The sequence below is a fragment of the Rhipicephalus microplus genome, chromosome 7, assembly GCF_043290135.1.
Source record: "Rhipicephalus microplus isolate Deutch F79 chromosome 7, USDA_Rmic, whole genome shotgun sequence".
Taxonomy (NCBI): domain Eukaryota; kingdom Metazoa; phylum Arthropoda; class Arachnida; order Ixodida; family Ixodidae; genus Rhipicephalus; species Rhipicephalus microplus.
Genome location: NC_134706.1, coordinates 64,075,640 through 64,147,728, shown reverse-complemented (window position 1 = coordinate 64,147,728; position 72,089 = coordinate 64,075,640). Strand labels below are relative to the sequence as shown.

Here is a 72,089-nt window from a genome sequence, read left to right as displayed (position 1 = left end):
GGTCGGGTAGCTGAGCACCTAAATGAGTCCTAGCACGCGAGTGCACCCATGACGTTTTCTGTTGCACCGGTAGCTTTCTGAATTTCTGAGCGACATTCTTCGAAACACAAGAAGCGAATGAGTATCTTCGACACTACGCAACAGTTTTGAGTTCCTGAAACTATTGTAGGGAGGGCTCGTGTGGCCTTTTGATCTGATGTGCTTGAAGACCATGCGCCCAAGATCTCATTATTCAAGGGCCGATCATCCAGCCCGCCTCACTGAGCGACCGCCTGTGACAATCTGTACGTTGTGCGTGGTGTTTACTGAGTATCTCCTTCGTTTTCTCTCGTTTACTCCCTTTTTCTCCACGTGTATGGTATCAAAATGTACGTAGTCTACTTAATTTCCCTACCTTTCTTACATTCTTTAATCCCTCATCGCCCTTCGCACTGTGTAGGATAGCAAACCGGATGCGCATCTAGTTGACATTCCGGTCTTTCTTTTTCTTCTTCCTTTTCTCTCCTGCAACTGCTTGGTACTGTGTCCCTTGAATGACGGAAGAGAAAGTCTGAAGACCGTTAGAACTCAGAACGTACACTCAAACGAAACAATACTAAGTATGACTCTTGGAGGGTTGTCCTGACTTGGCACGTTAACTCTCTTGTGAGTCACACGATCCTTCGAAAAGAGTAAAATGACACCCAAGGAGTTTTGACGTGCCTCTTCAGAGAGAGTCACTGACGCACCAAGTTAGTACTCTCAATTAGGAGTCAAACGACTCTCGCTTTTTTTTTCGAAGGTACGATGTTACCGTAAGTTCATGGACCATCCCTCACTCCCATGCTGGCCGCCCTTCTTAGCGGGCCGCTTCAATAGCAATTGGCCACGTGATTCCTTCTGTAGTAATTCTCCTATATAACCAGATGAGACGTAATATAGCCTCCCAGACGGCGTGCCATCTTGGAGGCAGCGCGTGGAGCTACGAGTCGTAGCGGTGAACTATGTTCTTCGATTCCCGGTAGTTCCCTTCAGGTTGTCCAGAAGTATATCTTACTTATTGTTATAGCAAAGTGAACCACACCGGTAGACTTTGCTTGAACATCTCTGCCTGTTCATTTTCTTTTTCAGGCTTACTATGATCAGAAGTACTGCCAGATTTGCATAAATTTATGTCGATAAAAACTTTGTTGCAAGAAATTTCAGCGAGCTTCCTGTATTGCGCTTCCCCAACAGATCTCAGCAAAAAGGTCTGGTAGAAGCAAAATACCACTGGAAAGTCAGGGCATTTCTTACGCTTCTTTACAAGGACTCATTCCTGGCTATCCTCTTCAGTCTCAGGCTATCCTCCTCCGGTCGATGCTACCTAAATGACCATAGACCTAACGTGCTGTTCATGAAATGGGGTGTAATGCAGTCTAGATACGATGACCTAGAAGCCTGGTTCAAGCACCGTCAAATGCTAGAATCTACATGTAAAGACGTCCAGAGTTCTGGAGCTCTTGTTACGATGACACGGGAGTGCGCAAGAGCGTTGCCTTCCAAGAGTGATCGGTTCAAAAGAAGGCATTACGGCATAGGTACATTACCCGGAAGCATAATGAAGAAAGCCATGACAACACCTAGTAAGGCTCTACCGCTTATCGCATTCAAAAATCGTCATCTTTCCTAACATGCTGTTCTGGGAACTGGTGGCCCATTGATTGAAATGCAGCATCCATTAGGTCATTCATTCGTGTCAACACAAGAACGCTCAGCGTAGAGTCCACATTAAAGGTCATCTTCTGTGCGCTCATCGGCCGCTGAAAAGGCATGCTCGACGGCTAGTATTGCCATGGCCTCCGTGACTTCAAACAGGCGCGGAGTATGGAAGCCGTGGTGATGATAGGCACACCTTTGTCATTCCCTATATAAAAAAACTTCGAAAGAACACTTTTGCTCGCGCGTTATAATAATAATAATAATAATAATAATAATAATAACAATATGTGGGGTTTTAAGTCCAAAAAACCACCATATAAATATAAGAGAACACCGTAGTGGTGGGCTCCAGAAATTTTGACCATCTAGTGTTCTTTAACGTGCACTTTCACTCGAACCTTGCCGGAATGATGGCGGAGAATAGACATCACTTTCATAAACATAGCTCCTTTAAAACATTGCAAAATTTCACTCGGGAAGTACGATGGGTATCCGTTATTGGTACTCAATGCGCAAGCCACGATAGAAACAAAAACACTTCGAGTTCTTAGAAAACGACCACCGGTACTGAACGGTGGGTATGAAGCTTTCAGCTGGAAGATTGTTTTGATTGCGATAGCAATAATATGGACACTCTAGGCTAGATTTTGCCGCCGGCGTCGGCGTCGCCGTCACTGACCGTATAGGCATACGTATTTGTATATATGAAAACGCAAGAAAGAAAAAAAATCTAGAAAAGGACGGCGACGCGCGGAATCGAACTTGGGACGTCTGAGACGTGAGTGCGAGGCGTTAACCACTGAGCCACGTAGGAGCACGTCCTTCAACGTTCATACGGCACACTATATTTACCACTTACCGCTCGTGCCGGGCATCTAGGGGGGGGGGGCTATCGTGTTACCAGCCCAGGGGGGGGGGGGACTATCTGCATTGCCAGCAAGATGGCGCAATGAGCGCACGTCGCCACATCATCCCGACGTGGCGCGCGCGCTCTCATCTCCCACGCGTACTTTGCCTCGCGAAGAGGATGGGGTGGAGGCTCAATTGCACGTCTTTAACTCGCGTTGGGGAGGATCCTACGTCTTGGCTGGCCTTTAGCTTTCACCGGAACAATTGTGTTGTAGTTACCGGGCGCACAAAGGACACTGCAATTGTTGCACAGTCTCCACTTGCGAAAAGAGCGGGCTTTTCAGCCTAAGAAGTGACAACTGAGACGTTTATTCACGTTGATCTGTATCTGTGAATACGTTTCGTGCGTTATTTGAGCGTGAGAAACGCGGGGCACGTTTTGATCTTCTAACCATTCTGCGCGTGAACTTCCAATTTGTTGCTATCGCGTTCATTGCTTGGCCTTTGCGGCAAAGCTGTGACTTTTCTCGCAAACGTACGAATGGTGTCCATGGCACATTCAATTACTAATTATAAGTTCCCATCCTGTGTTTGGAGGATTTTAGCAATTTTTCGGAGCTACAAGTGTGCCGCGGTTTTTCAGTTGTCCTGACAAGGGCACGATCTTTCTTTTTTACAGGCGTTGTGTGCTTAAAACCAAATTGTTAAATTTTCATAGAGTTTACGTACTATGCTTCAAAGAGCTATATATGCAGGTGTCTCTACGCGAGGAACACGTTGTCCAGAACTGCGTTTAAAGAATGTTTCACGGTTCAGAGCACAACGTGTACTTTACTATAGAGAGCTAGGTAAGCACTCAAACCAATTACCAAAGAAGACAACCCAACCAATTCTAACTTACAGACCACGTGTGCAGTCCTGGTCACTCGAAAGTTACAAACTGCGCACTAATAAAGTACCGGTAACATGCACAGTTTGGAAAGGTATACAGATATCTCTACGATGAAATGACTCTGAATATATGACGTCAAACTAAAGCTTCTGGTAAGTGCCAGCAAACACTATCAACACGCCTCAAACAAGTTATACCATGCACGCTATTGAGAATTTTCGGTCTAGAAACTGATCCCACAAACGCTAGACGTAATATCCAATTCCGGAGCACCCGCGGCGGAAAACTGTCAGACCCCTCATAAATGAATGAATGGAACCATTATTTCAATTAAAGGGACGGTCATACACCCACTTTGGGAAAATAGAAAACCGATTCAAGATGTACAATACAGAGTTTCGCCTACAGACATTGTCGCTTGAAGACTATTTCAAGGACAGCTTAATCTAGGCAGCGTCTTCGCTCGTTAAGTGGTGTATACCCCTCGATCGCAACAGTAAGTCAACGACGATTACTCCGTTTAACACAGCGAAGTTTCCATTATTGATTGTAAGAGGACTGCGAGTTAGGCCCCATCCGATGTTGTATGCACGGAGTTCATAGGCCTAGCCCTTCCGAGCTCGCAGGTCCCCCGTCACTGAACGGCGGCTACAGAGCTTTCAGCTAGAAGATTGTTTTATTGCAATAGCAATAATATGGACACTCTAAGCTATATTTTGCTTAGCTGGATTATGGGGCTTTATCAAGCTGTTTTATACAGCTTTTTTCCTCTGCCCCAGCCACTTGGTAAAATAAACGTGGTAAAATAAACAAAAACTCTCTGAACTCTAAACGTGCCACCCAAATAGCAATGGTGCAATCTGTATGCTCGTCATGAACTTAGAATAGCTACAAGACGAGTTACAACACCTCTTATCTTTAACATTTCCTCTGTTGAGCGTATTTCAACGATATCTTCGAAACTTACTAACACGCGCGCCTACCCATAAAAAATCGTCTTACTCAAGAAAAAGTAGATATGATCTACAGGCAGTGACAAAACGAGTACAGAAGGACGAAAGGAAGACCGCGGGACATTGGCTGTCTTTTGGTATTCTCATCATTTTTTATTGGTTCTGACACCGCCTTTTACATCTTGTGAACCAGAACCAACTGACCTACCTATTTTCCGGTTAGAATGTCAATGGCCGTCGAGTATCTCACCAGAAACACTACTAAGCTTAGAGACGAACTCCTGCGATTTTTTGACCATGTCAGGATAATGGTGCTTTTATGTTCCTTAGATACTATTGTCACACGCCATATAGCTGAAATGTTTGACGAATTTGTCAATTTTTAATTAGCGAAAAACCGCAATACCGAAACCGAAACCTAACCGAGTGCGCTTCTACTTGTGACGTAGGCCTTTGCCCAGAACTTGTCTTATTGCGCATAATGCCCGCTAGATGGCACAACCTGTCCACGCCAACCAAGCTAGTGCCTGCGGCGATCGGCCGATACGACTACGTTGTTATGGTGAATATACGGCGCATCTTATGCGGCTAGCAGCACAACACCACTTGCCACCTATCGCACGCTCAACCAAGGAAGCGCCAGCGAAACCCACACAATCCATATAGCGAACATGCAGACGCTGCAGTGGCACATCAGTTCCGTCACTTCTGTCAAGCGAAACTCAACGCCACACACACAATGTTGCCATTATTTCGGGAAAGCGAGGTGAGCATTTGGAGGAAAGCTATAAAATTCATTTGAAGAGAATCTGCGGAACTGTTAAGCCTCCAATTTGGCATGAATGGCGCAAACGTGCAAATGAACGTACCGAGTCAATTTTATTGAGACCCGCTGTCCTAAAGAAAAGCACCGGCGTACGCCTTTAAAATAAACTTTTCCGGCCGTCGTGAATGTATAGGCGAACTGAACGTGCGTTGCACGCGCAAGAAACGGTGCAATATGACGCATGTCGGGTGAGAATGGCGAATACGATACAGCACACAGCCCAGCTGAGCCCCAATCCACTCACGTGAGCTGCCGAAGGTCTGGCCGCCGCTACTGCGCAGATCCCGGCCGAGGAAGACGGTGTTTTCTTCGCGAAGGCGAGCTCGGTGCCAAGTCCTCTACGTCGCTGATGGAAAGAATAAACGCGGCGAGAAAAGAAAGGAAACCTTGGATGAGGGCCTGCGGTTGTGTATTGCACGCGTTTCTGCGCTCCTGCGTCGCCTTGCAGCTTGCTTCGTTAACCGTCCCGCATACTGCTTCGTCTGCTTCATCTTCTCGTAGTCGAGGGCTGGATCGCACGTGCTAACCCCATGAACTCTACAAAAAACACAAAAGTATGTCTGATCGAAATACTACGGCGTAAATCCCACGATGGAGGACCATTCGGAAACGAATCAATTGCTGAAGATGTCCGCCAGCAGGCGCTCTTAGAGAGGACAGCGTTTCGAGGAGACACGTGCTGCCGAATCAGCAGCGACACGAACACCCTCTCTTCCCGCGAGTCTCACATGCAACGTCCTAGTGACATGCTCGCAGTGCCCCCTCTTTTTGAGCTCAAAACGAAGCGCGAGGTCTTTCTTGACTTGCCGATGACCGGACCGCCTCCTGGGAGCTACACCCTCTCCCTTCTTCTCGATTCCTGCTTCATTCAAACTCGCAAGAAGCGATAAGTATGTTCTTTCCATTCTGACGCCACAGTCGACCTCGACGGGCTTCTATCTCACTTTCTTTGCCAAAAGGGGGCGTGCAAGTTCCGCCTGCTGGAACTTTCGATAGGAAGAACAGGGTTAGGAAAGAAGGACGCATGATGGTGGACAAGTTACGAGGTAAAGACGTTACGCCAATTGCTTCTAGTAAAGCATTACGGTTTTACACCCACCCGACAGACGCGCCGTAAGTTAGCTTGCCCCCCCCCCCCCCCCCCCCCGAGAACGTTCCAGAATAGCGAAGAGACGAGTCGGGTTCCGCGAGCCACCAGCCAGCTGGCGCTAGCTGAGCACAGCTGTAATGTAACACATTGTTACGAGGTTCGTTCTTGGTAAAGTAGACGGAGCCTCATGTCATCATAACAGCAGGCGTGTCGTGGACTTGATAGATGATATACCGCATCGAAAGGTAGTCGTTGCGAAGTCCTCCAGTCTCAAGACGAACAGAGACGCCACAGAGGCGACGAGACAGAACAACGTAATACGTACTTTGTAAAAAGCCATCCACGTCGGTGAATCAACGGCAACGTTTTACTCTCCCGAGAACACACCGAGGAGTCGAAACATACCTGATGGACCCGGAGTGTTGCGTGTCGAAGTCGACGTGTTTCAAACGAAGTCCAGGAAAGCACGAAGCGCCCGTGGCAACGACGCGCACACACTCGGCACTCGCGACGACTGCGCTACGGTGTGGCGGCGCAGCTACATTTTTTCGCAGCAGCTAACTACGCGTGTGCGACGACGCCAGCGAGGCCCGAGGTCGCCGTTGCAGACGCCGGAACGTCACTACCACTTTGCCGCGTACTAGACCCCGCGACGCGAAGGAGGCGGTGGCGCAGCGCGAAGCCGTAAAAGAGGAAGGGCACGACCACCCTCGCCCATGGGAGAGAAAGGGTAGAACGAGCACGATAAATGACGAAAAGAGCGTGTTGGAGGAAGGCTGAGAGTCCCTTTAAAGGGGGAGGGTGGGAAGGAGGACGGGGGACCAACGGCAGCGTGAGGAGGGGGTGGCCGACGACTCACGGCCTGTCCCTGTCTGCCGGCTGGCGAGCCAACAGCGCGACGTCATGCACGCCGAGCTCGCAAGTGCTGCTAAGCTCGGGCGCTCCATGTGCTCGACCCGACGCGCTAAGTGGACGCGCTCTGTGAAGCTTGTCTATGAATGGGGCGGGAGGGGGCTGATCCGGAAGGACCCTTCGATGAACGAGGCATCTCGCTGTTGTCTATCATCTATGCCTCTACGTACCGCAAAGTAAAAAGTTCAGTGATTTCATGAACGGTGGGCTTACTTGTTCGATGCGCCACACTGTCATGATGAAAAGGAAAAAAAAAGGCTAGTGCTGCCCTTGTTAAGCCTAAGCGCGTAAAGCACAATTTTTGCGCAGCCTCAAATACACTTATTCAGAGCACCAACGGGGTGACACGTGCCGGAAGTAATGAAAGTAACATGAAAGCAGAGAAAGTGAGAACATCGTTGCAGCATCAAGGCTGACGATTGGAGCAAGTGGAAAGCGGTGTTAAAATTGTGGTAGTGGTAGCAGCATAGTTCCTCAATACGTATGGTAATAGCGATGGCGTCACCAGGAATGCGGCCAGGATTTTTCGATGGAGGTGTTATGACGCCCACTTCGAGTATGCATGTGCGCACGTTTCGTGCGCATATCTTCAAGCAAGCTGCAATGTTTCATCGGCTTCAAAACAATCCACAATACAACCCTCGCTCCTTCTCTGATTACGCCAATGTGTGCGTGTGGGCCAGCTCGCCAGTGGAACGCACGCTGCTGTAAAAAAAAAAAGTTGGCACAAAGTGCGTACAACCTGCTGAAAAATTCATGCCGGTGTGTAAGTAATGGAAAGAAACTTCGTGCGAGAGGGTGTCACAAGAATAGGGCGAAGCAACACGGAGAATCGTACGGAGGGGCAGAGAAAGCACACATTCCATAAGGTTGCTCTCTTTTCCAGGAAAAACACACACGCGCGAAATATCGCGAGAGAACGCGAGAAACACTAATCCAAGTGCTGCCGTTCCGTGTAGCGGAAGGCACCTACAGAGGATCCCACAGAGCTCGGGAAGGGAGGGAAAAAGACAACTGGAGGCGATACGATCCGCTTCGCCCTTTCTACCGCAAGCTGGCGGATACGGCGCGCGCGGAAGCGGCGGGAGTAGCGACGGTGTATGTATGTATACGCATACCGGAAATGACGCAGACCATTGACTCCTCCGCTCGTGCTCCTGCTGATGCTAGTGACCGATCCAGAGGAGGAGAGTGAAGGAAAGACTGAAAGTCCCGAGAGGAGAAACGAGAGAAGGAATGCAAGTGGTGGCGTTGTATGGAGAATTCCCCACCACCCTCGCCCAGCAAAAAGAAACACTAGGCAAGAGAAAACGTTTGTGGTAGAGAGAGTGAAGGAGAAGGTTAGAGAGTGAGAGAAGTGGCGAGGAATAACAACTGCTGAAAAAAGCGAGACAAGATGGTCGGCGCCGTTGCATTCTCTATCTTCTGCCTTCTCAGCCATTTTTGTTCCACTTTATGAACTTTTTCTTTCTTTGTTATTGTTTCCGAAAGAACTTTCGCTTTCTGCCTCGTGATTTCCAACCACCCCCTCCACAACGCGTCGGCCATGCCTCGTTTCATTCTCAAACTTGCCGCCAGAGTTCGCCCCCTCCCGTGGTTCTTCTTTCCTTCGTTCTTCTTTGCTTCCCGGCGACGGGTGTAAAAAAAAGTGCGCTCGCGCGCGCGCTACTACCGCAGGAGGGCGCGAACGTAGCTTTGTCGGTTGGTTTCCACGCCACTCCCGTTGCAATAGGATGGTAATGCAGCCTAGCTTGCTCTTGCGGTTGGCACAACGCCCGTGACGCTACGCTCGTGTTCGTTCATGTGGCGTTGGCGCGCGCTTCTTGAATATGTGAGTTCTAAACGAGGAGGTTAAAAAAGATTGCTACAGTGCAAGCTCACACAATCCTTTGCCACCAATAGTGAAGCCATCTTTCGCCCTCCAAATATCTCAGAGACATGCTATATTTCTAATGGGGCCCACTTAGACATCAAGTGACTTTAATTTGATAGTCCAAAGGCTATGTTAATTTTAAATAAAAAGATACGTAGTCGTTTCCCGTGAAATAGCCCACAAAAAAAAGTATTGGTGACTTAATCTCCAATAAAGTTTGCCTTCAATTCGACGCTTACTAAAGAAAACTAGTAACACAAGGACGCACTTTGAGCACTATCCGACCTGAAAAGGTTGCCACGTTAAATTCGTTGGGCGTGCGAACAAAACGCTCCCTCTCAATCGCCGAACATCCACAGCTCATTATGCCCCTAGTAATATGGCGGCCGCTGCAGTCGTTTTACGGTGGTACAGCTTCACTCACGGGCGATAATTTTCTCTCCAGCATTTTTTTTTTCAACCTCCTTGGTTGTATATATAAGCTCGCAGGACGTCGAATATCTGCGGTAATACATTTGCAAAGGCCACCGAACGTAAGGGAGATGACATGGCTGGCTTCAGTGAGAGAATCCAGAAAAAACATGCGCGAAGCCGCTTAGACAACCGACGAAGGAACGGAGTTGCACGACCTGAAGATCAGTCTCAACCGATTCAATTCCTACTTTCGATCAGATGCCCGTAATCTCAAGCCACGGAAGAAATCTAACCAAACTGTTCAATACTACGACTAGAATGTGACCGTCCAAAAACCTTATACTTTGGTTTCGCGAGAAATGAAACAGGTTTCGCGAGAAATGTATTTGCTCCTTTCGCAGTTTCCCAGCCTCCCTTTGTCACGGTTTTGCAAAAAATGTGCAAGTGAGTCGCGCAAAGTGATTCCGGCTTTTACAGTAAGCACTTTTTAGTTGCTCGTATAACGCACGTTAAAATTTGAATTCCTCGTTCCTACCTAAAATATCGCGCTTGGCTGAGTAATGATGATGAAAAGTATATTTGCAGAAACACGATATGAAATTGAAGTTTTTCAATAGAAGACTAGTCACACGGAGTTAAGTCAATGGTATGTGGGAATCACCCTGCTGGCATACATGAAAGTCATTTGACGGCCCATAAATTAGAAAACGCTATTGGTTAGGGGCATCTGCACCGATTCTTTGTGGACGGTTCAGGGATGACTGTGGCAGGAACTCACGTTTATTCTTGTGTTGCGAGCGACTACGGCAAAAATTCTCGAAATACTCTACTTACGAGAACAAATGCCCCAGCAACAATAGGAGGTGAGACGGCGTCTTCAATTTCGACTATCGCTGAGGTCTTGTCAGTCCAGGAATGCCAGGAAATGTCTCTCGGTACACACATCACTGCGGCTCCGCGCCTATCGAAAAGTGCTCGAGATATAACCATCACTTCGAGTAGCTGCCGATAGAATCGGCGAGAGTTTTCCGAAGCGGGCAACAAGACAAGCTCATCCACTCGGACAACGGCGCGATCTGTCCCACCATTGGTTGCATTCTTTCCTCCTTACGTCATTTTGTTTTTATAGCGTGCGTTCTCGCACTTTTTTTGGCAACGATCCCGCATTACACGCCGCGGATAATTAGTGAATGACGTCATGGACATGACCCTTTCCGACGGGTGTTCTTGAATGAGGCAGTTCCAACATAAAGTAAACTGACGTGGCTTTGAGCCCGGGTTTCTGTGAAAATGGGCATCGTCTAGACGTGTAACCAGTGGAAGGAGATGAGGTTTCGTAAATTATTAAGTCAGGTTACCCATTTATCCAGAAGAAAGGTAATGCTTTGATTGAAGTAGATGAAACTAAGGACACACTTCCACTTATTCAATTTTCTTTACTAACCAATAGGACCTACAAATGACACCACATAGCTGGGTGTATTTTATTGTATTTGCTTTAGTTCGACACAGTGCGCATTTACAAGTAACACAAATAATTCTTTTTTATCAGTGCGTTTAGCAGAAGTGTTTGATGATTGAGAGCTGATCAAACAATTTTTTTTTTCGTGCTCTTTCCTACCTTCAAGATGAATCCGCATAAATTCTCACAACTATGGCTTGTGAAACTGTATAATCCCCCGTACAAGCCCACAAAAATAAGTTAGACGCGGAAACTTCGCAGAGTATTGCCATCCGCATATTGCCTATTTAAGCGTTCATGGCTCATTATTTCACGCTCAGTGTAATATTCACAGGCTTCTATTTTTTTTTTTCGCATGTGCATTAGATCGAAGTTTCTCAAGCATGTTGGTCCCAGGGAACACTGATAAGCTTTCTTAAGTGACAAGAAATTTGCCGCGAGTTCCTGTTACGGACTGAGGCGGGATATCACTTCGACGTGAGTAATAGAAGTTCTTTAGATCGATCTCACCTCGGGTTTCCCATCTATGTGACTTGGCGATTGCCAACCAGGGAATGTTAATCGGTGGCTCGCGGAACCCCGAGGAGGGGTTCTGCGGAAACCCTAGGTTTCACCGAAACTACGCCGAGAAATCATGAAGTGTATAAACGTCCGAAACATGAAAAATAATACAAAAACTTTTATCCTAGTTGAGAGGGTTGCGATAAATCTTCAAAGGTGTTCTACGGCCAGTTTCGGTTTCATTTCCCGGAAGTTACCACGCAACTTATCGTGATGTCCCTGAAGATGATTATGTCAGAGTAAACTGTGATCACCTTTTGAACCTGGACGTCCAGGTTAAGTATAGAGAGCTATGGCAACAAAATCATTACCGGCTGTACATAATTCAGAACGCTATAAAACCTGGCAGTATTCTTTCCTGCTGTTTGTAGCACGGATCCGTCGCCTAATGAAAAATAAATAAATGTACAGATATGTCCTTATGTACTTATTTATTAGACATCTAGTGGTCGCAAACTTGACACCTGCTGCTGAAACAGAAGCAATACTCTGTAAATTGCTTCCAAATCACAATTTCTTTCGAGTGAGAAAACCCTCCAAAATTAGAGAAACAATGCAAAACATTAAACACGATGTCCACTTACCGCACGCCTGGCAGGGTTGGTGTCAGCCCTACAAAACAGAGTTTCTGAGTAGGCGTCCTAAATCACCTGGCTTGAGGGGCGTCAAGATAGCTTGGCCCACGGCAGCCCTAATGAGACGAGGTCCTTCCGAACTGATTACGGACCACAGCGATCAGCATTGGCACCACTGCAAAAACGAAAGTAAAAATAAGAGGAAAGATATAATTGAATTTCAGTATCGACATACAAACTGGCTGGCGGCTGATCGAACAAGGCCTATCAAAATGTTAATAGCAAAGATAGTCGAATTCGCTCAACATTTACACATGTATTATCCATTGAGATGATACGTATACCGCCATTTCCGGCCGGCATGGGACGACATTTGGAGGTTCCACAATGCAGTGACTTCATGACAGAGAAAAGCAACAAGAAAAGCATCAAGAAAAGCTTATAGAATGACTTGAATCACAGCTGTCTTGCCAAGTACGGGCAGTGGTAATATTTTAAAATATTTTTTTTCTGCCTCGATTCATGATTTCGGGGGAGCCATCCAACCATTTCTCCGGCCTCGATAATTCCCGATGTCTGTCAAAATATGCGGGAACAACTGTAAGCCGGAAACGTTGACGTGCCTAATGTTTGGCATCCAATTCACGGAAGCCGCAGAGGACACACCCGCACAACTTGGCCCCCTTCGACACGCGATTTTACTCGGACAGCTCACATTAGGCAGTTTTGGAATTTAGGGTACGCAGAAATAAGGTTCGTTCGGTACGATACGCTACTTCAGCGCCTTAACGTGGGTAATCTGAAAGGATAGCGTTCGCAGTGGCGACAATCGCTCACGCAAAGCTTAGTGCACGCTAAGTTTAAAACAGCTCATTGTGCGGTCAAAACTCTACGATGAGCGAGCGATCATCATCACGAGGATGAAGGGGAGCCATCGCGCCTAGCAACAAGTGCCTCCCTCCTGCCCGCTCCTCCAACTTCAGAGAGCCGCCGCCGCTAGCCGTCGAGCGCCTGCTGCAGAGCGTCTGTGTATCGGGCGTCTAAACTTCCACCTTCCGCCGCCGACCCAACCTCCTCCCCCTCTTCGTCGCACATTACCACTTCTCTTCCTCAAAACGCTCACCCACGCGCCGCCGTCGACGCTCCAGTCGCCGCTGATGCCCTTGCAACACTCCGCGCCGGCGGCGGCCGCAACGGCGCGCCTGGCTAAATTCCACCGAAGTGGGGCCGTAGAAGAAGCCCCCACGCGAGTCGAAACGATTGCTGTTGGCTTTGGCTTGGCTTGCGTCTCCGGACGAACCCCAACAAACTTGGGCGACATTTTCGTATGGCCGACTGCCAAGCAAGCTGAGGACTGATTCGCGCAGGCGAGAAGCTGCAGTCTGGAGTCCACATTTTTTCGCAAGACGACAAACTATTTTTTTTTTTCAAACTTGATGACAAACATGGCGGAGTCTGAAAATCTCTATAATAGCAACCCTAGTCGAAAATCGGGCAGGTGTGCTATTATGAAGATTTTGCCAATATGGACCATTTGTAATTGTGGACATTTTGCCAGTATGGACATTCTGTCGCCATGTTGCTGGATTCCGTGAATGCTCAACTATTATTGCCTGAGATGTCTGTTATGGTCTCTCTGATTAGCTTAAAATATTACCATTACGAAACTTGGCGATGTGGCGGAATCCGGCAACGTCCACAATCGCACCCGAGCACTACAAAGCACTGTCACTGGAGCCACTAAATCAAGTAAATATATTTTGCTCAGCGACAGACCTAGGGTAGTCACCACTTGCCATTCAACGTTAAACTTGTGGTGTAACAACAAACGCTTTCGGTACATCGCGTCACTGCCAATAGCAAGGCTGATGAGGCGATGCAAAAGTTAATGTGCAGAGCAAATACATGAAAATATTATTTTTTAATGGAAGGGAGCTCTCATCTGTTACATAGCCTAACGTGCTCATGGACAGGAACAGAAGCTCGTTTTCGTTATCAGGCAGCTGCAATTCTTTAACGCGAATTACCCAGAACTCAGATCAAGAACATCACAATGTCTAACACGACCCAGCGGTAAATATGGCGCCGTGGAGTCAGCAGCACATCTTGCACGAGTGCCCAGTTTAGAGACAAGCGACAACAAAACCAAGATCGCCCAGAAGATCTCAACCAAGACCCATTGACTTGATCTCTGCAGCCCTGCCCATTGAGAGTGTCAAAAAAAAAAAAAAGGTCGTTTTTGCACATCGAATCAATTCTTCTTCTAGCAAACTTTGATCCCCCAATCAATAAACTATGCGTTGCATATATGTGTTCCTCTTTCTTTTTCGTTTTCATACGCTACTTTAACTGCCCATACTCCATACATTCATCGTCTCTGTAGGACAGCTATTCCAGGACGTAGACTTTGTTCTCTTTTTCTTTTTTTTTACACGTATTGCGGTCCACTACGCCAGGACCTTTCCTCCCGTCTCCCGTGCAGAACAGTAAGTAGGTGCACATGCATTGACTGATCATTGCGCTCTTCAGTGAAGTATTCCCTCTACGCCATCTCTCTCTCTCTCTTTAAAAAAACCAACGACCACAACACGCCAAAAGCGCTTGCGATCACAAAAACAACCCCGTTGCGTCGCATTCCAGGACACTATAGGCCATTAGACGCAGCCCCCGGTGTTTTACGCAAATATATTGTGAATTGTATACATCTAATTACTTCCGCCTGATATACCGTACTACGCAACAACAATGTCACGCAGCGAAAAGCGCGAAGTGGGATGCGTGTATCTGTGACCACTCTAACTTATTAGTTAACCGTGGCATATAAACTTCGGTCTCACCGGCGTCTGAGTGACTCCCTTCGTCCGCTTAAGTGCGTTCTCATACCCGATCAGACACCATCGAATCTTTACACTGGAAGTGGAGTGCCTCTTATTGGTGAACGCTTTAAGGAAGCTCAATTAGACCCTTGAACACTCAGTTTAGAACTCGACAGCTCAAAGAGGCTTAAAAAGAGCATTTCATAAAGCCTAGTACACTGTGCTTATACGACGGTAGCAAATATACTATTGCAAATACATTTTGTAGACTATAGACCACATCTTTGAAAATACGTGTTGGCTACGTATACAATTCGAACAGCGAAACTTCATCTTCAATCAGTCTGACATGAGTGATGCTGTCACGTATACTTGTGTTGATAAAGCCCTATTAATTCTTAATCATTTTGCTAAACCTCAGCGTTCAATGACAACAATTACACGCATTTTTAAGCGGGCAAAGCTGACATACGCGACATCAGATAATAAAGCTGAACTCAAGTCGAGTGCTGTTGGTATGGCACGCTTTTATTTTTTTTTCTGCTTTCATTTTCATTGTTTTGCATTGTTATTTTCGCTGAGATAACAGTGTGGCTTCCTTTCTTGCATTGGATATTAGAAATGGTACCACGGTGTTGTGTTCACACTTCCGAATCTTTAGCCAGTTGTAAAAGATCCATTACATAAGGATGTGTTAAAATTGCTGAAGGTGAATGACATTATAACTAGAACGTACGTGACGAGTATGTAAATAGTGCATAAATGCCAAAAGAAAAGCGTATTATTTAATAAAGTTAAATAGTTACATGCGGCACCAAATGCAAATGAAAAGGCACACATTAGATAAATATCTAGTAAGACCGAAAAGAAGTGCTAACATGTACGGTGAATTAGGTGATATCCGATAACTTTCATATTGCATATAATACTTGAATAAAATAGCAACAATTGCATGCGGAGTAAAATGGCTTGATAATGGGAATACGAAATATGTACGGTGGTACTTCTACCGTAACGTGGCTAAAGCACTATCTCAGTTTTACGGCTGCGTTATAGCCGTAAAATTTTACGACCGCAACTTGGCCGTAAAATTTCGAGTTCTCACATGAAATTCGGAAGAGCCAAGCCGACAATGCGGCGCCACCTAAATTTGAGGGGAAAGGGGGGGGGGCGGAAGGGCGACGTCTACGGCCGCACACGATGATAGCTTCCGTTTCGGCGAAATCCCGTTAGGACAAAACGAGCAACGTCCTGCCCGAGTTATCATCACCAGCCTTTTGACCATTTTATGTTGTAACTTGTTCCCTCTTTGTTTTTTATTTTTCATCCTGTCCCTATAATTCACTTCAGTTGGAGATCTCTCTCTCTATCTTTTTTTTTTTTTTAGGATTTCATTTACTTCTTCGAGGTTGAATTTGGAGCGCCAGCATTTACAGCTTCCGCATATTTTTTTTTTTTTTTTCTCTCGGGAGCCGAAGAGTTAGAATGTAGTATTCGTTGGCGTCGCCACTCTAGGTCGTTCCGAAGTTTGGATGGCAGCGCACGTGTAACTTAGGGGAGCCTTCATACGCGGAGCTTTCCTGACATTTTTCTTAATTATTGTAGTGAGAAGCGATTGTGAGATGAAAGTGGGTGTTCATAAGGTGGGTGTTCATAAGCACTTTTTGTTGTTGTTCGCATAGATAAGGAAATGCAACACCAACAGCTACATCATAAGAAAGAACTATAATGATGAAACATAGAATAACAAATGAAAAAAAACTCAATAATGTATAATGAAGAAGAAATATGATCTTCAAGGTTAATAAACAGTGAGAAAAAAAAATCCGTTAAGACGCTGTTACCATGCACTCGCATTCGGGGGCTGCCTGAAAGGACTAACCACCTCCACACCCTTCCAAGTTCGTATGTGCAGCGCTAGCGTAGGACACGCGATAAATTCATAACAATCTTTTTTGCCAGTCTATCTATCTATCTATCTATCTATCTATCTATCTATCTATCTATCTATCTATCTATCTATCTATCTATCTATCTATCTATCTATCTGTCTGTCTATCTGTCTATCTATCTATCCATCTATCCATCTATCTATCTGTTTGTCTATCACAATCGCGACAGTCAGTACGTCCACATTTCCACCAGCTCGTCCTTAGTTATATCAGCATAGTTGTATGTAAAAACAAGCAGAGAATGAAGTCAAGGGTTTCCTCGGCTACGAACTTACAACGAGAACAGCTACTTTTCAACAGCTATTAGTAGGAAATCGTATGAACTGAAATGGTAGAGTCACTGTTTTTTTTTCAGTCATTCTACTCCCTTAAATGTGATACCGAAGAAAGGTAAAAAAAAAATAAAAGAGTGCGTGTACGCGAGAAAGAGAAAGAGGGGGTGGGGGGAACTCTGTATCAAGGCCGCCGTTTCATCTAAACCAACGTCTTCGTCTCCGCTAAGTAAAATCAGAGTCCTTCAATACTTTTCAGCATTGAAGGACTCTGGTAAAATGAAGAACCAATCGTTGCAACTAGCCCCCTGACGAAACGTTCCTCAACCCCGAACCACCGCCGGCCCCAGAAAAGCAATGCAGCCTGTCAAGAAACAAAAAAAAAAAGCGCCCATGGAGGAGGAAGAACAACTCTACCCGTTTTCTCGGAGTTCCCATTTCTCGCACAGTTCTGTGTAGTCTCGAGCTGACTATTCATGCTTCTCTTTCTTACTCCTCTTCTTTTCTGTCTCTTTCCGTTCTATTATTCCTTTTCCCCCACCCCAAGTGTAGGGTAGCCAACCGAGCCAAGCTTGGTTAACCTCCCTGCCTATCCTCTCTATCTCTCTCTCTCTCTCTTTCCCATTCCTCAGCGAGCCGCATAGGGAGACCGGCAAAGCGACCCACGAGCCAGTTTCGCTTTACTCTCCCGGTAGGTGACGTTGTCATCGTTTGTTCCCACTTTTCCGCTCTCTCGTTCTTTTGCCAGCAGCACCCACTTATGTCGGCGCCCCTGCTTCTTCTCGGAATGTGGCATGGAGACTTCGCGAGGTCTCGAGAACTCTGTGCCTGTGGTTGTGACGCGCGCCTCCAATTTGTCAGGTTCTGGGTTCGACTAACAGCACCGCCAAGCAGCCAACCGTTTTGTTGAAGCAATGCTTATTTGCAGACTAGTAGGTTCATACTTGAAGTATTGATTTACTGCACAAACTTGAAGGAAAACAAGGGAAACAGGAAAGAGCGCAGTTTGCTCTTTCCTGTCTCCCTCGTTTTCCTTCGAGTTGTGCAGCAAATCAATTTTTCAACAGTTTTTGTTTTTGTTTTCTATTCAATGAGGTGTTGTGGTCATTCATTTCATAAAGGCAGCCTCTGCTTTCCGCTCTCGTCCGTCAGTCACGTTTCCCTTAGCCTCAACGGCACTGGACCCCAGGCTCCTTTAACATTACTTCATTTGACGAACTTTTCTTTAGTTTCATTGCCTTATCAGTAATCTAGCGCGCAAGCGATTATTACACCCTAGCATTGGAGTCCGCATAACTTGTAGCAGGTGGGACGCAGGGATTGTATCCGCTGAAGTGGGGTGGCAATCAGCATGGGAAGCCTTTTTTCTGACATAACAGACAACACTGGTCAATAGCGTATAACGTGCGAAAATGGTTGTCAGTAGTAAAATACATTATTCGAAACTCCACAGTGGAGGCAACCGTCCCCCTTTCACCACACTCCGCACGTCTGTACACACTGGTTTTTCTCCTTGCTTATCAACACATAGCTTTTTTTCCACGCTGACCACACGCGATCCAGGAGGTTTTCGCAGATACGAGGTAGGCAGGATAGAACACATGGACCTGAATCATGTCAGATTACTAGCGAATAAGAATAAAACAAAGCTACGACTGGCGATCCTTTTACGACCGTCATCTGTCCGGAACTAAAAAGTTCTCGAGTTTCGACCCAGGAAGCGAACTCCATAAACCCCATTTGTAACTCTTCTTCACTGCCGGATGCTCACTCACACCACGAAATATCACCACCATCATCATCATCATCAATTACTGATCTTTAAGGACCCTAAACAGGGCTTTACAAGAAGGTGGAGGATTTGATGTTTGATTGATTCGTAGGGTTTAACGTCCCAAAACCCGCCATATGATTTTGAGAGACGCTGTAGTGGAGGACTTCGGAAATTTCGACTCCCAGGAGATCCTTAACTTGTACCCAAATCTGAGCACACGGGCCTACAGCGTATTCGCCTGCACCGAAAATGCAGCCGCCAAAGCCGGGACTCGATCCCGCGACCTGATAAAGGCGTGGATGTTACAGAGTAGAAATGAGGCATAGTTCACCAAATGCTTGGAACAAAGTCCCAACAGCGTTTTGGAAAGCACATTGAACGCAGTAAATATATTAGGAATGCTCTGTTATGGAGTAGGAGAAAGTATGGTCGTCAAATTAACAACACTGCGCCTTCGTTAGTTTTCGCTTTCAGTACGCCATACTTTCCCGAAGCAATATCAATTAGCCCCATTTTCTGCCGTTATGGACACATTTAACGTTGACGGCCAGTTTCGACGATAGGTCGCGGAAGAAAACCACTCGACGTATACGTTGAAGCCGTAGAAATCGGATAGCAAACCCAAGAAAAAGTTAGGCTTGAAACTGAGGAAATGAATAAATCGGCGGGCGTTCAGGCATCGAAGAGCGCTGTCCGGAACAAAGAAAAAAAAGCCAGCCGCGCAAGTAGCACCGACAGCAGACACACAAGCAGCAGGTGATCGCACGGAGCGGAAGCCCCGCGACGACGACAATCGGGCCAGCGCGCCGCCCAGTCGCCGACGCTGGGCCAGTTCATTCACCCCGACCGGCACACAAGCAATGGCGACCCCCCTCCTCCCTGCCATAGCAGCCGCCGCCGCCCGGAGACACACGAAACTGGCTTCCTCCCCACTATACTCTCAACCAACCTCCTCATTCACCATCGCAGCAATGCTACGAGTGCCTCTTCCCACCTCTGCAACTGCCTCACCCTCCTACAGTATGAAAAAAAGAAATCATACTACCACCTCTCCCCCCATTCTCCTCTTCCTCACATGCCAGTGTGAAGGAGAGAGAAAGAGAGAGGAAGAGTCTGGAATGTGGGCAAGGAGGTCTTGCCATTCAGAGAAAACCCGGTCACGTGCTCCGCCGACTCGCAGTGGCCGCCGCCACCCCTGTAGACTCCCCAACCGGCCGCCACCAGCACCACCAGTCCCTCCCTCTTTCGTTCATCTCCGGCGCCTGGTGACGTCACCGCCGTCGGGCCAGTGACGTCACGACAGTCCTGTTTTTGACTGCTCATTTCTGTGTTCCTCCCTGCATTCGTTTTTTTACGCTCACCCTGTATTCTCTGTCGCGTTGCGCCCCAATGAAGGGGACGAGTGACGTGGCTGGATCCCGTGACGTCACCGAAAAAGAAGAGCATCCACCCCTGGTGTTTTTTTCTTTTTTTTTTTCGTAAACAGCCCGACTGCGTGTCTCGTGGTTGCCGTAGTGAAAGGTTCGCTGCACTGCCGTAGTAGTGACGACGCCAGCAACGTCAGCGTTGTGTTTCGTCTGCTGCTGTCGCGAGAGGCTGTCTGCTTCCGGTGCCCCGACGAAAGCGTCGTTCCTCTTCTTCCTTATTACGCGACTATCCTCACTTCCTCTCGGAGTTAAGCCGTGCCTCAGATACAGTTAGGGCTGTACGCAGGAATTTTTTTTTCCTGAGCTAATTATGGGTAGAAAGGGTAACTACGACCGCTGGTGGTCGATGTGAAGGCGTTTATATACTTCAGCATCACCCTAAGAGTTAAAGTATGAAAAACTTGAAGCGGCCACGAAGCGATGAGTCTAAATTGACGGTTGGCGACGGCGAGAGAACGAAGTAGTGTCGTTACTGAAGGCGCATTTGAAGTGAATATATAGACGCGCTCTTTGGGGCGCCGGTTTGGATTGGATTGGATTGGATAAACTTTTATTTGGTCCTCCAAAACACAGATCACTGTGTTGCGGGCAGCTTCCACGTGGGGACTGAGATGCCAAGCTCCTCATCCGCCTCGCGGGCTTGGTGGACAGCCCAGAGCTCATCTGCCAAGGACGAGCTGCGGATTGCCGCCTCCCATCTGGCAGAGGTGATGTTCGATATATGAGCGAATTCGGTGCACTGCCAGAACATGTGTTCTAATGAAGCTATTTCCCCACAATGTGGACAAAGATTAATTACTTGGATATAGATCAGGGTACATGATGTGTAACATTTTCAAAGTAGGGTACATCCGCGTTTGCAAAAGACTTAATGTAAGTGCTTGGGGCCGGGTTAGATTTTTGTGTGGGGCGCCGGTTTCGCCTGCTAAATTAGCCAGATTTCATCGCTCCGCGGTGATTACCAGTGGCAGTCTCTGGAAAATTCAAAGTGACGGTGGATTACTTGCAGGAAGAGCTTGAATTCGCCCATCGAATTCGATCGGTTAGTTACGCTGGTTACAAATTGCCTTAATTTTCATATATAACTACCGTGATTAACATTCACGAGCATCTGAAAATGCCTTCTTTAACAGTATACACGCCGACGTCTCCTTTCTGTAATGTTTAAGTAAAAAATATCAGATACATTTCTTGAAAAACCCTGTATCTAATTGTGACATGCGTAAAACGACTGCAGTGTGCGCGCAACAGCGCGTTCCACCATCCTGTCACAAATTTTAGAAAAAAAGCCCGGGGCACGAGCCTCTTTGAGTGGATTCTCCACTTCGGCGGAGCACGCAGAATTAATCAAAAATACGGCGAGTTTACGACGTCATGGCGCTTTTGACCGCCACGACGCACCGAACCCGCCAGCACGTTCCCAGAACAAACAAATGAACGATATATTCAGTAACGGGACACTTAAATAAGCTTTGACAAGCCTGAACTTCAGTGTGAAGGAAACGCCGTAAGTTTCAGTTAATCACAGCAGCTACGACACGCCGATTATGCGAGACGGCAAGGACGCTCATTAAGTACTGTAGAGGTAGAGTACACCTACTCCTATCCACCACTGATTAGCAAAGAGTGGGGGAGCACAACCTCAAACTTAGCGCGAAGACATTTCAATACTCAGCGATTCCCTCTTTGCACAATCCAATTTGCACGAACAAGCCTTCACGTACTAAGCCTATAGTTTCGTTTTTAGTGAGCGCGCTTCTCCCTGCGTTTTCTTTTACGATTCGGAGGAGCAAACTTGCATACTACAAACCAATCGGCAACTTTGTTGAGTTTGGGTAATACGAATTACGTCTTGTATCTAAATAATTCTAGCGACGAGACTTGTGGTGATGTGCATGCTGCTGCGATCTAGCTGATTCGAACAAGCCTCGCGTTACTTGGATTCCAACACTGTTGTGAAATGGAACAAGCGCGGATTCTTTCCTGTGATTTCAGGAGACTTGGGAGTAATCCCATAATAATTCGGCGGTGTGTTGACGTGATCGTTTGTTAATACACACTAGCGTTGCTGTCGTGTTGCTCACATGCCCGCAAGGCCGCTTCACGAAGCTGGCGTTTCAGCTTTACTGAGTACAAACAGCGCCGTGAATGGGCGTTACTTCGATGGTGTATTGACAGCTGGCTATAAAGTTCGGCTGACTAAACAGTTCAGATTGAGCAAGTGTGACTCATATTAGCCCGAGCCAAAAAAGCAAAAAGAATACCACGTGTATTTGAGTCAGCGTTTGGGAACGACAAGCACAAGCAAAAAAAAATCCAGAATAAAGAAAGCAACCACAACGCTCCTCGCTTAAGGCGTTCGAACATTTCCATGTAAGATATGCGCGTTATTTACTCACAGCCTCGCCATACATGGAAGCGGAGCAAATCGCGTTTCTACCTATTGACGTAATCGGAGGGGAGGCCTTCTTTTTCTCGGAGCAGGAGAGAAGCATTCCATGCAAAACAGCTTCGTGTATGTCTGTCTAACGTAGGCCTCTACACTCGGTGAGTCATTCTGAGCAAAACAAAATGCCACTGCTGTCGGGTAGGAGAGGGGAGGGGGGGGGGCGTGAATTATTGTATAACGTACACCTGCAATTACATAAGTGCCGATGCATGCCAGAGCTTCTCGAAATAAGGAAATGCGCCCGAACGAAGACGCGAGGTTCTTGGCAATCGCTTCGTGTTTACCCCCGCAGCAGCTGGTCCCGCGGGTCATTCTCTTCCGTTTTCCTCCTCGACCTCGTTGGGAGACGCGCGTCGTTAATAAGATGAGCGACGGCCGAAAACGGTGCCAAGATGACTCACAGCTACCAAAACATTTTTTCTACGCGGTCGAAACAAACAAAAAGATACCGTAGAATCACTTTTAAAGAGACGCTTGGCGACCAATTTTGACGTGGATGACGCCTTCTTAAAGCCAAGTCCTCGAAAGGCTTTGGATGTGTTGCATGTTTTTCTCGAACATAGTGTTTAAGCGTAAGCTGGAGGCGCGTGCTATTCAACTCGCTGCCAAGTTGGAAGCCGAATGTGTGTGTGTTTTCCTCGCGAAGAACGAATGAATGGGCTGCTAATTTGCTTGTCGTCTCGTCGCGGTCGTGGCCTGCTCTCTCTCTTCGCTTACTCACTGGTCGGGAATCGCGTGAATGAATGAGCTAGCCGGCCGGCTCCATTCACGAATCACGTGACGCGGTCTAGCCGTCTCAACGCCAAGGCGTCTGTTTGCGCGACCTCCGAGATGCGAGTGGTCTGGTGACTCACGTCGTAGACTCGAGGCGTGTGCTTGCTAAAAACGTAAGCGAGCTACCGCCTACGCGTGTTCAATTCATCGCCGCTCTCGGTTTGTAGTAAGTAACGCTCACGCGGAAAACTTGGCAGGGGCAGTGAGTATCCGGCGGAATAGCCCGTGGGTGACGTCATAGCTTGACATGGCGAACTACCTCGAGTGCGCGCGCACGCAAGACACCGGTCGTATACTCCTAAACAGCTGTCCGCTACGTCGTCGAAGCGGTGTGTGCACGGAGCGAGGAAGGAGAGGAAGACCTTGACGGTCGAGCGAAGAAGGACGCCAAGTGGATACGGCTAAAAGCCGAAAGCCAAGACGGTGACGAGGCTGCTGGGACGCGCTGTATAGTTAGTTGTTACCGCAGCGGGGCGGCGCAAAGGAAGGTGATCTGTCATTGCGCGCCTGAATGGGGGGTTAGTTTAGAGAGATAACAAAAGTGGCTTAGCCATGAGAGTCGCGACCTTCCCGGCCTATACATCCGATTCTCTTGGACGTGGCGTGTGAATTTGCAATGAGATGCATGATTCTCGCTAAAGGCATCCCACCACTTGAATGCTGTGATCGCGACAAATATGGTCACGAGTAGCGAGCTGGAAGCTGTCGCTTACGTGCCACAAAAGTCGCAATCCAGAGATCCTCCTTATGCCGTCTTTATGTCTTTGAAGCGAAGGTTAACAGCAAGAAGAGGTGAAAATTGTTTCTCGTGTCTCGTGCAGGTAGCAAAGCGATTGATTGATTGATATCTGGGGGTTTAACGTCCCAAAACCACCATATATGATTATGAGAGACGCCGTAGGGGAGGGCTCCGGAAAGTTCGACCACCTGGGGTTCTTTAAGGTGCACCCAAATCTCAGGTCGCAAAGTGGACGTGTAAAGTTTGCAGACGACTCGGTGTGGGAAAACGTTCAACTCAATTCGTGCCTCTGTTGTGTTCACTAGTGACACAGTTCGCCTTACTAGCGAATATTAGAGAAAAAAAGTCCGGGAAACCTTTATCTCAAGGTACCTGGGGAAGCAGCCCTTAATCTTATCTGCATCGAGACCCGTAGTCATTTCACCCTGGCTATACATGCATGCGTCAGCTATCTGTTCTGAGGTGTGAGGTCGATGCTGCTCCCCGTCGCATTCTGTATACTCTTTATTTATCACGCAAACCACGTCGAGCCACCAATTTCGGCAATCCAAGCCGATCAAATTAAGCTGGTGTGTGCACTGTGTTTTCAAAAATACCTTTCTCCTTCGCTACCTTCTTCCTATCTTACTGTTTTACCCTCTCCACCCGCCCAAAGCAGGGCATCATGCAGGATGGCTATGTTCGTGTTAACCTATACCTCCCTTGCACATAATTTTTATACCGCACTTCTACCAGACGGTGCATGGAATTGAACTCACCACCTCCGCACAGCTCAATGAATGGCCTCTTGGCTGTTTTTGCATAGTCTCTTAGGATGGGGCATTTTTTGTGCGCACCCATTCATATTAAGTACATTGTATATAAAATATAATAAACACAAGGTCAACAACATCAATTACTATTCTTCACTACTACTCTCCCCACTACTACAACCACCATTGTTACTACTTACAACTGTTATAAATACTTCTACAACTACTACTACACGTACCATATTACTACTACTACTGCTACTACTACACGTACCATATTACTACTACTACTGCTACTACTAATACTACTTCTAAGTTGCTTAATTACATTCGTAGCAAGGCATTGATCAGCAATGCTTGAATAGTCACTTCGGATCTGCAGTACGTACGTCCAGATAAGCAGCAGTCGGTGTGATGCGGGTTCTTGTTGCTGATTTGTTTCTCCTGGTTGAGCCCCGGAGAGTTTTTCTAATAAAGACGAAGCCGTTTGCTTAACAAACAACACCTAAACATTTACTGCAGAACTGAAGCAAAACTCAAACACAAACTACAAGAAATGAGTAGCTGGCTAAAAGCGGGATTTAGAAGGAAAACAAACATCTAAAGTCCCGAAACTGCCGACGGAAAGTCACAGCTACATGATGCAGTTCTGACGCGGTGATTCGGCGGTGCAGGGAAGAGAGCAAGTTCGATCTCACCAAAACGTTGCTGCTGTAATGGTGGCGACGGCGTGTACCGATGCTCGCTGGCGGCGACGATGGAACGGGACTCGCTCGGTGATGCCTGTGGCGGCCCAGATTCGCCCGATGAGGTGGCTGGTTGCAAGGCTCAGGCCCGTGACCCGAACTGCCGTTGCTGCACCCGCACCGGAATCTGCAGGCCTTGGTCTCGACCGTTGAGGCAGCTCGCCGTCCTTGGAAGGCGTTGTCCGGAGGTCCAGACCGGGTGAAGTCCAGAAGGCTCAGGTCTGCCACCCGACTGCCTGTCTTCAGCTCCCAGCTGTGACCTTCCTCTTGCCTCGTTCACCTCGAACTCCTAGCTCTTTTTGCCCTTCAGGCTTGGCTTCCTCTGGGGCACACTTGTCTCGTCCCGATTGGCCTTTCAAAACTCCGTGGTGATCAGCCATTGGCCCTTGTTTGCTTTATGGTCTTGGATGCTTGCGCTCCACGCTCTCACGTGTACCGGTCCTCGGCGTCGTCGTTGTTCAGGCGACCCAGCACGTGCACTCGGTCATCCTTTAATTTCGCGCACTTTTCAATCATTCACAATTACGCGCACCAGTCGCATCACCATCGCATCACAATGGCCCCCTTTCGAAGAAGTTTTTCCCGTTGAAAAACTGTCGTTCGATGCGCACCACACAAGCTATCACAACACACCGATGGCACCACACCGCTTCTTCGTTGACATGTCTCACGTCGAAACACCGAGTCCACAGAACGTAACATTCAACCAACAACAATAAAAAAAAGTTTTTGGCAGCAACTAAGAACAGTACAAATACAGTCATTAACTCCAGTAACAGTCCACCACACAAGCATAACCTTGTAATAATAACACACAGAACATATTCACTGCAACCTACTCATGTAGTCGGCTCCAACATTCTCGGATCCCTTTATATGTTCTACGTGAAAGTTGTACTCTTGCAGTACTAAACTCCACCGCAGAACTCTGCTGTTGAGGTGTTTTGCTCGAGATAAGTACTGCAACGGTTGGTGATCTGTTTGAACCGTGAAATATGTCCCATATAAAAATATGTGGAACTTTTCCACTGCCCGATCGGCCGCTAGGGGGCCACGGTGTGCGGACGCGCGTCGCATCGGCTCCGCAGATTTTCTATGGTTTTTCGGCGATTTCTGGTTGTTTGAAGTGCATCGGATTCGTGAAAGTACAGCGAACAGTGAACGTCGAATTTCAGCGGTGAGTGGCTGTTTTTCGGTTTTCTGCAAGCTGAAAACTTCGAGGCAGCGACCGTCGCGCCCGGCCAGACGCACCGCCGCATAGCGGCGTCTGCGTCGTGGTCGCGTCTCAAGCGTCGGCGGATGGACGCTCTTCAGGAAACACCGAGGTCTCCTCAGGAGCAGCCACTGGTTCACACAGATGAGGAGTCTGCTACAGAAACCACTCAAATGGACGTTCAGACCTGGTTACCGCAGGGTTCGTCCGAAGAAGTCGACAATGTGTCTGCAGGGGAACGCCACGATGGTGCCGCATGGACGGAGGATGGCTGGCACACGGTTTTGACACGCCGGCAAAAGAAGAACCAGAAGAAAAACCAGAAAAACGCGTCAGAAGCTGTGGAGTGCAACGCCTCGTCAAGCAGCCCACCGAAGCAGGGAAGTCAGGTGAAGCGCCGACGTCGTACGAGAAGTCGCCGTCCGCTCCCGCCCCTGCCAAAGGACGACATAAAGATCATCCTTAGGCCTCACAAAGGCCTCGCCGTAAAAGACATACTCGGCTATGAACTTTCCACCGCTGTGATAGACGCTTGCCACCGACACTTCGACGGTGGTAGCTTCATGCTGCGCGTCCACCCGGGCTCGAATATTATCATCGTATCGACGCCCCACGAGCATGTAGCCAAAGAGCTGCGAGAGATCACGCATCTGAATATCAGGGGACGAGTGCACTCATTCAACTCGTATGTGGCGGATCCTGAGGACGTCCTACGAGGCATAGTCCATGGTATTCCGTCGGGGACTTCTCAAGCAGAACTCATGGCGAATCTCCGTGTGAGAACACAGGGGGTCAAGATTGAGCGGGCACGCATGCTCGGATCTACGAAGACCGCCATCATTACCTTCACGGGCAGCACACTGCCTAGGTGCGTCTATTTCATGGGAGCGGAAGCCATCTGTTATCCCCACAAGCCTACGAGGCAGGCTTGCAAGGTATGCCACTCCACAGGGCATCGAACTGACGTGTGCCCAACGCCCGACGCCAATGTATGCTCCACGTGTGGAACACGTGAACCCGCACAAGGACACGCGTGTACCCCTAAGTGCGTGATATGTGGTGAGGACCATATGACAGGTGACAAAATGTGCAAGAAGAAGCTTAAACACGTTCCGCCTAGGAGGTCCCGAGTGGATCAGCCAAAACGGAGGCACCATCCACGCTGGTTCAGCTCCGAGCGGGACTCGTCAGTGGAATCACGCTCACGTTCAAGATCCAAGTCACGGGCTTCCTCAAAGGGTCGAGCCCAGTCTGCGTCCAGAAAACGACTCAACAAACAGCCGCATCAGCAGCAGCACCAACAGCAGCAACAGCAGCAGCAACAACAACAGCAGCAGCAGCAGCAACAGCAGCAACAGCAACAGCAACAGCAGCAGCAGCAACAGCAGCAGCATCAGCAGCAGAAGAAGAAAGCGCTGGTACAAATCTTGACGCCGCCCAAAGAGGGGACGGAGGCAGCCGCCTGCCAGCCAGCAAACACGGTGAGCTGGACGAGGATTGTGTCTCCATCTGCTCCCTTAATTGAGAATCCCGAATATCAGAAAATGGTTGCCGAGAATAAGCAGCTTGCTTTAGAAAACGAGAAACTTCGATGCCAGATTAAGGAGGAACGCCGGGAGTTCCACAAAATCATATCATCTTTAGAAACCAAACTTGAAGCCAGGCTTAACGCCTTAGAGGCGAACAACAACGCCACTCATGCTATCTCCAGGGCAACCGTAGCCCACTCTTTGGAGGGAGGAACGGCGAAAGTAGACATACCTCAGAGGTTTAGCGAGGAGGCCCACGTTAGCCAGTTACAGATGGGGGAACAGTTGCAGAGCTTGCGAAACTTAATGCGAGAACTCCAATCACAACAGCAACGAGCAGCGTCTGAACTCCGAGAGCAGATGATGCAGCAAATGCATCAAATGTTTTCGGAGTACAGGAAAGAGTTTGCAGCAGAAACGGAACAACAAAGACGATACGTTAATGACTCAGTTGTAGGCATTCAGCGTGCCATCAACAAGCGGGTCAGTGTTACCTCCGCGAGCAGTCCACTACCGAAGGACCGTCGAATCACGGAGAAAGCAGACACCCCCCAATAAAGGCAGTAGTCACCATGACGCGAACTAATTCCACGCAAAACTCCGACCACCTAGAAATCTGGCAGTGGAATTGTCGCACGTTCCACAAACGAGCGGCGGCATTGCAGAATTACATCCATTCGGCACTAATCCCACCTGATGTAATATGCCTGCAAGAAGTTGGGAACCGTCCCGTCAAATTGCAGGGATATTACACATTATACGATCCAAAATACCCCCGCGTTGCAGCGCTGGTGAGTAACTTCATGACAGTTGCGCTAGACCATTACGATCAGACTGACATTAATCACCAAATTATCGATGTCTTCCCACAAAAACGAGGAAAAGTACGAACGAAAATTTTAAACATATACAGTCCTCCCAAAAACCGGAATGACGACTTCGGCCCACTCCTAAACGAGGCAGTTCGAGCCGTGGGCACCAGAGATCAATTAGTGGTGGTGGGCGACTTTAATGCTCCGAGCACCGCTTGGGGCTACGTCCGGGATTCACCCAAGGGAGTGTTATTAGAGAACACCACGTCTAAATTAGGTTTTACCCTTATCACTCTGCCAACAGCACCCACCAGGCTTGGTAATAGCATTAGCAGGGACACGTACCCTGATTTGACCTTCACCTTCAACATTAAAAATGCCACGTGGTCAAACCTCGATGAAAACCTTGGTAGTGACCATTATATTCTTAGCACCTCTATAGCATCACCAAAAGTTCGTCGTGTCGCTGGTGACGTTGTGATGACAGACTGGGTGACCTTTCGAAAGCGCCCTCTGCCGGAGCAAACGCCCTGTGATGTCAGTGGGTGGGTTGCTTTCATTCGAGAAACGCATGATGCCACCTCTAAGAAAATAGCGCGCACAGTTGAGGCGCCTGCGATAGACCGGCACCTATTGCACATGTGGGATAGTAGGCGACGCCTGATCAAGAGATGGAAAAAACAACGCCTCAACCGCTGCCTCTACAGGCGAATCGCTGCTCTGTCGGAGGAAGCGAATGAATACGCAACGAAACTTGCCACCGATGGTTGGGTGCAGTTTTGCGGTTCTCTCCGCGGTACACTAGGGACTAGCCAGACGTGGGCGATACTGAGGTCCATGCTGGAGCCGGACAAATCTAAGTCCTCCATGAACCGCATTCTTCAAAGAATAGTACACAGCTACCCCGGCACCGACGGAGAGTTGATCCAGGCGCTTAAAGACCGTTATATCGGTACTGATGTGGTTCCGCCATGTACATTAGAGTACATCGGCAGCGAGAATGCCACATTAGACGCCGCAATCACGAAAGAAGAGGTTTTCGCGGCAGCCCAGGCAGCCAATCGGAACTCTGCGCCGGGGTCGGATGGTATAACAAACGCTATGATAAGAAACCTCAGCACTGAGGTTCTTGAGCAGATAACGCAATTTCTTAACGACCACTGCTGGTCCCAAGGTCACGTTCCTCCGGAGTGGAAGGAAGCCAAAATAATAACTATACCAAAGCCCGGTAAAGCACCATCGCTCGGAGCCCTGCGGCCCATTTCGCTTACTTCGTGCATGGGCAAGCTCTACGAGCGAGTAGTACAGACACGGCTTCAAAATTACATTGAAAAAGAAAATCTGTTTCCCGCTACCATGATTGGTTTTCGCTCCGGACTCTCAACCCAGGATGCCTTCCTCCTTTTAAAAGAAGAGGTCATGAGTTGCGTACCCAGGGGAGGCGAACATTTGGTCTTGGCCCTCGACCTCAAAGGGGCCTTTGATAATGTTTCGCACGAGGCCATTCTCTCTGAACTCAACACAATCGGCTGCGGAAAGCGTACATTTAACTACATTAAATCCTTCCTCTCTGGGCGGACGGCAACTATTGGGATAGGCGACACGAGGTCGGTGCCGTTCTCGATGCCAAATAAAGGCACACCGCAAGGGGCAGTCATCTCCCCCTTGCTCTTTAACATAGCTATGCGCAGACTTGCTCACGAGCTCGAAGCAATCCCGCACCTTGGATATACATTGTATGCGGACGACATCACACTCTGGGCTACGAAGGGTTCACTGGCGCTGAAAGAGCAGACCCTCCAGGCTGCTGCGACAGCTGTGGCAGAGTTCGCAAGAAATAGTGGGCTGAGCTGTGCGCCTGAAAAATCTGAACTCATAAGAATACACAGTAAGTATTACAAAAGTAACGGTGCCATAAACTTACAGGTAGACGGCCATGCCATAGCCGAGGTTACTCAGGCCCGTATACTTGGCTTCTGGGTCCAAAGCAATGGCAAAGCCAGTCACACGATAACCACCTTAAAGACTACGGTTAAACAGATAGCTAGAATGATCCGTCGCATCACTTATCATAAAAAAGGCATGAAAGAAAAGGATACTCTCCGGCTTGTCCAGGCCTTAGTTTTGAGCAGAGTGACGTATGGCCTACCGTACCACTCACTCGACAGAAGTGAGGAGAGCCAGGTGGATGTGCTCATTAGAAGCGCTTTTAAGGCAGCACTTGGTCTACCCACCAGCACACCGACCGAGCGGCTCCTAGCTCTCGGTATACATAACACTTATGCTGAGCTCAGTGCCGCAGTCCTCATGTCTCAGAGGAATCGTCTAAGTGAAACTCCAGCAGGCAGGGCGATACTCACTAGAATAGGAATTTCGCCCCACCCACAGCACATTGATGAGGAGCTGGTCGACGTAGCCCAAGAGGTCCGCAGGCGAATCTCAATCGCACCGGTGCCCAAAAATATGCATCACGACTTTCACGCTGAGCGACGTACTGCGAGGGTAAACTGGCTTCGAAAGCAATTCGGCTCAGCTTCAAATGTCGCGTACGTCGATGCGGCCAGTTTCGATTGGCAGAGACACATAATTACTGTTGTCGACAACAACATGACGCTGCTAACGAGTGCCTCCGTACGCACGACCTCGGCTACAAAGGCGGAGACGATGGCCATAGCCTTAGCCTTAAGGTTTCAGGAGCGTAGAGGGGAGCCATCAGTTATTTTATCCGACTCCCAGGAAGCCTGCCGGCTCTTTTTAAGGGGCCGCCTTCCAGCAATGGGGCTGAGGTTGCTAGGATCCAAACTCACTCACCACCATCGCTTGATCTGGTGCCCGGGACACGCAGGTCTCGAAGGCAATGAAAGGGCGGACGCTCTAGCTCGTGCGTTTTGTAACCGAGCGGAGAATCCATCTCTTTCATTGACCATGCCAATTTTACCTAGGGAGATTCTAGCTCACCAGCGCTTCACGCGTCAAAAATGTGGAACACCTCACAGATCCCTTAATGGGGAAGAGGCCACTGACCTTAGAAAAATTCAAACGGATGTATTTCCGCACCTACTGAAGTTACACGCGATACATCCAACTCTTTACCCGGCTGTATGTCCGTGGTGCGGCGGAAGACCGACTCTCTACCACATATCGTGGGGGTGCGATCGTAAACCAAGTGACATAACCAATTTTCTCGGCGAACCTTTAACACCTAGTATGGAGCAGTGGGAGGCACACCTCGCTAGCTCGGACCCAGGAGTGCAGCTCGCACTACTGGATCAAGTCCGGCGGGCGGCTAAGGCCAGTGGAGCCCTGGACGTAGGGCCCCAACCATAAAGGCTCTAAAACGCCCCTCTCCCTTTCCCCTTCAATAAAGTTTTACTCTCTCTTTCCACTGCCCACACCAACGCGAGACACTCCCGCTCGATTGTTGAGTAGTTCTGTTCTCGAGGCAGTAGCTGACGACTGGCGTATTTTACCGGGTATAAAACACCGTCGTGCTCTTGCATAAGGACTGCACCGATGCAAGAATCGGAGGCGTCACTGCGGAGTACAAATCCACGTTTGAGATCCGGAGCCTTTAAAATAGGTCCAGACGCCAGAGCTTGCTTTAGTGTTTCGAAAGCTGTCTGCCCTTCAATATTCCAATTGATCTTGTTACTCTCCCTTTTCTTTGTCATCTCTGTCAGAGGCCGTGCCTTCTCAGCGTAGTGAGGGATTAGATCACGATAATATCCTGCCAAGCCAAGAAACGAACGTAGTTGTTTCTTCGTAGTGGGTAATGGGGCTTTGGCGATTTTTATGATCGTGTCCTCTACCGGCTGAATTGTTCCATCTCCCAGTCGATGACCCAGGAACACAATCGACGTCATTCCAATCTCCGATTTCTGGGGCTTAATTTTGAGTCCTGCTTCTCGAATCCTATTCATCAGTTCACTCAGAGTCTGCATGTGTTCCTCCCAGGTTGTCGTAGCGACGAGAACATCATCGATATAATGAACGACGTTCGGGATGCCCTGAAGGAGACGTCTCATTAGCCGGGTAAACACTGCGGACGCTGTTTTGATACCGAATGGCATATAGAGGAAATGGTAGTGTCCCGATTGGGTGGAGAATGCCGTTTTTAGCCGGGATTCTTTGTCCAAGGGCACCTGCCAGTATCCTTTCGTAAGGTCAAACTTGGAGAAGAATTTTCTAGTGCCGATCTCTGTAAACAATACATCCGTTCTCGGAATTGGTTCTGCGTCGGAGACCAACACATCATTGATGCGACGGAAGTCGATGCAAGTACGGTAACTCTTATCGGGCTTCTTCACCAGCACCAATGGTGAGTTGTAAGGTGAGTCGGACCTTTCAATCACTCCGAGTCGCAGCATTTCTCCGACTTCTTTCTCAACTACCTCTTTCATTGCGAATGGTAACGGATATTGTGGAGTGTTGATAGGCTCGGACGTTGTCAGTTTAAGACGACACTCTAACAAGTTTGTCTTGCCGGGGACTTCGGAAAAGACGTCTTTATGGGTGGTTAGGAGCTCGTCAATTTCTTCCCTTTGTCTATTCCTGAGGTTAGGACCAAGCTTGATAGCTTCAGTACCAAAGCCCTCAGTAGCTTTAAAGGTAGGCACTGGCGTGTCTGTCTCTTCCTCTTCCACTACAATGAAAGATGCGGACTGGGGTGATATTTCTGGAGGACGCTCTTCGTAGCGTTTTAACATGTTTATATGGAACAGCTTGGTAGTATGTCCCATATCCAGCCAGTAGTCAGAGTCACCCTTCTTTCCTGTGACCCTGAAAGGTCCTTTCCAATGCATCATAAGCTTGTTTTCCGTCGTGGGAAGTAGTACGAGGGCGCGGTCTCCAACCTTTAGCCGACGCATCCGACTTCCCCGGTCATAGTATTTCTTCTGCGTTGTTTTAGCTCGTGACAGGTTTTCTTGTGCCAACTGCAATGTTTTTTCTAGGCGATCTCTGAGATCCAGGACATACCCATATGTTGTCTTCACTTCCTCGCTTTGATTGTCTCCGGTCCATAATTCTTTAAGTAGACTGAGAGGTCCTCGAACATTTCTACCGTAGATCAGCTCAAAAGGCGAAAATCCCAAGCTGGCTTGCGGGACTTCCCGGTACGCAAACAGGAGTGGGGCTAATAGTCGGTCCCATGTCTTGGGCTCCTCTTGGCACAATTTACGCAACATTTGCTTTAGTGTGCCATTAAATCTCTCCACTAAGCCATTACACATGGGATGATAGGGTGTGGAGCTGAGATGCTTGATCGCCAACAAGTCATTGACCTCTCTCATTAGCTCCGATGTAAAGCATGATGCCTGATCACAAAGTACCTCACGCGGGAACCCGATTCGAGAAAACATCTCTACCAGTGCCTCGGCTACTGTGGCTGAATCGATGGATGGCAGGGCTATTGCATCTGGGTATCTAGTAGCGAAGTCCACTAGTGTTAGTATATATCGATTACCCATGTGTGATATTGGCTTTAAAGGCCCGATAATGTCCACTGCCACTCTTTCGAATGGGGTGTCTATCAAAGGCATTCGACCTAGTGGTGCCTTACCAACTCTGCTCTTGGGGTAGGTTCGTTGGCATGCGTCACAAGAGCGCACGTATCTCCTCACTGCCTCTTGAACTCCTGGCCAGTAAAATGATTGTAGAACACGATCAATCGTTCTTTTTATTCCTTGATGCCCCGACATCAGGGTTTCGTGCGCCAAAGTAAGCACTGGGCTGCGCAATCTTTGGGGCACTACTACTTGTTGAATCACCTTACCAGATGGTAGGTGATAGTAGCGGTATAGCAGCCCCTTTTCTATCTCGAACGAATAGGACTTTGATCCTCCCTGTAGCCCTTGACCTACTTTACTCCTGCAAGAATCTAGGGTCTTGTCCTGTTTTTGAGCGGCACTAAGATCCTTTCGGGTCGTCTTCAAGGTGGGTACATCGATTTCAGATGAGATTGACCGTTGCTCTCGGATTTTGATACCAACCACTGAAGACTTCAGGGTACCATCCTCTCTATCTGCTCCTTTTCCACTCGCTATATAGTTGGGGTAGGTTTTTACCGGAATCCTTTCCTCCCACTTGGTATCGGGGTCATGGACTTCACGTGAACCTGGTACATTTCCGACGATAAGGTCGTAGAGTGGGTTTGTCATGCATTTGACAATAGATGTACCAGAAAAATAAGGTGAATGAATTTCCACCTCCGCCTCAGGAACGATGATGCTACTGCCATCGGCTAAGAATAGCGTAGCGGTAGTACCTATGAGGGCTTCATCGGGTACCAGAGAACGACGCACCACCAGTGTATTGCTACCCGTATCCCGCAACACTGAGACGGTTCGGCCAAAGATTCGGCCCTGTAACACGGGCATTTTGTGTGTGGCAAACTTCGGGTGAGTATTCACGGCGCCCGCCATGTCCTCTTCTTTGTCCGGTGAAAACTTCACTTCCGTTGAGTGCTCCTCTGGCGACAAAAGACATGACGTCTTGTTGGCTGAACCGTTCTTCTTTGAGCAAGTTTTGGAATCATGCCCCGCCTTCTGACAGTATCCACAGAAAGGTTGTTTTGGCCTTGATCGGCACTCCGATGCCCTGTGACCCATTTTGCCACATACAAAACAACGTACTGCTCCTCTCTCCGAGTAACTACCACTTTTTTCCGTATTGCTTTTAGATTCCACTTTTTCTCGGAAAACTAACAGGTTGACTTGCCTCTGAGCTTCTAAAAAGTTATCTGAGGCCTCGGCCATGTCCTCTAGCTTGTTGAAGTTCTTTTCTCGCAGGAAAAGTGCCAAACGGTGATGACAGTTTCTTAAGAACTGTTCTGTAACTATCAAGTTACGAAGAGCCGAATATTCTTTTCCGGTCCTCGACATTTCGACCCAACGATCGAAAAAACTCAGTAGCCTAGTTGCGTACTGCTTGCCTGTTTCGCCGTCCTGTGGCTTGCTTTGTCGGAACTTTTCCCGATACCCTTCGGCCGTAAAACGGAAACGCTGGAGCAACGCCAACTTGGCTTTATCATAATCGAGTGAATCCTCCGGCGAAAGTCTTCCAAACACCTTTAAGGCTTCTCCGCTCAAACATAAACTTAAAGCTGTGGCCCATTTGTCCCTAGGCCATTCTTGACCGATGGCGACTCTCTCGAACCTTTTTAAATAGGCGTCCAAGTCGTCCCGGCTTTCATTAAATCCCGGTATCAACTTATGAGGATTCACGCTGCATGAAACACTCCTTTCTTGTGCTGAGCCTGGTGCTGAGTCAACAGTTCTTGTCTCTACACGGCTATTCTCAGCTTCGGCAAGTCTAAGACGCAGTTGCAGGTTTTGGTTCTCTAATTCCAGCTGCTCCTTCTTTGCGCGTGTCTCCAGTTCGAGCTGTTTTTCTTTTTCACGCGTCTCGAGCTCAAGCTGCTCCTTCTTGGCCTGCGTCTCCCGTTCCAACTGTTCCTTTCGAGCTTCTCGTTCCGCAGCCCGTTCCTCTCGTGCTCGTGCCTCCTTCTCCTCGTACCATGCTTTAAAATCCGCCCCATCAATTCCCATGCGATCCGCCAAGGCCATTAGCTCTCGCATATTCGACATGATGTCAACCGCGTCAATAAATGAAGGTGTCAAACCAACGGCTTCGTCCTGTCGCTGCGGACGCCAGTTTGTGATGCGGGTTCTTGTTGCTGATTTGTTTCTCCTGGTTGAGCCCCGGAGAGTTTTTCTAATAAAGACGAAGCCGTCTGCTTAACAAACAACACCTAAACATTTACTGCAGAACTGAAGCAAAACTCAAACACAAACTACAAGAAATGAGTAGCTGGCTAAAAGCGGGATTTAGAAGGAAAACAAACATCTAAAGTCCCGAAACTGCCGACGGAAAGTCACAGCTACATGATGCAGTTCTGACGCGGTGATTCGGCGGTGCAGGGAAGAGAGCAAGTTCGATCTCACCAAAACGTTGCTGCTGTAATGGTGGCGACGGCGTGTACCGATGCTCGCTGGCGGCGACGATGGAACGGGACTCGCTCGGTGATGCCTGTGGCGGCCCAGATTCGCCCGATGAGGTGGCTGGTTGCAAGGCTCAGGCCCGTGACCCGAACTGCCGTTGCTGCACCCGCACCGGAATCTGCAGGCCTTGGTCTCGACCGTTGAGGCAGCTCGCCGTCCTTGGAAGGCGTTGTCCGGAGGTCCAGACCGGGTGAAGTCCAGAAGGCTCAGGTCTGCCACCCGACTGCCTGTCTTCAGCTCCCAGCTGTGACCTTCCTCTTGCCTCGTTCACCTCGAACTCCTAGCTCTTTTTGCCCTTCAGGCTTGGCTTCCTCTGGGGCACACTTGTCTCGTCCCGATTGGCCTTTCAAAACTCCGTGGTGATCAGCCATTGGCCCTTGTTTGCTTTATGGTCTTGGATGCTTGCGCTCCACGCTCTCACGTGTACCGGTCCTCGGCGTCGTCGTTGTTCAGGCGACCCAGCACGTGCACTCGGTCATCCTTTAATTTCGCGCACTTTTCAATCATTCACAATTACGCGCACCAGTCGCATCACCATCGCATCACAGTCGGGTACTGAATAGATAAGACACCGAACAAGGCGACCGGTTATGACGCATTAATGGCGCCACTTCGGTCACGGGAAGCAATTGACGGCCCCGGCGGACGTGCCTTATACGTATAGTGAGCCGATTGATTCAGTAATCGACCGAAGCGAAAGAATCGACCGGATCGGCCGAAATAAAGGGCCTTCACGGCACAACACACGCGAGGTGTCGCACGTTAAAAAAAAAAGGATAATAAAATAGAAAACGTACAAGTGTATTCACGCGCAACAGTTCTCGATCGAGACGGTCGCAAGGGCGGGTCAAGGTAAACTAGGCGTGCGCTCATGAATGACCGGATACACAAACGCACGCGAAGGGGAAAAAAAGAACAACAAAACTACGTATGATTTCGTAAAACATGACACAGCTTGGACACAGCTTTGCGTCGGCCTGCGAACCTGGAGTTAATGGGCGTGTCGATTCCAACTCTCGCACACGACTCGCCCAGAGTCCCTCTGGTATTGAATTAGCCGCCGTGCAGACAAACAGACACACAACTCGACGTTCCTTTCGTAACGGGAATTTCCAGTCGCGGCACCGTGGGAACGCATATACAGAGTGCGCAACCACATGGTGGTCTGAAGGCTTTCGGAGACTTGTTTATCTTAAGCGACGGCGGGGCAACAAAGACAGAGGCGCGGTTTGTCTGGAACCGAACGTGCGCGCAAAAAAGGAGGTAGCTTTCGCCACCTGCTATCGTCGCACACTACTAGCCTCTGTTAATAGTAGCCCCGCCGCGGTGGTCTAGTGACTAAGGTACGCGGCCGCTGACCCGCAGGTCGCGAGATCGAATCCCGGCTGCAGCAGCTGCAATTCCGATGCAGGTGGAAATGCTGCACGCCCGTGTGCTCAGACTTGGGTGCACGTTGAAGAAGCCCAGGTGGTCGAAATTTCCGGAGCCCTCCACTACGGCGTCTCGCATAATCATATGTTGGTTTTGGGACGTTAAATTCCACATATCAATCAATCTGTTTATAGTATCCTCAGGCAGCGCAAGGACGACAACACAGTAAAGATTTCTAATGTAGATATGTCATGGCTGAATCCAGCCGCTCATTTAAAGGTGCAGGTCGGTTGATCGACGTACCACCAGAGAGGGACGGTTGATTAATTAATATGTGGGGTTTAACGTCCCAAAACCACCGTATGATTATGAGCGACGCCGTGGTGGAGGGCTCCGCAAATTTTGACCACCTGGGGTTCTTTAGAGTGCAACCAAGTTTCAGTACACGGGCCTACAGCATTTTCACCTCCATCGAAAATGGAGCCGCCGCAGCCGTAATTCAATTTTACGACCTGCGGGTCAGTAGCCGAGCCCCTTAGTCACTAGACCACCGCGGCGGAACCCTGAGAGGGAGGGAAGGTTTGACTCATTTGCTTTTAGTATACCTACTCATCACACGAACCCTGTAACAGCATGAATACTGTTAATTAGTCCATCTCACTTGTTCGAATCGATGATAGAGGTGGACTACAGGCACTGAAGGGAAGGGCTAGAGATGCCGACACAGGCTTATGAAGGGGTGGGGTCACCTTCCCTCCCACCTTTTGGATTAATCACTTATTTAATAATTATGTTCGCTGAGGGTAGGCGAGGGCCCCCGTCGTTTGCTTCAACAAATTGTGACGAGCCTTTGCTTATACGTGATGCCAATGGGTTCCATGACATATACGACGGTAAAAGTGGCCTCCTGTGACACTGCAACATCAGCGTTATCGCAATGGTCTCTCACGTCCTCGCCTAGGATGATTTAAAGGTTCTAAAACGGCGCAATCATCGACACCTTTATTGGTATTTCACATCCACGGCAGGGAGAAGACCTTACCTTATTCCAATTACCAACTTTTTTCTCGCCCTATTCGCTATCGACAATTCAATAAGCCCATCTCTCCTGCCGCCTGTCCGATATTTGAAGACCTTTCAAGGCAACGCCAGGCAGCACTGCCAAAGTGGCAATATTCTGAAGTTCATCAACCGTTACTGATTCTGGCGACGTTACAGCGGAACCGCCACAGCAACTTCTCTCGGATCATGGCGTTCAATATCGGGTGACAGGGTGCAAACATCGCAGCACGCTTCTCGATATTCCAGGCCAGGTAAAGAGGATGGTCATTTTCTGGATCCGAGTAGCGCCTCCTGTAGAGATCTCCAAAACTGAAGCTGGTGTCCTTTCGGCTCCAAAATCCTCCCCTCCACACCAAATAGTAATATCGAAGGAAATGAAATTTTGAAAACTCACGACGCAAGGTATCCCTCAGTCCACTCCACGCTGGCTGGTGACACCCGTTGTCTGCGTCACGCCGCCGCCATATTGGCTCAGAAATTGTATAAGCTTTCGCGCTGCGGGGCTTTGCCGCAATGGTTCATATGGCAGATGCTGTAACCAACCCTGTACGAAGGAACGTTGGCATCGAGGCACCCTATCCTGTCCCCTTGCTTTATCCATCAAAATCATGGCGCGCGTCTCGTCGACACCGTTGCGCATGCGCAACCTGCCCGCTTAGGAAAGGTCCGTCGCATTTGCGTGACTCTCTTGTAGCTGGAGATTGTACGGAACTGCCTGGTTTGTCACTGCAACCACAAATAAGTTTCCACCCACAGTGAGTACGCGGTACCTTCCCGCTGTCAATAATAAACTGCCGCTCCAATAACCAATCCCACCTGGCATTACGCAAAAAAAAAAAAAGGCATTACGGTCCTGTCATGACTTCGAAAAAAAGACCAGGCCGGCACCACTCATTCATTTCTTCTTTCTTATCCAGTTCCCTCCCCAGAGTGAGAGCCCCCGTAAAGATGTGCATGGCGCCAGTAGGATCGCGCTTCCAGACAACAAATTTCGCGGGGCGTTTCCAGCGCTCGTTTGTAACCCGGGCCGCACCTTGCCGCGACATCCGCCTTGTCTCGCCGACAGTTTCGCCTTTGGCGACCGCTTCTTATAGCGCGTCGCACGTGGTACACCACTCTTGTGAAACCGCGCTCTGCAGAATGGCAGCAAGGCGGAGGGTCGACGATCGCAACGGATTCTCGCACGCCCGCGACACATCAATGAGCGTCCGCACCTCCTCGCACGTACACGCAGTCGATAATTTCAGCGAGACGACGAGAGAAGTGAAATAGAAAGGAGCAATGAAAAACCAGGAAAGCTAGATCCAGCGTGGACGTTTCGGAAAATGACGAGAGTGCTCTCGGTCAGACCTGGTCACCCCAGAAGATACAATGCTCAAGCACCGGGTTGGGAGGCGATTATTTGAGGCCAAATAGCGCTTGGAGTTTCGTTCACAGCGCGTACGGTTCGTGTTACGAAGATATAAAGCCCAGCCAACATCACATTCAGGGGCCATACTTACGCCGACTTGACGCGGTTATCACGACCGAACACTCATAGCTATCGTAATAGTAAAAAAAAAAAGATTGAGCTGTACATTTCATTCTCTTTTCTTAAACGGAAGCAAACATACATGTCCTGACAGGGTCACCCACTCCCGCCCAGCCCAAAGGCCCCCTCCCCCTGTGTGACGCCCATTCGTCGCTGATAAAGACACATAGGGTCGTCACGAAGGAAAACACGTCTAGGCAGCCTGTTGAGGCAGTTAGGCTTTATGTGCCATTTTCAAGGCACAGCTTGCAGCTTGACGTGATGTCGTGGAAGCTTGCACGTGACAGCACGACAGCTTGTACGTGACGTCATCGGCGCATGTCCTTAAGGTAGTGGTGCTTCAGCATGGCTGCTTTGACGACCGTCAACGAAGCCCCACTCTGTGCTGACGAACCTGCTTCAGTGTGATAACCACTTCGCCGACACGTCATCGGCTTCTGTGCGTAAATAACGAAAGTACAAGTCGTCAGTGTGCTGATAAGATTAACCTGAAGTCACAAATTTCGCGCCCCCATCGCGTTCGTGCTATAGAACACAGCGGTTCAAGCGACGTCAGTGAAATACACCTACACGATTGATTGATTGATTTATGGGGTTTAACGTCCCAAAACCACCATATGATTATGAGAGACGCCGTAGTGGAGGGCTCCGCAAATTTCGACCACCTGGGGCTATTTAACGTGCGCCCAAATCTGAGCGCACGGGCCTACAACGTTTCCACCTCCATCGGAAATGCAGCCGGGATTCGATCCCGCGACCTGCGGGTCAGCAGCCGAGTACCTTAGCCACTAGACCACCGCGGCGGGGCAAAAATACACCTACACGAATGTTCCTACTCATATGCATGCCCCGAACTATCAAGCGCGTTGACTTTGAAGTTAAGCTTCTCGTTAATTCCCCGATGATACGTTTGTTATCAAAAGGAAAAGAGAAGCCTGTTACGGGCCAAAAGACGAGTGTACACTCAATCTCCCAGCTTCTCAAGCTCGGCCAAGCGGACCCCTCCCTTCTCTCGTTTTATCCGGATGCGTAATAAGTAATGCTCACACCCGGAACAGCCCGAAAAGCACACAAACAGAAGCGAGCCAGCGGCGAAGAAGCCCACCACCACTGCCGCTCCGACGTTTCGGCAAAAGCGGCAACTGCTCTCCGCCGCGTTGCCTCCCGTTGATCGCTTCCAAGAGGAGGAAGTGATGCCGATGAACGCGCCGCCTTGCGAGAGAGAGAAGGAACGAAAAGAAAGGGGAGCGCGGGGGGAATGCGCGCGGCGGCAGTTTAGCTTCTTCGTACTTGTTCGGCGGCGCAAGCCAAAGAACCCGGATGTGTGACGTCGCGGTGCGGAGTGGCGGGGCGGTTCTCCAGAGGTCACGTGACAGCGGGTTGTTGCGCCATCGGGGAGGACTGCATTCCGACGGACGAGAGGCATCCCTTCTTCCGCGTCGGCCAGCCCTCCTTTCTGTTCTTTTGAATACCGGCGGTTCCCTTCTCCGGCCCGCAGCACCCTTCGTGAACATTTTCACGCAAGGCTTCCGTTCCGTTTTTTTCTTTTTTGCTTTTCCGAGCCTTGTTTGGGCCTACAGTAATGCCGGCATAGACAAGCAGTGAAGAAGCCCGACTGCGAACGAAACCTTGCGTGTACCGTTCTCACGGGCGAACAACGGCCGCGATCTTGCTTGCGTGTGCGTTGAAACAAAAGGTAATTGTTAGTGGTGGTTTATTTGAGTTGTAGGCTCTGGGTAGATTGAATTCAGCGCGTGCGACGATGGCCCATCGAAACCTTGTCGCAACTGGAGAGGTATCCCCTCCAAATAAGTTAACGAGTTCTCCAAATCCAAATAAGGTAAATGTTCACGGGTAGGCGGACGCTTCAACATGGCTCGTCGCTGGAGACACTTTGACAGGTGGTCTTCCCTTCTTCAAGACAGCAAGAAGAGCACATAATAAAACTTTCGGGCCCGCGGCATACCGTGTTCCAGGATTTTTCATCTAACTAACGGATGTTTCATCAATTTCCTGTGCAGGACATTGCTAAAAATGTGGCACTAAATAAAAAAAAATGGCATATCATATTGGTTCCGAACTATGTTTGTACTTCGCTTGGAAAGCGAAAACAAGTACAAACATCCCGGAATGGTGACCACAATTACCACACTGCCGCTGTAATCATTGCGTTTGTAGTGCATGGTTACTGCCGCTGTAATCATTGCATAACTAAGCTAACTTGGCTACTTCCCCACGGTACGTGTCAAGGCTTCCGTGGGCTTTCAGTCATTGTTCTCTGGACTGAGAGAGATTGCAACAACCCGTAATACATAGTTTGCTACTGTAGTTGACTTCGGCAATGACTGCGTCCGCCCATGTCATTCTCTTATGCCATCGTAACACTAAAACCACCATGTGACCATACTTTGGCAAAAGCACGTGTATAGGCATAATAGAGTTGTACCGATGGTGACGTCTCTAAAATGATCTTTCATTCACGATAATTTCAGTCTGAAAAGGGACTTCGCACTGAGAGCAAATATCCGTGAATCGTGTTCTTTCGATTAAGGTGCATATAGAGAAATTAAACTTTTTTTTTTCTTTTTACTGCCCGTTTCAGAGTTGGCTGTCACTCCGGCCGTAGGCGTTGCCAGCCGAAACTTCCAAGGGTTACGAACCGTCATTAAGGCGATGATAACCTACTCGAAAATGGGAAACAAATTTACGGTTAACTCTCTACCTCACGTGTGCACTACGCTGGAAACCATGGCAATGGTAGTGATTGGCAAAAGGTTTATGCTACCTAATGGTAGCATATGCAGTAACTCCAATACAACATATACAAATTCGCAGAATATCCTGTACGCCCGAAAACAAAGGCCTTCCAGAAGTCATTTTTTCTTCAAACAGCACAAGACTGGAACGACCTTTTCGCCCACATCGACATGTCATCTCAGTTTGATCAATTTAAAAACGCCGTAAAAAGCCATATTTTATTTTTTGTAATTAGGATCTACTCCTGTTTTCCTATACTTTATTATTGTTAGTGCTGCTTTGCTTTCTTTTTTTTTTTGCCCACCCCTCATGTGATGTCCCTGGGACCCTTGAGGTACTAATATACGAATAAAAGAACTCTAAAGGGCGCCATCATGCGACAGTGCCTCCAACTTGAACTGAAGCTTATGGAACTGCAACAGCAAACATTATGTTCTACTTGTCTGAAGGTACAAATCGCTGAAAATAACAATAACACAATTATAGTGAATTCATTTTTTTGTTTTCCTTCAATGAGAGTCAATGACGCGACAAAAAATTGTGTAACTCTTTGTCGGTGAAGGAAGCTTCCCAAGATTGCGCTACAAACATCCCCGATTCCATCAACCTCTCATGTCTTCCGACATACCATCGGCTCATGATAACAGTACGCAAGGTGCACCAACATGCTCACAATAGCAAAGAACATTAACAGACAGCTTTCTCTCGTTTTTATACTGCAAGCTTTGTTCACGTATTAGACTCTCTACAGTTCCACTTCCATGGTGGCCATAACAACTGGCGTTACAAAACAAGCCAGTAGTTGATTAATGTTTAAAACTACAACCGGTTTCTAGCGGTTTAAATACCGTTGACACTTCGTATTTCTAACTCTAATTGATATCCTAATTCTTGACGCACACTGAAAGGCACATAAACGAGGACTTATGACATGACGTGCAGCGTAGCAACGAATGTGAAATCAAATCTTCTGCATCGCTGGATCCTTCCAACTAAACGCCCATCGTATACCCGCCGAGACCTCGGCCGAGACTGAAACAACGCTCGAAAATAAAAAAAAAAACATTTAATGCGCACAAAATCGAATAGCCTGGTTTAAAAGGTGCAACGAAAAAAGCCTTACACGTTCTTCAGTTCGGTTTGCATGACACGCTACTTAGCGAAATTACCCAAGAAAGGAGTAGCCGTTTGACATTGAAGACTAATGAAGCATCAAGCACAAGCTCATCTACACACTCGCCTCTTATATTTCCGAAATACAACCTGGTAACGCCCCCTTTTCTGAAACTAGAATGCATGACACGATAGATGCCTTGCCCGACACAGTTTAATGGGTGGAAGTCTACAGTGCAAACGACAATCCTAGGCCATTAAATAGTGTCTCTCACTCACCAACATGCTCCTCATCGTCCACATCCTCTTCCGTATCGTCGCCAGCACCGCACTCGCGCACACCGACGAGGATGTCCTGACCGTCTAACCGCGTCCCGCCATCGGAACGCTGCCGCCCGGAGGAAGAAGAAACGGCGCGTGGAATGCAGCCGCCGCTGCCGGCACTCGTTCCTTGGGCGCCTCTCCTCTGGGCGTCCAGCCGAAGCCACCACCACGACGGAGCAACGAAACGGTCCCTTTCTTTAAAGAGGGGAGGGAAGGGGCCGCATACACAGGGGGGGGGGGGGGAAAGGGCGTTTATGCTGGGAGGAAAGAGTAAGGGGGTGGGGGGCGGGTGCCGCTGAACCCGCCCGGCCACACACCGTAGTCTTCTTCATCGGTTTCGTGGTGGCAATCGCGGCTGTGCATATTCAGATCGCTCAGTGCTTGCTATGGCAGTCGTACTTTCGCAGAGTCTCTGTGCACACGGGAAAGCTTGATCGCAAGCCGAAGGACGACTCGCGAAGAGAGAATTGAGAAGCAAAAAAAAAAAAAAGAAAAACGAAGACGGCACTATGTTCTGGCGGCTTGGCCCAGCAAAAGGGGACACAACAAGAAGTGCACCACAGACTCCCAAGAAAGACGAGGAATTTCGGGCCTTCTTCAGGGTATCTCTCTCTCAAATTCTCTCTTTCTCACCTTTACCCGCACGCGCCCTTTCGAGAATCTCTCTCTCTCCTCTTCACACACACAACGATGAAGGAGAGGACCACCGGTTGGAGGAATGTTTCCTTTCCGAAAAAGAAACCGCTCACTTAACTGTGTCTGCTGGGTCGCGGAGGAATTCCTCCTCGAGGGGGAAAAGAGGGAGAGGGGGAGGTTACCGATATCAGAGGCCGTGGCATAGAAGTCGTTGGATGGCATTGACACTGTGGACATTCGTGCCTTCCGTGTGTTGTACGTTGGCGGGGGGTGATGTGCCGGCGGCACTGCCTTATGCCAGCATAAAGGAGTAGCTGCTTTCTCGGATAAGAAACGTCACATGTTTGTTGCTAATAACAGAAAAAAAAAACGAAGCACCTATTTTCACGGCTCTACGAAAAAGCTGCTTCTGACTGCGTAATAAAAATTGTCGAGCTGGGAAAACAAGGAATTTCAGTCGTACTTCTTGCTATTGATACAAAGGTTATCAAGCGAAAAAAAAAAGAAAGAATTGTGCTTGTGACACCGGCTGACTTCAATTACGCGATTGCAACTTGTTCTCGAAAGGCACCAGGCGTAAGTAATTACGAAGAACTTGGTTAACCATAAATGGGCCTGGCAAATTCGTAGTGCACTTTCTGACGCCCACTGCTTCTAGATAGTTTGGCGAAGGAATACAAACCAGAGTATATGTACAATAGATGTCTTTTTTTTACCATGCACTCGCGTTATCCGATGCTTTCATCTTCGAAGAAATGTACGAGCTATGTGAATCGCACACATCGATGAGAGAAGATAAGGCGTTTTACTTCTCTAAATTCTTGAAATGATACTCTGCAACTGTCTCGGACTACCTTCCAGTAACGAAACAGGTGAATACTTGAACGAAATACGACGTACATACACTACGCACGTTGCAGTAACAAAAAAAGTAGAAAATTACGGTTGTGATAGAACGAAAGATTGATGAATGATGCGCTGTAAAAGTGCTACTCGACGTTGTACTAGACAATGCTGGGTAAAGTTTCGAAATCGAAAGCATTCAGTCTGTGAATTTGATTGAGTGTTAGGTTATGCACTCGGAGAACATAAAAGGCAACAACTGGATCTTGCTTTAGCTGTAACAAAGCACGTAAGCATTAGTCAAGCTCTAAATGTTCTTCCAGTGAGTTTATTGCTCAATATGGGTTCTTGCTTAGGAAATAACCTTTACGAAACAATATCGATTACCTGACAGCTGTATCGAAACTATATCAGGTAGACTAAAAATCGCAGCATTTCCTCGGGAACGCTAAACTTATATTTTTAAAGCACACATGGAGGCAGTACATCTTTTGTTCCGTCCATATTACAACTTCAGGTGGACGTTCTCGCATGATGTCATGAATCGGAGTGAAGATGCTTTCCGTTTTTCCTGAACGCTGTTAGCCACGCCTAAACGATGCTCACGATGTCCACAATGTATTACCGACTAGAGGACTTATCTTCATTGCTAATATTTTACGGGCACTGTTTTGTGAGCTTGAACGTACTGTGCAAAAGTCACAGATCAAAATGAGTGCTACAATATAAATTACTTTCAAACTTAAATAATATTAGCGCGATAACAACAATGGCTGATTTTGGACACACACCTAAAGAAGCAAGTTGTCTAGACGGCAATGCAGCAACCAGCACACGAGCAATAACCAAAAGTATCTAGACAAGGCCACAAATATCCAAGGCGAAAAAGCGACATGTAGTCCCAACAAAGCTCAAATTTAAAACGCACCCTGGGAATAAATGACACAGATTTTTTTTTTCAGAGTTCGTCCTCCGGCGGATAAGGTACTACAGCCAGGCTACAGTTGTTCTGAGTGTGACGTTGCAATTAGGGGATATTAGAGATGTGTTTAAAGGTTGCTTGGTGAACTGCTACCACAGCCTCCAGAAATGCTAAAACCTCTTACTGGAACAAATATGCAAGGCACCTTTTCCAGTTCCTCGAGGACATAGCGCCATCTGTAGGGGACGTGTCGCAATCCTTCCGGACTACAAGGACAAGTACGGCGCGGCGCGCTTCACGTGAGCGTCCTATGTAATCTTCTGGGAATACGGAGCGCGTGAAGATTTCAGCTCTTTACAAATAGTGGGAAGTACCTCGTTTCACAAAAGCAACGATTATTGGCAACAACAACAACAAAAAAGAAGCGAACAATAGGGGCAGTAATTGTAAAGCACTCCAGCACTAACAGTCCTGGGGTATCTTCGATCCTTCTTACGAGAGCTTCACTAAGGAAGCGCCGGAGTAAAAATAAGTTCCAGGGTCATAGAAAGAGATAAGAGGTGCGAGATACCAAGGTTTTGAAAAAGAATACGTTGAAAAAATCCAGCGGTATTCCAAGGGACACATATATGATACCACTTGCCTTCTAGAGAACGCTGCTGCTGGTGACGATGCAAAAGTTTGCCTGGGACGAAACCACTGCGCCAGACGATGTACCGGTCCTTCAGAAGCGGACGTACGTATCACGGTGCCGAACCCATACATACATCCTTTGCCCATCCAGACAAACTTTCTCCAAAAGTCTGGAACCACTTTACTGGCCACGACGATGTCGCACATAAAGTTCCAGACGATGTCCATGTGCGGACCGGCGCAGACGATGCTGTAGACGATGTCATTCTATGAGCAGGCGCTGGCGATATTGCGCGGTGTGTAAGACAATGTCCTCGTACGGATGGATGTAGACGACGTTGCAGACGATGTCCCTGAATTGACTGGCGCAGGCGATGTAGGAGAGAACGTTAAATGCGACGTCCTTGTAAGGGCCGATACAGATGACGCTGCGGTGCGACGTCCTTGCGGGGACTGGCGCAGGCGATGCCGCTGACGACGCGCAACCAATGAAGCTTGAGAAATAGTACGCGACTACGGCCGACGCTGCGCCACACACTCTCCTCTTCACGCGGAAGTTCCACGGAAAGAAGTCTACAGCGCGTCCACTATCTCGTAACCGTGGATAGTGCGCCCCGAAGCACGCGGTCATTGCAGAAGAATCTTGTAGCCAGAAGGCATTCTGGGCGAAGGACGAGAAAAAGGTGAACGAAGAAGTAACGGGGGTTGGAGGCGGGTGGGAGCCGGTGAGGGGGCTTGATCAGCTCATATAAGGCCACATCGGCATGTCGCTCGACTGGACGGACTCGTTTTATTCGTATTCTAGCTGCTATGCTCCGCCCCCCCCCTTCCCCCACCTTTTTGCCATTTTCATCCGCGAATACACACAGACATAACCAGAGGGCTTGAAGAAGACGTTTCGAAGAAATAAAGAAACAAGACTCGTACATTTCGAACTGTCTTGCGCGCCCCTTACACAGAAAAGAGACGAGATTGCATGCCAAAAGGAGGAGAATTCGTGGAAATCCACGCTGTTGAGACAAATCTGGACAGCCATCGGGCGCTTCGATCTGTATGCCTGCATAATGTCAAGGCACGCAGTTGACCACAGAAACCGGCACCGAATTCCATCTATGCGTTGGTTTCGTTATCTTCGTCGTCAGGAAATACCACAGCCTGGGCCGCCAAATTCCTTGCAAGAAGCCTGTCGCACACGCATGCGTAGAATGTCGCTCCAACAAGGTTCTTTATAATAATAATACCGATTGTCTCGGCGTGCCCTAGTGTACCCTTCCACGCCTTTTTTTTAATTGCCATAAATTTGCACAGAGAAAGGCAATCAAAAAGTTAGACAGGACCAAGAAGGAATAACTGCAGAAGTATCAGGACATATTTCCAAGTCAGTCATTAGTAAGCTGTGAGAAAAAGAAGTCTTACAGAACATTCACCAAGATACCTGCACAACGAAGGCCACTATCGCGAAAGATTCTTCGCATCCCGGATTTTGTTGCTAACGTTATTCGAAGCATGCAAGACTTTGTCCAAACTGAATATTTTTAAGGTTCACAGCACATCAACGAAAGGGCATTCCACAACGCATACGTGAAATTTAGCAAGTTCATTTGCCCTGAAAAGGGTGAGCGAGCTCAATCCATAGTTGCGCAGCATTTTTAGGAGCTGAGAACGCATATCGAGTCGTTGTCTTCATGAGCATGTGCATCAACTAATTCCACAAAAGATGTGTCTCATTGTTATGCGCCACACGGCATTTCTGACAACCTGAAATGCTCTTTTACCATCTGTTCGTACTGGTCGTACCGCAACTGCTGTAACAGTCCTGGAATATTGGCCATCAGAAATGGTTCACTGTAAGGGTGTACAATTTCGAGTCTCGGGGCATCGTGGGCCACGTATTCACCATTCGCACGTACTCGTCCGCCTAGTGTCAGTTCACAGCTGCACTCATGTATCACCCACCTCATTCCGATTCAGCAGCAGTGGATGTCACTTTCAGTTTGGTTCATCTTCTACTGAATTCAGCAGGGATCAATTCGTGGTATATGTCACCCATTTACGTCGATTTGTGCGCAACAGTGTCATGATTTAAGTCCAGGCACACCTGGAGTTCAAATCCTGTGCTCTGTCCCGGGGTGCCGCTTACTATAGTATTCCCGCCTTTATCAAGATTCCACTCGCACATCGTCCCTTTGTCAAAGATGTATCGAATACTGCATCTGATTTTGCCTATGGGATATCGCAGATCATCCGCTATTGTTGAAGCAGGGTATTAGTAGGTCTGCGGACTATTTTCTTCCGCTTTTCGTCGTCTTTGGTGTTATTGTTTGGGTCGTATACCATATGACATAGATAGTTGTATACGCATGATGTTACAAGGGGACGCTCAAGAAGTACCAATGAAGCTGGAGAACTGAACTGCCCTCCAATAGTAAGTGCGTCACCCCGAAACTTGTTACCAAGCTGAAACGAGAGGAAACTGTGCGGCCAGAGCCATACGTAACTTTCTGTAAACACTCGATGGTGTACCATAGTTCACAACTGAATTGTTTTGTCATTGTTAGCGGCACATTGCGTAAGATCGCTATGATAACGTAATCAGAGAAGGAACGACGCAACCTACGGGAAGTCCACGGAGCATTTGCTGCGGTATGAATACGAGACCGCATATACCTTGACGCTCGTGACATCACAGAAGCTATAGTTTCGGAATCATTTCCTGCGCTAGGAATCGCATCTTTTGTCTCCAAGGGTTAAATAGGGACGCAACGTTCGGAATACTACTGCGAGCGTAACACGGACAGATTCGGCGTTGAGGGCTCTGCCCACAAGCGCAACGTAATCGGGAGCCGGATCTGAAAGCATCACTGGCCCAGAAACTCCCGTGGGCACCTTCTATAGCACACGAATACAGATTTTCACCAAACTACAGATGCACTTAGCAATACTTGTTGAAGACGTATTGTCAAGTCCTTGTTTTTCTCTTCTGCTTCCCCAATACCCGTAGCAGAATCGTATTTTTTGTTTTATTCCGCCGTGGAAGTCATTGCGAATGGGTTCGTCGCTTGTGAGATGGAACAAGCGTGCGGAGTGCACGTCCGTACAACGGAGTCCTCCATTGTCTGTAAGAGGTGAGGAATTCCACTCCGCACACTGTTTCGGAACCTTCTATTTCATCTTTCTCTCTCTGTCTTTGCTCTTCTATGTTTTTACTACCTTTCCTGTACAGTACTGGTAAATGGGTCATGGAAAAAACATCACCTTGACTCTTCCGGTTTAATTTACTCGGCCTTAAGACTTCATCCCAGAGCGATGAACAGTTTCTCACCCACAGCATCAACCTGCTTTTTTTTTTTTTTTTGAACGCTTGCGAACACTGCGTGTTTACATATCGACGAGTCCGTTTGAGTTCGACCGCTTGCACGAGTGTACCGCTACGCTCTGAGACGCGTAAAAATAAAAGGGTCTGGCCAGAACGAACGCACTGACAGGCCGACTCCGTCACGCCTCACTGCCGTGGAGCGCCGACGTCGACCGAGAACGCCTTTTTTCTTCAATGGGGCTCACGGCCTCGAACGCGCCCCTGGCGGCGGGCAAAATAAAACCGTGGGAAGCAACCGGCGTCGGAATGCTCCCTCCCACAGCGGGCCGCCCGGTCATCAAACAAGCACACAAAAAAGGAATGCGCAAGGGTGAAAAGTAACAGGGAGAAGGGTGGCCAGCACGCACAATCCATCCATCGAGAGAGAGAGAGAGATGCAGACAGGCACGGGCGTTTCTAAAGAAACCCCTCTACTGTGGAAAGGAGAAACAGAGAGCGCACTGCAATGTGGGAGAGAGGGAGGGATGTGGCGGGTGGAGAGGGAAGCGACACGGCGCATAACAATTATCCCACGAGCACATAGCATAACGGCACTTGGCGCTCCGCTCACCTTGCCCGCCTGCCTACATGCAACAACCCCCAGATATGTACCCCTTTACCCCTTCCCTTTTTCATTGCCTTGCCACAAGGGCTACGCTTCTTTGTGCACAGCTTCATTCCATGCGCGAGTTGCACTGTAGTCAGGTCCGTTAGCCTTGTCCCGCTCCTTTGCGCCCGCCGCGAAGACCGTCGACCCAGTTTAGGAAGGGACGAGGGGAGGGGGCGCCACAGACACACACATAGGGGCCGTTACACTCTGGCGCGCGGCCCCGCGAGACGTTTTTTTTTTTTTTTTTTCGCACGAGCAGCGGTGGTGGCTGGCCAGCCTCCGCAACGGCGGCCAAGGGTCAAAAGACGCCGCCGACGCAGCCTCTTATTCTCACAGGACTGCTGCGCCGCGTCGCACAAAGGGAATCCTGCGTCCTTTTAGGCAGAGAGAAAAGGGGTGCCGAGACAGGCAGTTATAACAGAGGAGACGGTGTTGCGACCACGGCGGTGGTCATTCATGGGCACGTTCCTGGACGAGACCTGGACCGAGTCAGCCAGAGCTAGGGAAATGGGTTTCACACGTGAACGGGATGACGACGCGTTGCTCCACGGCATTCTCTTCGGAACGTGCGGATGGAACGCCGAGTGATCAGACATCCGACGGGGAAGGGGGAGCTAGAAGGTCGGAAAGGGGGACACACATCCATGACCTCGAAAACGACACGTGGCAGCGATTGGCCCTTGCAGCGAAACGCTAAAGTAAGTATCCAGATGCGCCCCACCTCCGAATCCTCGCCTCCACCACAAAGCACTTGAACGAAGCTAACGAGGAACTATTGTTTGAGGCGCACACACTGCGACTTTGAAGACTTCGACGCGCCAGTTGTAAACCAGTTCGGTCCCCATACAGCCATTGGAGCGAATCTACGCCTCTTTTGTCTGTCTTTCTGGAGCGCGATCACCAATAGGTCTTCAAGAGGAAACGCGCCAAGGGGTCACCAGTCTCCAGTTTTTTTTAAGCCAACGCAACAGCGACACAACGATGCCCCAGAAACCAAGATAGCTCTGGCTAAAATACTGTAGGGCTTCCCGGGTTGCTTTCCGAAAGCTGTGAGGCAGCCAGTGCTACGGCTCGTGCTACCCCGCTCCTAGCAATTTCCAAGTTTAACCCTATACAAGAAGCAGCTGGGTGCATATAGCGCTGTGCAGCTAGACGCAAGGCTGCGGATTGAATCCTGACCGTGACAGAGATGAAGCGGCAAATATAAGCTGCGCTATTACGTCAATTTTGACTGAATGCTTTGCTAGTCATCGCTAAATGGCTTGTCCTTCTGCACCGTCTGCAATTGACAATATTTTCTTTTGTGTGGTTACATTTTAGCTATTTTAGCCTTAAAGGAGTTGCAATAGCCATAAATAGAAGCTTTATATTGCGTAATTGATTTGCACAAGAGAGAGAGAGAGACACACAAAAAGTTTAGTTCTATAATGCCTGCAATTATGGGTTACCAAATAGACCTAGGCAACACCTAGCTGAAATAACCAATTTTATTTCTTTACGTTTGATTAGTTATAGCCTAAACTGAGTTGAAATTGTCAATAATATTTCTAGGATAGTTGCACTTCTTCCATAATTGACTCAAAGGAGTTTAGAAAACTTGGTCATAACAAAAAGACGAAGGACGTTCACAATTTACAGAAGCAAGTTTGTGCACAGCTCAAAAGATTTTCCGCATTCTATGTCATAAAAATACGAAAAAAAAAAACAAGCTGCGTTGGAAAAAAGGCCATGCCGGAGAGGTTAGATCGCTGACTACATAAATTCCAAGTGTAAGCACAGATGAATACCAGATCACTTTTTGGTGAACCATCGGCATACTTGCACTCGAAGGATAACCGGATCTCATGCACGTTCACCCTCTGTTTTAACTGAAGGGCATCCTCCCAAGCTTGTGGTGGCCTTGTTAAAGGCCAACTCCAGCGATTTTTCGAGGTCAATGGATCCAAATGAAATTCACTGGGTACGTTCATTTGCCCGTTTGCGCCATTCATGCCAAATCACAAGCTTGAGAGTTTCGCAGAATCTTTTCAAACGTATTTTATAGCTTGCCTCAAAACGCTCACCTCGCTTGCCAGAATTAATGGCAACATTGTGTGTGTGACGTTGAGTTTTGCCTGGCGTAAGTGACGGAACTGATGTGCTACTGCAACGTCTGCTTGACTGTTATGGATTTTGTGGGCTTGGCCGGCGTTTCATTAATTGAGCGTGCAATTTCCTTTCCGGTGTTCGTTGGCATGCGATAGGTGGCAAGTGGTGCTGCTTTGTGAGCCACAGACGATTCGCTATGAGTTCGCCATAATAGCGTAAACGTTTTAGCCTATCACGTACGGCGGGCGGCGTGGACACGTAGTGCCATCTGGCGGGTATTATGCGCATTAAAGTGGGTACGGGTAAATGATTACGTCACACGTAGAAGCGCACTCGGTTGGGTTTCGGTATTACTGTTTTTCGCTAATTTAAATAATTTTCGACTTTGATGGGCATTTCAGCTGTCGGGCGCTTGACAAGAGAGTCTCAGGAACATAAAATCACCATTATCTTGAGGTGGTCAAAAAGAAAACACAGCGTTTAATGTGAACTCCCATCAGTCAACTATAGGGCTAAGAGTGTGTGCGCTCGTTGGCATCGATGGCTAAACGTATCTATTATGTTTTGCTTAGTGAGGTTATGTTGCAATACCTTGTGGCTGTCATAAAGAAGTCCCTAATTAAGTGTGGTATGAGAGAGCACCACTGGAGATTATCAACACAAAAAAAGTAATGAAACGGTTATCTTCGTTTTCGCCCATAGCAATCAGGAACGGTGAAAATGACACTCGTAAGAAATGTCGACATTGTTTAAAATAGCATAGGGTAGTAGCGAACTTGTATCACTTAGAATTCTGAAATTTTGAATTGCTCATATGGGGCAATTCACCTCGACATTCAGCAGCTAGCCTTATCTACTCTAATGATTATTTCATACCAAACTAATCATGAAATAAACCACTAAATTTGCAAGCAGAATGTACAGAGTGCTTCATGTTTCAATGAATATAGGTGAGTGAGGAAGTTTTCAAAGACGATAGTCTTTCATGGGGTACTTCGAAGTGAAAATTTCGGTCTGTCTGTCTGTCTGTCTGTCTGTCTGTCTGTCTGTCTGTCTGTCTGTCTGTCTGTCTGTCTGTCTGTCTGTCTGTCTGTCTGTCTGTCTGTCTGTCTGTCTGTCTGCACAATTGTTTGTCCACCGTAACAATACCCCGAACAGCCAACTCTATCCGCAGCGCCCACCGATATTGCTCAAGTTTCAACGTTCATACTTCTGCTATTGTCAATTAAGAAGCAATTATTTCACATATCTGAGGCACCATAAAACATGTCAACATTTTGTATGTGTGTCTTTATACTAGAGAAGGCATACATAAGTAACTCTAAGGACTGTAGCATTGATCACGCTGCGCTGACAATGCAACGCGACGCTCAAAAAGGCAAATGTTTCCAACGCTTTGTTAAGACGACACGGTGGCGGCAACTGCCTGTCGCTTTGCGTTCTACACGTTATCGCCTCCGAGACAGGCGCGCACGCCTTCCTGTCTCCAGACTTTCTCCAGACGAAAGGCTATCGTCTTTCAGCGACATTTGCAGTGAAACATGCAGATACGGGGCCAATTTTTTCCATGAGTTATATATAACCATGGCAAGGTGTACTCTGTACCTGGTGTATCACGATCAGTAAGAATCTCCACTGAGCTTCATCGTTTATCTCCCTCATCTGTAACCTTATAGAGACGATGGCCGTAGCAACCACACTATATTCTCACAGGGGCCGCGCCAGGATGCTCTTACCAAAGTGTGGAGGAGGTAGCGGGCACAAACGACCCGTGATTGCCCTCGGGGGTCGAAGAGAGGGGCATACCGCCTACCTTTGTTAAAGTTTTCAGGACTCTAGAAGGAAGGGAAGTACAGAGGCCGTCCATGACTTCATTTATATATTCACGTGGTATCCCAAAATCGACTTGTCTGGAAACTAGAATATCCACCAGGAGCGTCTGTACAGTGTACCACAGTGACCTGTACAAAGCGCGACGCACGTGAAGATTACTGATGTGTATATTAGTGGTAGTACTTAAAGATTGACAGGTCCATTCACTCTTAGATACAGACACACCAAGTCGGAAGCCGCGGTAGGAACTCAGCAGTATCGCAACAAGCGGACGAGCGGGAACGATTCCCCGTGGCGGCTTCTTGAACCGCGGAAGGTTGATGACCCGGGACATTCCTTGACCTCCGCCGGAACGGGGTGAACATTCCGGAGGTCGCCCGGACGGGATAAAGGCGTTGCACGAGCCGACGGTGGATACGAGACGCAGCAAAACGGTAGTCCTGTTTTGTACGCTTACTTATCTTTGGTCGATTTATATTTAAACGCATAGGCGATGTACGTCGTGATTCACTTGTGGGTTACATGCACAAGAGGTGCTACTGCATCGTTCAAGAGCATGATACAAGCACATCTAAAGAAAAGAAATATGTGGGGACACTGAAACTCAAATTTCGGATTAGAAAGACAGTACCAGGTACCGTTAAAAGAGCAGACGGCAGTGTGGCCCTAGTTTACGACCACTCATTACGTCATATACTGCGTACCTAACTGGACAATGGCACTGCGCCCGCTGCACTGTGAACATGGAACCAATGCAGGTTCCAAAACATCCATAGCTATTAATTTTTTTTACTAAATCCGTCACAGCAAATGTGAGTGCATCATTATTGGCATCATCATAATCAGCAGCAGCCGCACTTTCAGCCTGTTTTGATGTGCACTGCAGAAGGAAGGCCCCTTGCTATGTCCCTCAGTTTACCCCACATTTTTATAGCAAGCTGATGTCATTACATCTCAACGAACTTCTTAATACCATGGCTCCTAATACCATGGCTCCTTAATACCATGGCTCCCCATCGGCTTCTTTTTTATTCCTTCCAGCATTCATGACATCCCTTTATGAACGAGACGGCAATAAGTTTACACGTGTTCTCGTACTCGATTATTGGTCACCTTCATCAGACCATGAAAAGTTCTAGTCATAACCAGGAAACTCGAGAAAGGTATAGGTTCTCAATTACCCATAACACTTGACGCTCTGAACAAGAATGTACCTGTCTTTTACCTACTTATTTTACATACTACAAGCTTGTCTTGCCATCATGTACTGTTACCTACGCCTGTGGTGGTTGCAGTCGTTTCAATGTCCTTCCCACTACTTTTTTTTTTTTTGACAAATGCTGTAAACTCCGGCTCATCTCATAGCTTCTCTAGTACCCACTCCTTCTATCCAGTTCGACTATAACACATGCAGCCTCTGTGAGGTGGATGCTTTGCACAGGTATCTGTGCGTGAATGTCATAGTGTTCCATTACAATGTTCTCATTATAGCTTCTGGCCCCGCCGTGGTGGTCTAGGGGCTAAGGTATTCGGCTGCTGACCCGCAGGTCGCGGGATCGAATCCCGGCTGCGGCGGCTGCATTTCCGATGGAGGCGGAAATGTTGTAGGCCCGTGTGCTCAGATTTGGGTGCACGTTAGAGAACCTCAGGTGGTCGAAATTTCCGGAGCCCTCCGCTACGGCGTCTCTCATAATCATATGGTGCTTTTGGGACGCTAAATCCCACAAATCAATCAATCATTATAGCTTCTGGTGTTTTGTGCATCAGACACACCTCCTCCTCATGCGAATATCTATGTTTGTTTATCAGTGTATCTTCCAGTGAGTTGCTGGCGCTCCTACATTCGAAGCGTCCTAAGCGTTACAATGTACCTCGAAACGATGTCATGGTGACTCGTGCTATAAGGTACAGCGGTGAGCACGGTTAAGATGAACATACGAGCGCATGGCCGAAGGCACAATCAGCGCCGCGTGACAGCCATCGTTTGAAACATTGCGCATGCGCACTATGTGCGCTGCATACACTCTTTCCACCACGCACACGACACCATGTATGCTGTTTTCCACCGTCTGCTAACCGTAACTTAGAATGCACACTGCATTCTAAGTTATTTCCTTCTTTGCGCTTTTCTTTATTAAAAGGTTCAAATATAAATTGTTGTTACACTGATTTTTGCATGCAGACAACAATTTTTAATCGGGACGGACGTTGGAATGCAGTACGCGTCTGTTGAGCCGACAAAAATGCGGCTAGCAGACGACGAACAAGCGTATGCATGACGTTGTGCGCGCGGTGGAAAGAGTGCATCGCCGAGCACATGTGGAATGTCTCCGACGACGAGCACCAGGTGGCTGTGATAGTGGCGTCGGCCACGCGCTCACGTGTTCACACTGCTGTACTTCGTCCCAAATTTGTGCTAATTAGCTTCACCATTCAACAGTATTTGTATGCTGTCGAATATCACTCGCAAATGGAAAGTTTGCGACTAAAAGCAGTGTTCTTGTCATGCATCTTCGCTTGCACGCATGCAACTTGAAAGACGACCCTAATGATATTTTTGTAAGAGAACTTGTTCTGCTCGGTTCTTTCGCAGAGACGTGCGGACGGCGTTTGAATGACTCTTGCACTGCTACCATCAGCATCACACCATGGTTGAGCAAATAGCATCATTGCGAAAAATAACACCCAGCCCTACTAGCATACGAAACCATCACCCATAATCCGAGATATTAAGCAATGATGGTCGTCATGATTCTGATGAAGGCATGATTACTTAGCGCGGCAGGCCTGGCCAGGCTGATAGCGACATTCCAGACGCAAACGATATTATCACACTAGTAATGAAACTAGAAATGGGTAGCCCCCAGTCATATCTACAAGGCGAGCTGCGAAAATGCTGTCGTCGTGGACAAATATTAAAAGAAGAGTGGCAGGCAATGGCTCGGGCCGTTGCCAGCGTATGGAGCCGACCGGAAGTTATAGGCGCGGCGTCTTCCGTCCCGTAGCAGACGACGTTCACCCGCACACAGCACGCCTCTCGCGTCCTGCTGCCTGTTCGCGTTGACGGTAATCTTGTGGCCGCTCTTGTGGAATATAACACTCATCTCGAAAAAAACAAAAACAAAACAAAGTCGCTCACGACTAGCCGAAGTATGTGGTTCCACGGCTGTATTCTACATCCGGGACAAGACAATGGTCTTTTCACCCGAGAAATGTTACAGGAAATGAATTTATGAAAGACCAGCGACTATAGGGAACAGCAATATGGAATGTTAGAGGGTAGGAGAGAGAGCACTGACCCTTTGCGAAAAACAGCGCCTCCGAAACCTTCCCCGATGCAGCGATTGCTCTGTTCCAAGAAAATAGTTGAGAGATGACCGGATGAGAGCTCCGAATAAGTGACCTGAGACGGCATTCTTCAACGTCCCGCAAGCTGCCCTGCTTGTGTAACTTCACCTATGTGAATGGTGGCTGGGTTTCCATTTTCTTCTTTTTTAGACCGTTACGCCATCGCCCTCGCGAAGAACAAGAACTAGCCCACCCAGAAGACAACGCCCGCTTGCCGTCTATGTTTTTATTAGATGTTTACCGTGGCGAAATCGTCTCTTTCCCGCAAGCGACAGTCGTAACCGTCTACATACGCCCAGCCGGCTTCTTCAAAGGCCTCCGAGACGAGCGACAAGCGCGAGAGCTTTCGGGTATCGGTGTGGCGTAACCCGGGTTTGAGTAAGAAACACCGAAAGGAAATGCAGTACTCCACACAACTCACCGGAGGTGGCGCCTCGATGCCAGGATTCTCGTCTGTCTCGTCGCCTTCCTCTCCAGAAGACTCGGATGCAGCAGGAGATGCCGATGACCGAGGGATCTCCGAGAGACGTCTTGTAACGTGTCCGACGATGGCTTTTAACTGTCCCCGGGCTCCCTTGTACGAACACGCAACACGAAGGCGCCCGACCGCAGTACCGTAAAGTCCGAGTGCCAAGACGGGGGCGGGCGGACGTAGAGCGATGCGGGTGAGAATACGAGGAGGGTGGCCAGGATGGAGGAGGGAGAGGATCACTGAAGCCGCCGCCGGCGCCTCCGTGACGCCCGCCATCGACCCGTCTCGGCCGACGCCGGAGTTTGGTTTGAACGAACGACGCCGACACGTCGCCTGCGCTGGCGAGGCGGGTGGGAAGCTCTCGGGGTTGGTGGGGGCTCTAGTAACGAACGAGGCGCCCCCCTGTGTCGCGAAATACTACACACTCGACCGTGCGAACGCTGCTGCCGGCGGACTTCGAGTGGAGGGAAGCCCCGGCTTTGGGGAGGGAGTGCGCCTGTTGGGTGGTGGCTTTTGTGGGAGAGGAGGATGCATAAGAGACGAGGATGATGCATGCTCTCTCTCTCTCTCTCAGTCTCGCACAGACTGGCTGGCACACACTGGTGGAACTTGGAAGACCGAGAGCCTAACAGTGGTACGGGTGTGTTTAGATTGGTGCGAATATTTCACGAATAGTCAGAAGTTTCGAGGGGGTGAGGGGTACCTCTTATTTTTTTTTTTTACGGTGAGAAAAAGGGAAGCGATGGTGCCAGCTCTGGTCGAGAGGTTGAAGAGATATTGCGAGGGATCGAAACCTTGCATGGGATACGGACCCATGGTTCCTCCCGAAATTGTGCGTCCGTTGGGACGGGCGGACCAGTTGTAACGACGTTCCACAAATTCGTTCCGCTCTTCCGTCGCTTTCTGTCGCTATTACCGCCTGATGGGGCTATTCGTTAGATACCCTCCTCAGTGCCACCTCTTACATTTTTAACACTCTGTCAGGTCGTTCACGTACGCAAGAACGGCTCACGCGTACCGCGAGAGAAGATGGGCGCAAAAGGCTTGAGATGTGATGGAAGCAACACCAACACGTTCGAACGAAATTCACACAGGGCTACAAACCAAGACGGCTTCGGCCCGTGGGGTCCTCGGTGCGATCAGTGCGCAGCGAAGCGACGTACAGAAGTGAACGGTTAAGAAGAGACCTCTCTGTCTCCTTCATTCCCTCTCTCACCTCGTAGAAGAGGGCGACGCAGCCGGCCGCATAGCTGGCATTCCTGAGACGCTGAGATAAAAAAAGGTTCCGCGCGCGGCGGAGAGTGAGCGAGGAGGAAGAAGAGGCGGAGAGTTAGCAGGAGGTTTCAACGCACCTAAAAGAAGCTGCCGCCACACGAAAAGATGAAGCAAAAGCTGCTCCGTGCAACGCTGAGGGAGCAGACGAAGAAGAACGGACGGAGTCGAAGAAATACGAGGGAATATAAGCGCGTACGTCTCTTCCTCATCTCTTCCTGCGAGCCAGTTGCGAGAACCGAAGGGAAGTGCCGCGCCGGAGGAGCGCCTGCTGGGTGGACTGACCGAAGAGGTCTGCTGCTCCCGCGCCTCTCGCCCACCGACGAGATCGTAAGAATGGAAGAACTGAGAGGAGGAATGGAGGGAAAGGGCAGCGGCGGCGAGTTAGAAGGGGGTCGCATTTTTCTCTCAATGAAACGGTGGGGGCCGCCGTAGCGACCGAGAAATGGCGCATGCGCGGTGGGGAGTTAGCTGGGCTGGCTCCGTAGGCGAACTCCCCGCGCACAGCTCTTCCAGTCAGCGCGCCGCCTCCCCTCCTCTCGCTGCAAATTCTAGCAGGGGAGCAGACAACGGCAACGACCGGCCGAAGAGAAGCTAGTTACGCTTCGGGCCCTCTCTTCCTTCTCTTAGATCCGCGTCCTTTCTTCTTTCTTTCTTGAACTCTATCATAGCCGATTCTTGCGAGGTAGAGGGACTAAAGTGGTGGATAAGAAGGCATCAGGCAGCCCTGGCGTCCTCTCCTCGAAGGCATTTCGAGGTCGCGGCAATCAGGTCGTCTTCAGAGAGCCACGGCAGCGCTGCTTTTTGAGCTCCGCCGCGGCGTCACGGCGTTACGGACCGGTAGCGTTTAATTTTTTTTTTGCCGGACAATTTCGGCAGGAACGTTGGTGAAACGTCCGAGACCAGAAAAATGTAACAATTTGGGAAAGAAGGTTGTGATGGGTGGTTCCGAAGACTTGAATCATGGCATAAAGAAAAAAAAAAGAAAGGAAGAAGCATGAATGGCAGTAAATTCTTAACGGGAAAACTACGTTGATGACCTCTGCCCATAGTGCCTCTTTGTCGGAAGATTAAGAACATGGCTGCACTAGAAGAAAATCAAAAAGAAGTTGAAGTGTGCTACTATGCAGCGATGGCAGAGAAAGAAGTGCAGGCAGTAGAACGAGTGGGAAGGGTTACTTCCTTGCGGATGCCCGTACGGTGTGCGCCTAGTCATTGGATGGTGCTGTTGCGTGATTAACGATAAATGGGGGAGAGAGGATAGTCACGGTGACGGCTTCCTTCTCTCTCGAAGCCTTTTCTTGAGATCTTTTGATGTTTTGCCGACACACCCGAAGACATCTGCAGCGCTACAGCACTGACCCGAACCCGATGAGTGAGGATATATGGCCACCCTTGATTGTTCCTCGTACAAGGCTCTGCACCATGATAACGGTGATCATGCGCGGGCGATGACTGCATACTGCCTGCAGGCCCTGCAGCAAGTCTAAACTGAATACTTTTGTTTCTTTAGCTCTTTCTCTCGCGGCATGGATTACATCGAAATCATTAAGGAACGATTTCAAGGCAGCAACCGAGAGGCAGCACTGGGTTTCTACAAAGGGAAAAGTGGGATAGGTGAGTGGGAAGGAGGTGCAACCGGCAGTTGCGGGTTGCTTTTGAGGGGCAGGGATGGAACTTTAAGTTACGCCTTGTATTTCGAGCATATTTGCCCTCGGGGCATTGAGAAGAGAGGGGGGGGGGAGGGAGTCAGGCAGAAATGTTGTAGGCTTCTGTCCACCTTGCTCACTACCTTGCCCTTGGCGCTGCTCTTGCGACGATTCGAAGAAAGCCCTCAGTCCTCGAGAATATTTGCGTGGAGCGTGGGTCACCGCACGCGTCATTAAAATAATGCCCTCTTTGAGGTTTGAACGTCCACTCGAAGCACAAGTTACCCGCTTCCTGGTACTCCCCACCCTCCCTATTTCCCGAAGCTTCCAGTTTGCTTCCTTCTGTAACATTTAAGGTGTCCATTGTGCTTTGATGACTTCTCAATGAACTTCAAACACAGCCTGAACCAGATTCGAAGCCACAGGTCAGAGGACAAATGAGCATACATTTACCACCATGCTCCACGGCAACCAACCCAACTTGTCTTCAGAGACCATAGTCGTGCGCAGGGTTGCTAATCAGGGGAGGAGCGAAAGCCCATCGCAAGTACCCCCTCCTCTTACTACACTGAAGCATGGGACTTGCAAAATATAACGTGTGCCCCACCCCCTCCTGAATATTCTCCCCCCCTGCCACCTGTGCGCATGCCTATGATCCACATATATCCTTCTGGTAACGTCAGCAGGAAACCCTATGGAAGCGCGCGAACCAACGAGTTCACGGCGGCCACGTCATCGTCGGCGGCTGCGGCGATCGTGCGAGGTCGAAAGGGGTTCCATAGGGGCTGCAAGCCGTGTAGCTTCGAGGGATCTCGCAAAATAGCCCCGGTCCGGCGGCCCAGCAGCCGTCTGTTTATCGGCGCCTTTCCAAAACGGGCATGGTGCACAGTTCTCGCGGAGCTGCAGCAACGCCTGAAGCTTCCCAGGTGCCCGTTGCCGCGCACTCGCGACTATGACTAGCACGGGTTTAGAGCGTATACGACGACGTTGCCATGTTGCAGAGCAGTGATCCACGAGACAGCCCCGAAAACCCTATCGTCCAAGAGTGAAAACTTCAAGTAGAACCAAGACGTTAAGCGAGACGGACGCATTATAAAGAAGATATACTGCAAAATTTATTCTTAAGACACCTTCTTGACTACCAGATCAGGTTACCGTCTTTAGGCAACGTGTAGTGGTGTTTTTCAGTGCAACTGCACGGCTAAAACGGACAGCCGAGCAGACGACAAAAAAAAAAAAGAAAAGAAAAAAAAGCCTCATGAGGCTGGCTCGGACGAAACAGAACGCGATGAACTCGTTCCATTGCGAGATGCCGTTGGAATTAACCGGGCTGAAAAGAGTATCGGGATGAGCGTAATACAAAGATCGCAAGTTCGAGCCTTGTCAGTGGCAAGTTATCTTTTTGTCTATTTTACTGTCTTTCCGAAAATATTAGAATTACTACAAAACACCTAAAACAATAGAACGATCGTTCCTTATACGTTCCCTGGCTTCTCGCTGTGCTGGGTTTCATTAAAGGTCGGAGCCCCTCTAAGCATGATTAATTCACGCCCTCTTGCCGTACAATTTAACGCTGCATACATTATTCCATATTGCACACGGTCGCATATGCCGGATGCCGCACAACAAAACGCTTTCCCAACTCGCGCGCGTAGTTGCCCTTCAGTATGCGTATTTATTTTTTAACGCATCCCTCATCACCCGTTCACTGCACTTTCGCTCCACAAGCAGCCATGAATGAACGCTGTGGTTAACCAGGCATGCCCCAGTGAGTGGCCGATCGTTTTTTCGCGTGATGCGAGGCGGCCGGGCCATCGTCAATGGGTGCACTACATGACCGTACGTATACACATACAGTCAGACCGCGCAGGTTTCCTCAGGAAATGGGCGGAGAGACCGGCGCATGACGGTGGAGCCCCCTTTTGGAGGGTTGGGTACAGAACTATGCATACGCCAGTACGATGCACGGAAAAAATATTTCAAGAAGAGGAGTGGGAGGTATGCAAACATCAATTGTAGCAACCAGGAGCTACGTTGCGCTACTTTGTTCTACATTGTTAGGGACTACCTTGCACGAAATTGGCTACTTTTCGACCCATCCGCGGCGACGAGAATTTCTACGGTTGGCGCCCCGGTTATTTTCTGGCTGCTTTAAGCTTGTCATTTTACATATCGAAAATGTTTTTATTTATTCATCAACAGTGTAGACTGTTCATAATACCACTCGTGTTTCAGTTGGCTACCAACAGGGCGGTAATATTAAATGACATGGCTGCATTACGTACTATTAATACTTCTGGCTTGAATTCTGGCGCCTTGTGAAGTCCCCGTATAGGGCAATCCTGGTAGCAACACATACGAGGTACGGCGCGGATGCGTGCTAGGGAAGGCGTTGTCAATCTCGTCTACTTTTCGGCGGTCGTCTGCACACAGCCAATTGATCAGTTGAAACGTATCGAAATGACCACGATGATGAGAACATGTATCGCCACGCTTTTTGCAGTGGTGCGAACACGAGGTGCAAGTGTTTGTTATAACCAGTGAGGCCCATGTAATCCACCGAAATAAGTACACCAAGAAAACAGACTTTTCGGCTATATAGTTGGTTTGTTACGTTCAACAAAGCCATAGCGACGAAAGCACAGGAACAAAGTAGAAAAAACTTGAAAAAAAAAAAACAGTAATCTTCTTTTGCCCATCTGTTTTTTCGCCTTATGGCTTCACTGATTGAACAAGTAGATGTGCTGCGTCAGGAAATGGGCGGATGAATCTACGCGTAACGCTGGCGCCCCTTGTTACGGTACAGTTAAAACGCATTTGCATAAACTGTGCAAGTTACGGATAAAAAATTAAGGGCGCGGGGGAAGGGAGGTTGGTTAATGTTGCTGCTTGTGGCGGCCGGTATACGAGAAGCGCACGCAACGCAGGTATGTGTGCGTGAAGCGTTGATTTCCTGCGTTTTTGGTACCGATTCTCCGTGTAGAGGTGTACGAATTTGTGGGGTTAAACGTCCTAAAACCACGATATGATTATGAGAGACGCCGTAGTGGAGGGCTACAGGAATTTCGACCACCTGGCGTTCTTTAATGAGCACTGAAACTACGTCAAGGGCCCACGGCACCCAATTGTCGATCGCCATAAGTGTTGCGTGGGACAATGCTAGTACACTCACAAATAGGCTGGCGAAACCCCGGCGTATCTGGTCGAGCACTATTTTCAAAGGGGATATTTTTATAGACACGTGAGCTGCCTGAGAGTGGGGTAACGCTCACGCACTCACAAGCCCTGTCATAAGAAGTTGACAGATTCGCAGTCACCTATAATCTTTGGTAGACGACAAAGGTAAAATGTTAGACGAAGAAGGTGCTCAACAGCGCTAACGACAGGAGGGGAGGAGAACGGAGCGCTGAACTGAACTAACAACCAACGTTTATTGCAAACTAACTGGAATATATAGGAAAACAGAACCTGCGCACAACCACGCAACATGCATCAGCAAAATTGCACATTCGTGTGCCAAACGGTCTATCTTATCAAGAGGCAGTCATATCAGTGGACCCTATAGATAACTAATTTCACAGTTGTGAAGAAAAATCGAAGGTACGCTAACCTAGGAAACACCGAACTGTTGAATGTGGAAGGCTTCGCTAATCTCGCGCTCGCGATGATTTTATATCGCCCCATAATCACACACTTGTCGAAAATTGGCTGACCGCCACACTTTTTACAATGGTCCGCCAAGTGGCTGGGAACGGAGCCTTTTAGAGAGTAAGCGTGCTGCCTCCAGCGATCATTAATGCATCAGCCTGTTTGGCCAAAGTAACAGTGCCCGCATGTAAACAATATCTTGTATACAATCGCTAAAACACATTCACCGTAGCGCGTAGCGTGTTTCTTAGTGCATGCTTCTTTCTTAGGTCCTTCACTATTAACCCTGCGACATAGAACATAACTCGTGCACCTATTTTGCCAGCAACCATCTTTAGCCTATGGGAAACCTCGTGTACGTAGAGAATAACAGCCGTGCTAGAATGTGGCTTGTTGGGTAGGCTGTTGCTTTGTCCCTTATCAGGCACTCTTGATGACGTACGGAGAGTCTCGGTGATGGAAGTTAGAAGGGTATTAGGAAAACCTGCCTGTTGAAGGCGATGAACTTGGTGTGAAAAACTATACATTCTATCTGGTGGTGACAAGAGCGAGTTAAAGCTGCCTTTGGGCAGGAAAAAGCGATGCTACGCTTGACTAGCTTAGAATGGGCGGACGTAAAAGGAAGAAGGCTTTTCTTTGAGCGTGACTGGTACCAACAACCGACATGGTCCACCAAAAAAAATCATTTGTAAGCCTATAATTCATAGCTTGTCATCATAAATAAGCTCCAACGTCAATTTAATTAAAGTTGCTTCATTTCATGGCGAAATACGTTAATTATCTCACCGGTTTCGCCGAGGGTAAAATTGGTCTATGCGGTAAAACACTAAATAGTCGTCAACGTAGCGGAACACTTTAACTGGGCTTGTCTGATGAAGGTTAGCCATGAGACGTCTGTCATACCGCGCGAGTAAAAAGTCACAAAGAACCGGAGGTAAACACGAGCCAATCCACACTCTTTCCCGCTTAGCGTATAGAAGGTGTCCTTGTGAAGTACAAAGGTTGAAAGAAGATAAAAACTCCGTACTTCTAAAAACCTGTGAACGTGAATTCCACATGCATTCTGAAATTTGGTGCAGCCATAACGCTGAGTGCACTGGCTAACTTCATCGCACACAAGGTCATGAGGTGCGCGATGAAGTTAGCCAGTGCATTGAGCTTAAACTGCGTGGATAGGCGACACCTATTTCTGTGCGTGGGAAAAATAACAAAACGTAAACTGCACATCAGCAAGCATTTTGTGATCGCCAGGTGTGATTCATGAAATCACCGGGCTGTACTCGTGAGTGAGGCCTATAGTTGTCGAACGTTGTAGCGGCGGTCTACCTCGGTTCATCGCTGGAGCTGCTGAATGTGCCTCGTTGATGTGTTCATTAAAGGCCGCTCGGGCTTTGTGTATGATCCAGTGTATTTTACGGATTCACAAACAGTACTGATAATGCGAATTCAGCCCGTACGACAGAGCGCCAACTGATAAAACCCTTTCGCTATAGTTAAAAAGATAATTGAATGTTAGGCAGGCTTAGGATAAAAGGCATGTGTGTTGAAGTGCTTACATCAGACCACCGCAACTTCATTGTTACGCCGTGCATGTCTATTGCTTAATTATTAGCAAAAGAAGGGTCCCTTCAGAGCTACATGGGAGGTCAGAATTGCCTATATATACCCGGTGAATAAATCGCAGGGGTGAATCGTGACTGGCAAGCTGTGGTGAATGCGTGTTGTAACATTACGTGAACGTTGTGTTCATTTTTTGTGTACTGCCATCATTATTGTGTTGTTCAAAGGTAATGCATCTTAAGTTACGCTGTCGCATGGTACAGCTACTGACGTAATTGTTTTTCTTGGATGATGTAAAAATTTGCTCCCATACTGACCTGAAAAAGTTCCCCGATGGATGTAAATAAAACCCCCCTGGCACTATGCAAGAACCGCTTACTGATGGGGAGTAAATTTTAACCCCCTCTGGACAGTGTTTATAAAACCTCCATCGGGGAGTGCGCTAGGGGAGAAGTCATTTACTCCCATCTCGGCTTATTTCTGTTTACAGTGGAGTGAAATTCGTCAAAAATGTCCTGCGGCGAATCATCGACATAGCTGGAGGAGGACGAGTGTGGAGGGTGATGAACGCAGCACGAGAACGTGCGTCGTTTTCACATGTACAAAAACGCGAAACGAGAGGGCACAAAGTAAAACGAATCTGAATATCTTCTTGGTGTGTACCGAAGCATACCGAAGAAAATGGATGGATGGATGGATGGATGGACAAAGCCTAATTTACACCTGCACATTAGCGGCTGGGCACAGGTCACATGGGTGGTCACGGTTTGGTTTAGCCTTTCCACCGCTTCCCGGGGCTGCCGTATGGTCCAAATTTGGTCTTCAAACTCTGAGCTAGCCAGAGCGCCGTGCCAACACGTCTCAAGGAGGTTCCGATTTTGGTGATCGAAAAGCGATGCAGTGTGTGAGAATTTCCAAAGGATATGTTCTATGTCTTCGTATTCGTGTTTACATAGGATACAGCCAGCGTCGGGGTCTGTGCGGTTAGGGCGCACCGAGTTTTAAAATGTTCTGGTTTATAGGAGTCTCCAGTATACTTCTCGTGACCTATCTAGTTTACTAAGGGATTGATTGATTGATCGATTAATATGTGGGGTTTAACGTCCGAAAACCACCATGTGATTATGAGAGTCGCCGTAGTGCAGGGACTCGGAAATTTCGATCACCTGGGGTTCTTTAACGTGCACCCAAATCTGAGCACACGGGCCTACAACATTTCCGCCTCCATAGGAAATGCAGCCGCCGCAGCCGGGATTTGAACCCGCGACCTGCGGGTCAGCAGCCGAGTACCTTAGCCACTAAACCACCGTTTACTGGAGGGTTGTGGACGTATCTTTCTCCATTTTTTTTTTTGTAGTGGGTCAATATGCCGTGGAACTTGAAGCTGATCCTTATCATCATAAGGCAATTCACTTTATATGATCTTCACTCGGGAAACGGGGACGTAATCGTAAAACTAAATTCTTTATAGTGATGGGATACGGCCACTTCGGATTCTCTTCCTTGCCAAGAAAAGGTGTGCGCTAATATTCGCAACTTGCAGGTATCATGGCGCCGCTGAGCGGTGGCGGCGCGAAGCTCTGTTGAGATGATTGAAGTTTTGAACCTGCTTCAAACACCAGACGCTGCGGCTTGTTCTTGCGCGTTTGCGGTCGTTTTTCGACGTTGTGAACGGTCTCGATACTACCGTAACCTTTTGAGTTTCTCAAATTAAAGGAAAAGTAAAAAGAAAAAAGAAAAAAGGCGACTGATTTTACTGCGAGGCTCGATGCTCACAGCCTATATACAGCGAAAGGAAAATTAAGTGGTGTTCCCTTCAAATGAGCGCCCAAAAAAGCCATTACGGGTTAAGAAGCTTAAATTTAGCAGGCAATTAACCGAGACAAATTACCAAATCTATGCAGCACCCATTTTCTGCACGAGTACAGCAACTTCCAGGTTGGCAGTTCTGGCGCTTAGTTCGTCTCCTCGATGCCTTTCACTTGTAGAACAGAATGAAAGGACCGCTTTGAAAACGTTCATCGCATCATTACAAATCTGAGGTGCTTGCGAAGTGCTTCAATGATTTTCACGTCTCCAGCAACTTGTGTAGCGTTGCGCATGATTACGTACGTCCAGCGATGATGGAGAGCGTACGTTTGGGCCTTATTTACAATTTTTCGCATATTTATTTTCCCAATATGTGGCCCGGCATTCAGTTACTTAATGTAGTAAGTTAGCGCTCTCCTACTTTCTCAGAAACATTAATCCAAGGGCTATACCAAAGCAAGAAGAATTGCAGTCTTCACTAAAAGTGTCCCTTCCGCTATTGTTTCTTTCGGGGTGATCATCTCAACGACCGCCATGTTTGATGTATGGTCGCGCCACCAATGGGTCGTGAAAGTTGCGGATAGTTTTCACGATAAAAGGTAAAAAAATCGAAGCACCGTTTATTCGATTATGTGAAAGCCCGTTCGTAAAAGTCAAGGGCATACTGTTCATTGAGATCAGCGTGAACCAAGCAATCCCCCGCAAGAAATTCACGTGTTCCAATCTCATCGCCATAACTGCTGTCGGCACTGGCTAATGCTCCCAAGTTTAATGTGCATGTTCACCCCATAAAGCGAGTGGTGAGATAGTCACCATGGTAGCTCAGTGGTGGTAGAGCATCGGACGCGTTATTCGAAGGTCGCAGGTTCACTTCCTGCCTACGGCAAGTTATCTTTGCGTACACTTTTCTTTCTTCATGTTTACATTACGAAACTTCTAGTGACGTCCCCTATACTTTCCTTGGCATGATTGCAGGTTAGATCTATTATTATTGTGTCTAAAAAAAATAAACGATTGAATGTACGATTCTTCCTTTCAGCCGGTAAATAAGTCACGCCTGCCACTGTAGGAGACACATTACTTTCTGTCAGCGTTTTGTTGATTTAAGAGTTCCGATGATAGTCTTACTTCGTAAACAACGCAGTTTGTCACAATCGCATTCATTGTATCCCCCTTGATTGCGGCGAAACTACAGCCTTTTAGTGGCACGAGCAACAAGTGACCTTCTTCTTCCTTCTAAAAGTACTTCCGGTTAACACTTTCGCTTTTCTGAGCACTCAAAAATTGTTTCTTAGGAAATTAAACTGGTAAGAAATTGATGATTGTTGTTTTAAATTAAGTTATTTAGCATACTCGTGATATCAGAACACAATTCCCTGTAAGCTAGGGACCAATTAAATGTAAGAATAGCGACTGCATGCTAATTGAGTGCATTCATTGAAAGAGCTGCCTCTTCTCTCACGAGCGGCTGCGATTGCTGAGGCACCTGGCGGAGCAGATCTCAACAACGCGCTTCTTTTTGCGTGGACTCTGGGAACCGATTCAGCAGCGCGCGTACCACGAACTTGACCTAAAGAATACATCAGGACATATATACGAGGACTTGCGAATGCCACTAAGAAACATCTAGTGGCAGGATTAGGGTCACCACATAACTTTTTTTTTCTTTAATGGGACGTGTCTTCTAACTTACGTAGCCCACTTCTGAAAAATACCATTCACCTCGCTATTGAACGTTCCTTAGAACTAATTATTCGCGGACTCTCGTAAATCACGATACTAATCGCGAGGGTCGACCCCCGCGTTACAGGTATATTCGCTGCATACCACTATAGCATCGTTGCAGTGCACTGCGCCTCTGGGGAGCGCGATTTCGAGCGCGACCCTGTCAAACGCGCCGCTCGGATAGGT

At 48.4% G+C, this 72,089-nt stretch overlaps 1 protein-coding gene across 1 annotated transcript; it reads right to left on the bottom strand.

Annotated features, from left to right (window-relative positions):
- Positions 1–12,113: 12,113 nt before the first annotated feature.
- On the bottom strand, positions 12,114–62,059 carry LOC142767485 (uncharacterized). Its single transcript, XM_075869215.1, has 2 exons — positions 60,190–62,059; positions 12,114–12,262 (listed from the first exon to the last, which is right to left on the bottom strand). The coding sequence occupies exons 1-2, from the start codon at positions 60,514–60,516 to the stop codon at positions 12,248–12,250; spliced, it is 342 nt and encodes a 113-aa protein (XP_075725330.1). The 5' UTR covers positions 60,517–62,059; the 3' UTR covers positions 12,114–12,247.
- Positions 62,060–72,089: the final 10,030 nt, after the last annotated feature.

Bases quoted from the DNA above. Each gene is read 5' to 3' on its own strand.
- LOC142767485 (XM_075869215.1), bottom strand. From the start codon at position 60,516: ATGGCGGGCGTCACGGAGGCGCCGGCGGCGGCTTCAGTGATCCTCTCC.